This window comes from Benincasa hispida, chromosome 11 (assembly GCF_009727055.1).
Source record: "Benincasa hispida cultivar B227 chromosome 11, ASM972705v1, whole genome shotgun sequence".
In the NCBI taxonomy this organism is placed as follows: domain Eukaryota; kingdom Viridiplantae; phylum Streptophyta; class Magnoliopsida; order Cucurbitales; family Cucurbitaceae; genus Benincasa; species Benincasa hispida.
The window spans coordinates 43,673,913-43,739,376 of NC_052359.1; the positions used below are offsets into that span (position 1 = coordinate 43,673,913).

General features: G+C 34.2%; 3 protein-coding genes across 5 annotated transcripts; 2 read left to right on the forward strand and 1 right to left on the reverse strand.

The window, feature by feature from the left end:
• The first annotated feature begins 18,551 nt into the window (after positions 1 to 18,551).
• Positions 18,552 to 48,082, forward strand: LOC120090441 (general negative regulator of transcription subunit 3). 3 transcript variants are annotated; one of them, XR_005485543.1, is made up of 18 exons: positions 18,552 to 18,878; positions 18,977 to 19,108; positions 20,578 to 20,715; positions 26,267 to 26,317; positions 27,221 to 27,310; positions 27,405 to 27,551; positions 30,822 to 30,932; positions 31,273 to 31,323; positions 33,232 to 33,972; positions 34,787 to 34,948; positions 37,668 to 37,830; positions 43,473 to 43,624; positions 46,561 to 46,830; positions 46,906 to 47,040; positions 47,112 to 47,293; positions 47,478 to 47,546; positions 47,630 to 47,729; positions 47,895 to 48,082. XR_005485543.1 is itself a non-coding variant. In XM_039048107.1 (17 exons), exons 1-16 carry the CDS (start codon positions 18,786 to 18,788, stop codon positions 47,542 to 47,544), a joined length of 2,691 nt encoding a protein of 896 aa, XP_038904035.1. In that variant the 5' UTR covers positions 18,553 to 18,785; the 3' UTR covers positions 47,545 to 47,575; positions 47,895 to 48,082. The 3 variants fall into 3 exon arrangements, 1 of the variants encoding a protein (XP_038904035.1); XR_005485542.1 differs by having other exon boundaries at positions 18,553 to 18,878; positions 31,273 to 31,329; XM_039048107.1 differs by lacking the exon at positions 47,630 to 47,729 and having other exon boundaries at positions 18,553 to 18,878; positions 31,273 to 31,329; positions 47,478 to 47,575.
• Positions 48,083 to 53,157: 5,075 nt separating this feature from the next.
• On the forward strand, positions 53,158 to 56,783 carry LOC120090362 (glucan endo-1,3-beta-glucosidase 8-like). Its single transcript, XM_039047973.1, has 2 exons — positions 53,158 to 54,504; positions 55,531 to 56,783. Exons 1-2 carry the CDS (start codon positions 54,176 to 54,178, stop codon positions 56,639 to 56,641), a joined length of 1,440 nt encoding a protein of 479 aa, XP_038903901.1. The 5' UTR covers positions 53,158 to 54,175; the 3' UTR covers positions 56,642 to 56,783.
• Positions 56,784 to 56,932: 149 nt separating this feature from the next.
• On the reverse strand, positions 56,933 to 58,275 carry LOC120090363 (GATA transcription factor 12-like). The gene is made up of 2 exons (XM_039047975.1): positions 57,938 to 58,275; positions 56,933 to 57,856 (listed from the first exon to the last, which is right to left on the reverse strand). Exons 1-2 carry the CDS (start codon positions 58,061 to 58,063, stop codon positions 57,113 to 57,115), a joined length of 870 nt encoding a protein of 289 aa, XP_038903903.1. The 5' UTR covers positions 58,064 to 58,275; the 3' UTR covers positions 56,933 to 57,112.
• Positions 58,276 to 65,464: the final 7,189 nt, after the last annotated feature.

Genomic DNA, 65,464 nt, shown 5'->3' on the forward strand with positions numbered 1-65,464 from the left:
GGTATCTATGGTTCCTCAACCCTTTCCTCGAGTTTAGGAGGCGAGATCGGGGCGGCGTATGACATCAGCCTAGGGTCGAAATGTTGCGATCCTCAACAGATAAAAGCTTCAATTTCCAGAATTCTTCAGCATAGAGAGATATCAATTTTAATGAACTTGAGAGCTTTACTTTGTAATTCTTGAGAGATTCTGTAAATTTTTATTCAATATTTGTACATTTCAATGTAAGACTAAATGGATTTCTTGAAGAATTTCCCTCTTCATGAGTAGATAATTTCTTTCTTGGGGATTATGTAGATTAGTAAATTCTTGAGACTTCTCTTCAATTTCTTTTATGCAATTTGTTGTTCTTGAATGTTCTTGCTGAGATTCTTAATGAATCAATTAAAAATGAACTGACAAATCAGATTTAATTGATTTTTGTATGCAAAATTACATGGCTCTATAGTAAAATTATAATTAGGTTGCAAGAATTAGTGATCTTGATTGAAAGTTTGGACTTATTTTCCTATTTTCATGAAAGAATCCACTAATTTAGGACATTCATATAATCATGCTTGAATTTTTAGTCTTTTGAGTTTCAAGACTGTCATAGTTAAAAAAAACCCTAGAGATTAATGCGGAAGCAATTAAGAACTAAATTAGGGTTAATTGTCTAATTGGCTAACTAGGGCATCAAGGGTAATCCTTAATGAACTATGGAACAATTAATTGCATGAAATTTATTAAGTCTATAATAGGATTGGTTTAATCTACATAAATTCCCCAAGATTCTTTTTCCATTAGTTTAATTACATAATCTCTCTCTTTTCTCTAAATATGATTCTAATTTTACTTAGTTCCCCCCCACCCACTGCATTTGTTATAATTTAGAATTCAAAAACTCAATTTTTCCAATTATTAAAGATTCTCTTTGGATCAACCTCTTATTTCCGCTATAACTTCTTATTAGTTTTAGTTATAGTTTGGGCTTTATAAATTTCATTTGTCTTGGGTTAGATTGAACTAACGACATCGATTTTAGCCCGAACAATTGTCCCAACGTCTATTGATTCCACAAGATTCTCATCAGAATCTTTAGGCTTACAAGCTGAGTTGTCATCTATGTAGAGGATTTGAGTGTAATTCTCTTGACCTTATTTTCTATTTTGTCATCTAAGGTGATTTTAAATATTCGTAGAGACCCGAACGACTCATCAATTTTCATTATACTGATATCTTACGCTTTTTTTATAGTAGTATCCTTCATATAAAACCTTTTGGGGAGAGAACAAAGAACTTTACGAACCAGTTTCTCTTCAAACATTTTTTCACCAAGAGCAAAGGATTCATTCGCAATACCAACAAGACGAAGATTAAACTTACACACTCTCATCATTACATCTTAGATATTCAAATTTCATTATCAAAGGCTGTAATTTTAACATCTTTACTTTCGACGTTCCCTCATGAGCCACAACAAGAATCTCCCATGTTTCTTTGGCAGTAACACATGTGTTGATTAACCTGAAAATATTCTAATCAACACTGTTGAAAATAGAATACAGTGCACGTGAGTTTCCTAGCAAGACTAGATCTTCTTCTTTAGTCCAATCCTTCTCAGATTTTAGAGTAACAACACCATCCTTGTCTATCACAGTTGGGTGTGTCCACCCATTGAGAACGGCCTTCCATGATTTGCTTTCTATGGATTTAAGAAAAGCAATCATACGAGCCTTCCAATAGGAGTAGTTTATCCCATCAAGGACTGACAGTCGAGATGTAGATCCACCTTCTTTGGTCGATGATAATGGGCAGAAATGCACATTATTACAACGTAAAGATATAAAACAGTGTGGGAATGCAACGGTAAAAACATGCAAAATCGTGTCCAAAAGCATCAAGTTGAGAATATTGCGATCGCTTGCACCCATCGCATTAAAGCAGCTAAATTACTTATTTTATGTAGGAAAATGCGTTAGTGCAAAGCAAATTACGATGCAAGGAATTCGGCGCCCGAACGCATTAGAAAATTGCGACCACAAAACTATACGATCGTATGTGCTCGTGAAGATCTGCTCAAGAAGGTGGCCGCATAAAGACAGTGCATCAAGGTGAAAGCATAATAAATCATGATGGAATGGAAAGCTGACGACGATTGAATCCGAATTTAGTTGACAAGCCATTAACGACACACTGTAGCAAGTACATTCAACTTTTTGGTGACCATTAATCGGCGCATCAGACAGAAGAATTAATGACCGCCCATCATTGCAATCATTTAAGAGAAAATTTCTTCACCTTGAAGCTCTATAAATACCGAAGGCCACCTTCGTCAAAGGGTTCCAGTTCCAGTTGAGAGTTTTAGGAGCTCGTTATATACACAGTTCGCCATATACATAGAAGATAGATTATAGATAGTCGTTAGTCTATATATACTAGAAGATGGTGGCGAGCAAAGAGAGAAGATGCCGAAAGATCCTTCCTAGTTAGCATGAGAGACTGTTGGGAAGCGCTGCAAACGGAGAGAAGGTCGACCCTTGCGAAAGCAAGAACATTCTTTTGGGTAGAGTAGAGTAAAACACAGTGTAAAAGCCTCGGGGAGAAAGACATTTCTACCGGGCTTCCTATCTCTACTTTTCATTGTCGTTTTGTATTCTGATTTTATTTATAAAATGGAATTTTCATCTCTACATCTATTCAATCTCGTCACATTGCGCATGAGCAACTAAATTTCTAAATGAGTTGAGAAGAACTTAGCTAGCATGACCTAAAATCTTCATTTTATGCGATCATCTTGTCTTATGTATGCATCCTTCACCCTTTAGAGATACTTGAGAAAGTAGTCTAAAGAAAGAACCTAGACTTGAGAGAGTCAGGTTAGAATTTAGGCTTGAGAAAGCCAGATTAGAACTACATAAGCAAGAGATAGAAACTTAGAGATAAGTTCTGTTTACTATCATGCATCGCATGCACCATAGAAATAGGATATGATAGTATGCGGTCACCTTGTGTATGTGTGTATCATTCATCATCGCATAGACAAAAATAGAGGCTTAGACATAAGCCCTATAGACATTATCTTATAGATCGCATGCATCCTAAAATTAGGAACTATGGCATTTGCATTGAGAGATGACATGTTGTTGTGTGTATGTAGCATGATCGCAAAACTTGAACGCAACCTTAGGAAGTGTTAGCTAAATCCCTTCTCAACCCGTTCCCTGCATACTCATTGTAACTTTCGCTGTCATTAACTTTTTACTCAATTCCACCGCATAGGATTTATACTTTAAACAACATACCAACCAACTATTTGTTTTTGTCACCGCAAGGGAATCAAAATTTACCAACGCATAGTATCTCAGTAGTCCCTTATTCGACCCTAGACTTACCAGGAAACCTAGTAGGATTTATACTTGGATTTTACTAAGAAAACTTGCATGTGCAACGCATACTCCACCATCACAATATATATCATTATTTCATCACATTCACAAGCCATCAGTTGACTCCATTGAGAACTCAATAAAGGTAGTCAACCCGCTCTGATACCAATTCAAATAAAGAAGAGTGAATCATAATGATGTCTTGAGTCAGGAAAGATGTCATAAATAGAAATAACGACAACTGGGAGAGATGAGAGAAAGATAGAAAACACATAAATTTGTCAATCCAGTTTGATGTAGTCACATCTACATCTGGGAGGCTCTGTGCCTAGGTGAAAAGAAATTTACTAGTATGTAATTAGTTCTATAGCATACACATCAACTAAAATTACATAAAGTTAGCTTACACATAACTGAATTACTAGTGAGCAAGTTAGACTCCCCTTAACGTCAATACGCTCTTCAATGAGTCTGTAGAATTAGGCTCCCCCTAAAACTATTGTCCCAGCAATGATCTCACCTTCTCTTCACCGATGAATAACCACTCACCTGATGTCTTTAACAACTCTACCAACGAATGCTTTTTCAAAACCTGCTTTTGAGACCGTCTGATTAATTTCACCAAGATAATTCAAATACAACTCCACAGTTTCTTCACCAAACTTTTCAAACAAGAATGCTCTAATCAAAAGGATTTAAATGGGTGAACTAAAAACCCAAAAAGCGAGATAAATATAACCCATTCAAAAGGATGACCGACTATAGCCCACCATAACAAAGAAGGGAAAAAAAATCTTCCAGCAGATCACCATCCATAAGGAAAAAGTATTACTAAAGATAGAGACAAAGACTCCAACATAAAAGAAAATATTATCTGCCAACCACAGCAATAACATCTTCCATGGAAGGCGGCCACACCTTCATATTCACATTTATTGCTTCATCAAGTCTATCATTATAGACCACGTAAAAAATTAGCTGTGAAGACTTCACATCTAGTCCATACTATGACCAACTTCATCATGTCTGTCAAATAAACACCACTTAAAAACTGAGCTACGAAGATTTTACAATTATCCATCATGTCCATATCAAGACTTCCCAAAGAAAGGCCTATGGAACTTCTAAGGGTTTAGTACTATCCATCAAATCCGTACTAGGACCACCCAAAGAAAGAGCTATGGAGTTTTATGAGTTTGAATCCCATGCACATCAAGGATTCTTGAATTATTCTCCTTTTCAATAATTGTTACATAGCTCCATGTCATAGGCATTTTTCCATTATAGACACTATTTTTGGAAATTTCTATGGCCGTCTATAAATCACAATACAAAAAGACTGGTATTGATGCCCCTCATAATAGACATCTCCCAGTAGGCTTCTAAGCCACTCAGCCTCTTGTCCTACTAATTTTAGAGCAATAAATTCAGACTCCATGGTGGACCTTGCTATATAAGTCTGTTTTGCATACTTCCATGAAATAGCTCCTTTACCTAATAAGAACACAAATCTGCTAGTAAAGCTTACTTCGTCATTCTATACTACCCAGTTTGCATACACTACCCTTCTAATTAATACGGCAGAAAATTGTTAAAATGTAAACAATAATCTATTATACTCTTAAGATATCTTAATATACGACAAAGAGCAATTAAATGATCTTTATTAGGATTATGTGTATATCTACTTAATCTTCTCATAACATATGCAATAACAGGTCTAGTATAGTTTATAAAAAAAACATAACACTTCATATAATCTTTGCATATTTGGATCGGGAAATACTATCTTCCTTATTTTTCTTAAGACTCATATTAGCATCATAAGGTGTTCTTATAGGAGCGTCATCAAACAATCAAGTATCACATCAGCTTGCTCTAAATCTTTCATTTCAAAATGTGATGATAATAACTACTTGGTATTATTAATTACATTTATGTTTGTACCAAAGATAAGCATACAACCAAATAATCACACAATTGTCTCAAATAAATTTTGAGTAAACACATGTATAGGATATTTACTAATGTACTATTAAAGTTCACACACTATTATTTGGGAGTTTGCTTAATAAAGCCTTTTAGTTATGTCAATTGAAATTATATATATGTACACCTATGTACCCACGATCATCTCTTTATCTAACTGATGCGATGATCATCTTCTTATCTAATCAATATGAAACTTTGGTTGCATTCCCAACAATCCTCTCCTCGAACAAAGGACTAATTGAGTCTCCCCTCAAGTAGCCATTCATCCATCTAACTCTTATTTAGGCTAACTCATTTTCATCAAAGTACATCACCTATCAGATAGAATTCAACCCCAGATCATACCATGATTTACTTTCGAGGTTCCACTACATCTTTGTTCGACACCGAAGAATATCAACATGTCTAACTAGGGACACAACTCTGATACCACTTATTGGAGACAACAACTCTTCAAAGATCTTCACAATTGTATGATATTGTATCTACTCTAGGCATAAACCCTCATAGCTTTACTTGTGAATTTGACCTCAAAAGGCCTCATACTAATGAAGATAATTTTTCTCACTTATATACCCAAAAAATGTCCTTATAAAATATCACATATTTTATAGCTTAGACAATATTTTTAAATTACCATCAAATTTTACAAGCTTCCTAGATGATAAATTTTGCACATTTTTATACTACTAGCAGGCTCAATAATTTAAAAAAATGTTATACCACCGAACTTAATTAAAGGTAATAATAATACTTCTCAATTTCATGGAAATTAATGGCCAACCATTTTTAAACGTGATAATTTATGACATTCATCATACATAAGCTTTGTCAAATATAATACATGAAACATTATTTCCATTCGTGTCAACAAGATAATTAGACTTGCTAAAATTAATCACAATATTATCCTATTTGAGCTATTCAAAATATTACAATAACAATAATATTATTATCTTCTTATTGCACATGTTATTTTGTTACTCATAAAATATTAAAATATATATTGAATACCATAAATATATATTAAATACCATATTTAAATGTAGTAATGAAATAAAATAGTTACATTCTCATACCACATGAAAAATTAAATTTGTGGAACAAATTGACAAACCACATGAGCTAACCACGTCAACACATGCCACATCGACCACCATTTCATCTTCAAGAACAATCTCAGTCCAGCAGTTCAACAAAGAGATTGTAGTCCAATAAATCAACAATCAACACCCCAATCAATGGAATGATACATGATTTCTTGCCAAATTTCCAATGGCTATGATATCTAGTATTGCAAATATTATTTTCCTTGTTTGGAAATTACACATAGTAGAGTCTCTCAACTTGCCTTACACAAATACTCTCACCATAAAGCATATTTCTCTACTTTATATTTCCTTCTTTTTAAGAAAATAGTTTCATATTACATATTTCAATTAATGTACTGTTGGCCCTTTCCTAAAACCAATGGTGAATTAATTATTAGAAAGATTATTATTATTCTTTCTTTATATACAGGAAGTTAAGTCTCTATCAAGTTTGATCCAATTTTTAACCAATGAGATTTGAATCAAATTAAGAAAATCTTGTCATCATCATCCAAAATGATAGAAGTTTGAAGTATAAAAGTTTAAGGCATTTGTGGAACATATAATCAAAATATCTTCACTCAAAAGTAATTATATTTGATGATCCACTCTACAAACTATCTATCACATGCACATATGAAAAATCAACATAAATCAATCTACCAACAAAAGGTTGTAGCTCAACATGTTGAGTTGTCTCCCCAAATTTCTCAAATTATGCCAACAAATCATTTTAAAATAACCGCATGATTATTTGGATCATTATTTTCTTAATTGATTCTTTCATGTATCTGTTGGATTTGGTGTCCTAAATCTCATATATCTTGTAGTTTATAAAAATAATTATATCTTTAATAAAAATAAGAGGTATTTTATTAACATTTAAACTGCATTAATTCAATCTAATAAACTAAGATCTAAGGTTGTATGATGTAACTTAAACATGTTGTGGAGACATACATAGATGGACGAGGTTGGCTACCTTATCCTTGTGACACTATGAATACGACCCACTTTATAGTTGTTACAACTGTTGTAAAGTGTTGCTGATCTAATCTTGATCATTCATGTTGAGACATATAAGCATGGGTGGATTTAGTATGGGCTCGAACCCCCCTCAACTTTATGCTTTTTATATAATAAATCTGCCTTCTAGCATCCTCTAGACTCAGGTTCAAATCTTAATCATTACATTTGTTTTTACAAAATTATATAAAGCCTCTCGTCAATAAAATTTATGGATTCGCCGTTGCATGTGAGTGGAGGTATCCTATACAAAAAGTTTATATAAGACCGAACCACGAAATGAATAGTCTCTCTTTGTAACACCGACTTAAATTTCATCAAAATGACCATAAGTTTGATTTGTATGGGTGAGAGTGGTCAGTTTTACCGACTCAATATGCCTACCATTTTGGGGATTTGTCTGATTGGGGAGCTGGGAACGCAGCTACACAAGAAGCAATTCACTCCTTCCTGATTTTAGGAAAAGTAGATAAATTGCTTCCTTAACAACTGATTCTCATTCTTGGACAATGAGGCATCAACCTCTTACTGGCTCGAGAGATGTTAGTTTATAGTTATTATAAATTGTTTATTCGTTAAAGAAATCAATGATACTTAATGAGTTAGATATAACTACATGGGTAAAAGGTAATTTAACCCAGCTATAGTTATAACAATTTGTGAAGAGGCAACTCACTATTAATTGGTTATATCCATGGACACAGATTTGCAGTGCAAAGAGTGCAACTATCGGTCTTTATTGGAGTGACCACAAGGTCCCCCTGTTAACTCACGAAAGATAGTAATGAGAAATGATTTGAGTCGTTCAAATCACTTAAAAGAATTTTATATCAATATAATTAATATATACATTATAGAATATGGTTAATTAATTAATTGACAATTAATGGAAAGTGGAAATCTTGGAGAGGAGTTATACTCTCCCTATAAATATATCATTATAGCCCATCTAGAGTTAAAGGGATTTTTGTGAAAAATTGCCCTAGCCTCCACTCTCATATTCTCTACTCTCTACTCTCTACTCTCTCAAGAACATCCTCAACCTCCATTCTCTCTTCTAAGGTGTTAGAGCCCACATATCTAGCTCCTTGGAATTCTAGAGCATAACGGGAAGGCCTTGCGGTGATGTCTTTGTTCGTTGGGAGGTTCAATCTTGATCATGACCAAAGGAGAGAAAAACATAAAGAAATGGGAATCTTCAATGATGAGTTTTCTTCTTCCATTTCTTCTATTCTTCTTCATTAGGAGTATACTTAGGCTTATTTGAATGTTTACCTTATTATTTATGAATTTGTTCACTGATTTTTGTATTTTATAAAATTAATTTTCAAATTGCACGGTCATCTTATGCTTTCGCAGGAATTTGATTTCTTTCAATTGGAATTAGAGTCAATTCTTGCATTTTTTTTTCATTTTTGGTATTTTAAAACAAAAATTAGAGAATATTTTGGGTGAATTTGTGTATTGTTTTTGTGTGATGATCACTGTAAAATTCATTTGGGTATTTTTGACTTAATAGATGTTTTTAGTATTTGATATATAGACTCGTTTTACTTAATTTGATCATGTAAGGGCCCATTGTTTTTGGGCAATTTAATTTAGTAATCGAGTTTGTAAGTCCGGGTCACTAGTTTTGCAAGTGTTGCTAATGATCGAGATGGAAAACTGAGGTGTTCAACATAAATTTGAAGCAGAATGTTGTAGACTTGGTGTTTCTGGCCTACAACGTCATGATGTTGCGACGCAAGGTGGAAGACAATCTTTTTCGTAGCATGCGCTCTACTCTAGCGTTGTGATGCTACGACCGTTCAACATTAAGGCGCACGCGAGCTAGAGCTTGCCGGTTCGAGGCCTACTACTGCCCTTTTTCCTATATTTTAATTGTAATTTTATTTGTTTATAATTAAATTAGTATGATTCGATTATATTAATTTAATTATTTTTATTAGGGTTCCAAATATCGGTCTATTAATGCATTTTATGTAATTTAATGTGCATGAGATTTATGTTTAAATTATATGATTTATATATTGCATATTGTGTGCTATATAGATTAAAAATCTCACCTTAAGATAAACATGTTTCATCCATCCTTTTATTAGAAGTATGCTTGCATGATTATTAAGCATGTTCATGCATCATACTAGAATATAATTGTTATATAGTATGATAGCATGTGAATTATTTTCATTAGTAGTAATGTATTGTTTTATTGTTTAATGAAAAGGAATATGTATATGTATTTTCATGGGTGATAATTATAAGTGTTATTTTTATTAGATGAAAATAAACTTTGCATTGAGCATAACATTACTTAGATAAATATAATGATTATATTTGATTGATGTCATTAGATGAAAATTATAGGTTTTAATTCATTATATTATAATGGTTATAAGTTTAATGAAATAGATTAAAATATATAATCAAGAGTTGCATGCAAACATAGGTCCAAATTAATTTTAGATAGTTTAAAATTAATTAACTTAAACTTACGTTAAAAGCATTTCTAATGTGATTAGAAATAGGTTAATCTTTTAATTTGTTTTAATAGGATTAAAATAAATTCCGTAAAAGATTAAATTTATAAAATAACTACCTATAAATGAACTTTTGTCCGAGGAACGTTTTGTCTAGGCTGGGGTATTTAAGTTGACGAAAATGAAACACCGCTACCTTAAAACCGACCTGGAAGGTTAATTAGACAAGTATTTTATAAGCATGCAATAAATGGTTTTGTTTATTAAAGAGTTTAATAAATAAAATCACATGTTGTTAAAATATTCAATATAAACCATATATTGAGCAAATTAACAAGGACTTAGATAAATTAATTAGCTGGATTTACTAAAGTAAGAAACCATAATTTTTAAAATACTCAATGGGAGGAAATAGATGTATATGATACATCAATTTTTTCACTCACGTTTCTCCCTTAATGTTCACACTGTGAGTCCCCTTCGATGGTGTTTACATTGGTCAATATCAAGGTGAACGGAGAGAGTAAGTGGGAGAGAGATGTGTGTCAACATGTTCTATGATCTCCTTCATTGGTTTGCATCATGAGACTTTGCACAACCTCGAGGTGCCTTGGGAGCATCCCCATTTGGATAGTGTGTGCATTAGGTCAATATCAAGGCGAACTTCAAAAATGGAGAAGATCACTTTAGTTTTTGCCCCAATTGATTTTTTCTTTCGATTGGCTCATTGGGACGGAACTTTAGGATCTAAATTGGAGGGTCACACTTACAAGAAATTGTTAAGTAAGTCAATGATTTCTTGACCAAATTAGGTGACTAATTGTTATAGGAATAAGAGTTATTCTGGTGTAATGATTAGTTGAGAATGTTTCAGTTCAGTGAAGGGGTGACTGACCACCCTTCAGTGGCTTTTGTCCTAAATCACTGAAGCATCATTGGGGTTCATTATTTCTTTTGCTAAACTGATTGGATTAAAACAAATTTTTGCATAAGTTTTTAATATAAATAATTTGTTCTGTATCAACAAAAATGACTAGTGTTACACTGAACCTTCTTAAAACTGAAAAATTGACTGAAAATAATTACATAACATGGAAAGAGTCGATTAAAACTATTTTTGTGGTTAACGACCTTAAATTCGTCTTGACTAAGGAATGTCCTCCAGCCTCAACCCTGATGCAACACAAAGTGTTCGTGATGCATACAAAAGATGGACGAAGGCCAATATAAGGCTGAGTTCACATTTTGGCGAGTATAACTGATGCCTTAGCCAAAATATTTGACAACATGGTCACCGCACTTCAAATCATGCAATCAAGGCAAGAATTTTTTAAGTGAGTGTTCTCACAATTCAAGCAGGACGGGGTTGATATCGATGAAGCCAGCAATGTCAACTCCCTAATCAAATTCTGATCCATATTGAATGTTAAGGGACTAATAGATGTGGTAAATGTTGCTAACTCTGGTGAAGTTTATCAAAGACATTCATCCTCTGAGAAAAAACTTGAAGTGTACAATAAGGGTTTTCAAGCTGATCCAACTACTCTTCAGAAAAGGAAGAAATCCAGTTATAATAAATCTGATTTACTTGTCTTGGAGTCGTGCCTAGTAGAGAATGGTGATTTTGCTTGGATAGTTCCTTCAGGGGCTACTAATCATGTATGTTTTTCCCATCAGAGATTTAATTCCTGGAGACAATTGGAAGTTGGAGAGATGAATCTTCGAGTTGGCACTGGTGAGGTTGTTGCAGTTGTTGTCATAGGCAGACTTAAGTTATTTTTTGACAAGAAAGATATATGTTATTAGATGATGTATATGTAGTTTCTAATATCAAAAGGAACTTAATCTCTGTTTCTCGTCTAATTGAACAGAAGTGTTCTCTCTCATTCTTTGAAAATGAAGTGTTTATTTTTAAAAATGGAATAGAAATAGGCTTTGCTACAATAAAAAATAACTTATATTTTCATAATGGAAACAATTACTAAGAGACCAAGTGTTTCTCCTAAAGAAAACGCCCAATTTTGGCATCTAAGATTAGGTCACATTAATCTCAATAGAATTGAAAGATTGGTTAAAAGTGGACTTTTTAAATGGTTTAGAAGAAAACTTTTTACCTATATGTGAGTCATGCCTTGAAGGTAAGATAACAAAACGACCTTTTACTCTACAAGGTTACAGAGCCAAAGAGCCCTCTGAGCTTACACATTCACATTTATATAGTCTAATAAATGTAAAAGCAAGAGGATGATATGAATATTTCATCTCTTTCATAGATGATTATTCAAGATACGGGTATCTTTATCTAATGCAATACAAGTCTGAAGGACTTGAAAAGTTCTAGGAGTATAAGACTAAGGTTGAAAACTTGTTAAGTAAAAAGATAAGAATGTTGTATTGGAAAGGAGAAATAGAACCCTGTTAGACATGGTTCAATCTATGATGAGCTATGCTCAACTTCCTGACTCATTCTAGGGATATGCAGTGGAGACTGATATTTATATCTTGAACAACGTTCCCTTACATAGTGTTTCTAAAACATCTTTTGAGTTATGGAGAGATTGTAAAGGTAGTTTATGCCACTTCAGGATTTGGGGATGTCCAGCTCATGTACTCATGAAAAGTCCCAAAAAGTAGGAACCTCGTTCGATAGTATACCTATTGATAACTCTCCAAAAGAGCTACTTTTATGCCTTTAATCTATCTTGGTTGTCATGTTTAATGTGCTTAAATGATTATAAGTGTAGCTTCATCATCAAATCATGCATTTTGAAGCGTTACGGGCCACTCAAGTTTAACTTGGATCTATTATAAGTGATCGGGCTCTTCCGAGGCTTCAAATGGAAGAGAAAATGTCAAAACAACCCTCATGTGAGAGCACAGCGGCGCCATACTCGGCGCCATGCTCAGGGCTCTATGCAGAAGCCGAAAATAAGGCACAATGCCGCAATGCTGACCTGTAGCGCCGCTGTGTTATTGTGCTATTATAAAAACTGCTCTTCGGTATTGTGGTCGTAACTTTCAATCGAGGTGGCCGATTTGGGTGAGTGACCACTCATTTTCTTCGTTTTTTCGTTCTCTACTCCATCTACAGTGTTAATGTTTAGGTTTTCTTTCGTTTTTTTTTTATTGCTGTAACATGGATTAAGTGCTCCATCTCTTCTTCATCTCTACAAATTGTTGAGGTAAGTGAGATTTTCTAGTTCTTGGGGCAAGTTTATGTATATTTCTTGAGATTTTATTTTGATTGAACTGAATGTATTTGGATTTACGCTTCTTTGAATCTATTTTAACTTCTAAATGTATGCTTATGCTTGGATAGACGCTCCTCTCATGGGTATATGTTTTTGCCAATCGATTTATGGCTTGCATGTCATATTCTTTTTCATCTAGCTATAATCACCATTAGTAGAAATTAATTGAGTATGTATGCTAGGATTTATAGGCTGGACTTGAATCTTAGGATGCATACTTTAACTAGGTTCAAAGAGTAATTGGTTAATTAATTGGGCTCCTTAGTTAGTTAATCACACAATGGAATCCTTAATTGTAATGGACATGATTTTATCTCTTTTTGGATGTTATCAACCCAATAGAATTTAGAAGCATGTATAGAGCTTTAATTGATGATTAGGGCGCTTAATCGATTCGGTTTTAATTAGTTATCCACCTTTGAATAAGCTAGTTAATTTGTATCGATTAGGTCATTGTGCACGCATAATCAAATATATGTTCAATCGATATATTTCAATGATAGAGGTTACATAGGAATCCACTTGCTCCCAAGACTAGATTATCCCATCCTAGGTTACATTGGAACCCACTTGCTCCCAGGACTAGATTATCCCATCCTAGGTTACATTTTCCCATGCACTTTATTTTTCACGCTTTATTCTCATCCACACCAGCCCCCTCTCCCCCATTTACTGCTCTAGTTAGGAAATTGGCTTATGAAACGAATCGCGCTTCCTTGCGGATTGACCCGAACTTTCAGAGTTGTGATGATCACTTCTGCCACACAGAACTGTAGCAAACGTGTTAGGTAACTTTGTCACGTTCGTTGTTGCAATTGTCGGTGGTCCCCTCATATGCGTTTGGCTATCTTGTTCATCGCATAGGTTGCCTTGCCACATAACTTGCTTTACGTTGTTGTTCTGCATTATGTGTCCTATACATAGCTCCTCCTCTTTATGATTTCATCTGTATTCATGCATATTTAACTCATCAGTGATGTAATCACTTGAACTCTCCTTTTGAATTATTGAACGCATGGAAAGGAAATTTTGCCCTATTCTTTTATGATTTCAATGCTTTTTTAATCAAATAGTTCTAAATATTGTAACTTTAAAAGATATTAACTTGTACAAATACAAGTTATCAACCATATTTGAAGAGTTTGAATCCCCTGCATAAGCGATTGATCGCATATACTTTTAATTAAAGTTTTGAATTTACAAAATAACAGAGAAGAATAAACATATAATTTTAACTAAGCATGCAAAAATAGGGAAGAGTTAATACATACCCTTGAAGACTGTCTTCAAAAATCTCCTCTCTACATGAAATTTCCACGAACGAATCTTTTGGAAGACAACACCGCTTAGTTACCTTACTATTCTTCAGCAATGATTTGGACTGTGGGATCCAATAACATTTTGGAACAAGGGAAAAAAGAAATATACAAGGAGGTTTTTTCCTTCTATGTTCTTAAGAGGGTTAAAGATAGAAAGAGAAAAAACTTTTATTTACAGTATGTAAAAAAAACTAAGGAGGTGTTTGGCTTACCAACATGAGTTGAGTTGAATTGGTATAATATACCAACTCAATGTTTGGACCGCCAACTTTAAAATGTTGGTGGAGTTGAGTTGATATACCAACTCACTCCAACTCTCCCTTCTTCTAGTATTTTCAATTGCTCCACCCATCACCATTTCGACCAACTCCGACAATCATCTCTGACTACAAACTTCAGCAAAAATCATCTTCGATGACCACCTTCGTGTGACCAACTCCAGGCTCCAAAAACCACCTCCGATGACCAATTCCAATACCACCTTCATGTAACCTACTTTAGGTTCCGATAACCACCTTTGACTACAAACTCCAACGAAAATCATTTTCAGTAATCAACTTCGACAACCACTTCTGACTATTATAAGACTGATGACTTTTAAAGTATATTGTAGGGTTGTTGATATAAATATAATAACATTTTGCCAACATCAAAAGCAATGTTTATACTTAAAAACTCGTAAAATTTATTTTCGTTTAATTGAATTCACATACCAAATGAGTGTTAAGAATATTTAGACAAAAAGTATGTATGTGGTTGAAAAGTATATAATATATAGCAAAAAAAACCTATAAAATGAAGATTTTTTCCTGTAACATTTTGTAACAATAATTAGTGAAAAATGGAGATTCGCTCTTTGATGATCCTCCAAACTTGGAGGAATTGAATGTGAAATTGTTGAAGAAATGTCATGACATTCAATTGGCTATTTAGATGATGAGGCAGATTCAATTAAAAGAATCACGACAGAGTAAAAATATGGAGCAATAATAGGAAGAAGAAGAAAAAGAAGATGGTAGTGAAATTCAGAGAAAATTAGGAATCAAAAGTTTTGATTTCTCTTTGTTTTTTTCATTTTATTTAACCATATTTCTGCAATAAATGTAATGAGTTAATTGTTGTGCAATACTAGAAAGAAAGAAGAAAAATTAAAAAATTAAAAGAAAAAAAGAAAGAAATTGCAGTCCATATTTTATTCAAACAGAGATGGGTAGAATTATTGAATAAAAAGTATAAAAAAATAGTAATCATAAAAACAGATTATTTAGAGTTCAAAAAGCTGCACTAGATACCCCAGAGATATGAACTCATACCAAATAACTTTGAACCTCAAGCACATATATATGAACTTCACAAATATATGAATTTTACAGACATATGAACTCCAAACATTTTATCTTAACTCAGCATCTAAACAGTCCATTAAACTTCTTTCATGAATCTACATTAAAGAGAGAAGATGAATTAACTTTATTATTTAATTATTATAAATTACATCATATTTAACATAAATAAATAAATATTAATTAATTAATACATTTGAATTATATTAAGATGCATTTGAATCATATTAAAATGCATATCTCTCTCATAAACTATAGTTTAAATATGAATCTCATTCATATTAATTTTAAACTTATAGTTTTTATATGAATCTCATTCATATAGTTAGATTCATGTAAATAATATTTGAATTTTATTCAAATATCTCTCTCTTGTATTATATAGTTTAATTTTGAATCTCATTCAAATTTATCTTTATATTATAATGTATCCACATACATTATATTAATTGTATTTAATATAATTAATTTACATTCTCTTATTTAATTCGAACAGTTCAAATTATCCCAAAACCAATAAATCATCATTTTCTTCTTAATGAGCTAGCAAGTGGATCTAATGGACCTACATATTAGAAGTTCTAATGATAATTAAACTCTTTAATTAAATTAATCAATGCTCATTGACTGTGGGTCACTCCACTAAAGATCAATGACAGCACTCTTCGCACTGCAAAATATTCATGTGTCCATTGATATAACCATTACCAATAAGCCAATCCTTCACAAACTACTCGTAATTACAGTTGGGTCAAATTACCGTTTGCCCCTATAATTACCTCATACTCCTTAAGTCTCATTGATTCTCTAGTGAACTATCTATTTATGGTCATATCATAAATAAGTCCCTCTTGTGCCAATGAGAGAGAGGGACCCCATTGTTCAAGACCCAAGTCAGCACTTAAGGGAACAATTAATCTACTTACTCTAAAAATGGAAAAGAGTGAATTCTATCTTATGTAGCTATGTTCCCAGCTCCCTAATCGGACAAATCTCCAAAATGGTAGTTTTATTGAGTCGCCGACTCGGGCCACTCTCACGCATTCCAATCAAAGGATTGCCTGTATAGACATGAGTTCATAACTGACTCAAGATTGAGGTCGAGTTACCTATGACCATCCTATGAAATGTTAATCTATTTAGTCAACTGTGTTATAGAGAGAGAATAATCATTTCATAGTTCGATCTTATACAAACTCTTTATATAAGATACCTTCACTCACATGTCTCCATATGACTGATTTTGATCAAAACGTTTGTAACACTTACAACTCTTATAACATATACAAAGTGGGTTGTATCCGTAGTGTCACCAAGATAAGACACCCAACTTATCCATATACTACAGACCATATAGGTTATTACTTGAGTATGATCCACCTATATGTCTACAATGAACTATTCAAATTACGTAAAATAAACTTGAATCTTAGTTTCTTGGATCGAGTCACACGAGTCTAATTATTTTATTAACGAATTTTGTTTATATATTACAAACTACAAGATTTATGACATAATCCTCAACAATATTATCGTTTTTTTTTTAAATCTTATACCTAGTACAAAGAGAAAAAACTGTTATAGTAATTAAATTATCAAATTAATATGTTAATATTCCAATGTTGTAATATATATAATGCAATTTTTATTCTAATGTTATTATATATCTACTGTGAAGTCATTTGAAAGAATGCATTGTTTCACCGTATTGATTATTACTTTCATTCAATTAAATACTCTATCTTTTGTATTTTTCTTTAAACTTTGGATCTCGTAGAATTATTGTTTTAAGAATGTAAATGTAAGTATTTATTTATTTTTCTCTTATACGTGCATCTCACATATGCATTGGAAGAATCAATGCACAAATGTGATGTGTGTAACCACATCCGCCATGAACAAATGAATCCAATTGGCATCTATTTCATTTATCTCAAAGAGTCGCGTCCAATTAACATCAATTGCACTTATGTGACTCAAGACTTTATTTTTTAAATATATAAATTTATTTTGTAAACTAAAAATTCGAAAAAAACACCACCATGGACTTTCAAACGAACATCTACTCTTGAAAAGTCACAACCACTTGATGAAGGGTGAGTTTATGAAAAATGTAAGAGTAAAAATGGCATGCAAAAATTCTCCCTACATGACCCCTTTTAATATAGTAGAGATAGAGATATTATTCAAATTCTCTTATTCAACGAATATATGTTTGACACATGGTTTTTAAGACAATTTTTGGATTATGTGATATTATATAAATAGTATAAATTATGAAAAATAACACATTTATATTTTCATCATATATCGATTTGAATGTGAAATTTTAAATTAAAAATTTTTAAAACTTTTTATTTTGATCTTTTAATTAAAAAATATATATTTTGTTAAATTAAATCGCTAAATTAAAATCGAATACCTATAATTTAGAAAAAAGTTAGAATTTAGTTCTTACGTTTAAAATTTAGAATTTTAATTCTTAAAATTTGATAATACTTCCTAAATAATTCTCAAGGTTTGGTAAAATTCTCATAAATAACGGGTTTATTTTTGAAATTTTACTAAACTATAAAAATTATATTATAATTATAAACATGAATAAATTCTAACTTTCGCCCCACCATAGACCAAACGTGCAGTTCAACTTAATTAGATTCAGAAATATTTTTTAAAAAGAAAGATTAGTATGGTGTGGAGTGACTAGGCCATCGCGCCTTTATTTGCACAGACTGTCTTTCGTGTCTTCCCAATCGATCATCTTCCTTGCAACCGATGCCCGTACATACATACGAAACTAGAGAGACCTGGCAGGGATTGAACCAATCCGATTGTTTGTCCGTCCTTCCATTCCATTGCTCTAGCTTCTTGTTTTTGTGCAATTCAGTCCCGAAATCTACATCTCTAGTTCTGCCATGGGTGCGAGTCGAAAGCTCCAAGGGGAAATTGACCGAGTTCTCAAGAAGGTCCAAGAAGGGGTTGACGTCTTTGACAGCATTTGGAACAAGGTTCATTTTCACCATCCACCCACTCGCTTCCGAGAATGCAAGCTTTGCCTGTAAATTTGGAGTTGGGCCTTACTTTTTCTTGTTTGTCTCGTTTCTAGGTTTATGACACCGACAATTCCAATCAGAAGGAGAAATTTGAGGCGGACTTGAAGAAGGAGATAAAGAAGCTTCAGAGATACAGGGACCAAATCAAGACCTGGATTCAGTCCAGTGAGATTAAGGATAAGAAGGTTTCTCTCCTCTTTTGTATCTTTATATTCTCAAAGTTACTGTGGTTTCTGTGAACTTCCAGTGGCACATTGACTCCTCCGACGGCGATTTCTTTATTTATTATTATTATTTTTTTATTGTTTTTGGTCATACAGTCGGTTCTTAGTAGTTAGTACATATCAGATCAATTACTCGCGCAAGCATTTTATAATTGGGAATTTAAGTCCGTTTACCTTTTAGAGATCCAAAAGTTGTAGCTCGTAACTTCTAAACATAGCTTATCTGAGATGGACCAAATGTGAAGATCCTACCTTGGACTCTATACCCCATGTTGAAACCATCCTGCTGAAGTGTTCTAATGGAAACCTCAATTTCTCTTGGCTATTCATGCTTGGTCTTCCATATGGCTTTGGGCAAGCTGTCATTAACAACAGTAGACTGTAGGGCTGGAGTTGGTTGGTTGGTTGATGAAAGAGAGCCTAGAGTATTCACCTTAGCTGTCCAGCATCCATTGCATCTTATCCTGACCCAATACTTGGCCACACTGTATCTTTATTGCAATACCTGAGGAATTAATCTTATACTTCTTGTCCATTCCATGGAAATTTTGGAAAAACATAATGGCCTTTCCCACAACCCTCAGTGGATTCGCCACATATTAGCATCTTAAAGGTCGACCGTCCAATTTCCCACCCCGCAATGGCGTCCTCCAATAACCAAAGTTTTCTGGTTCTCTATTCGAATCTTCAAATTTAGAATTGTTCTTCTATTGTTCACAACATAGTGGCAGCGACTTGAATTCTCATTCTCTTGAACTTAGAAACTTTACATCTCTGCAAAAAGTCCATGCTCGGCTCTTCTGTAAAGCTCTCCCTTCCGCTATGAGGTGTATTTCTTTGATTCCATTAGCCAAGTTTGTTCTTGAAGAAATATAAGGTTGCCAAGCCTTTTCTTGTTCCAGATAATAATATGCTCCTTTGCTGCTTTAGGATAATGCTCCAACGCAAAGTCTGGCCACCCCTCAACTAATTTCGTTCCACCATTTTTCCAGAGAAAGGCATAAAGGACTATTGCTGCAGTTAACAATTTCAAATTTGAGAGGGCTTTTGGACCCCTGCAAGAGAGCCAATCTTCAAGAGAGTCTGCTTATGATCTGAATTAGTCCTTACTTTCCTTGAGAGCCTCAAGTTCTGAAATGTAAAGAACCAACCTTCCTAATTCTAAGATTCGTGGAAAGTTATATCTAATTTATATGTTGTATTCTAATACCTTTTCTTGCTAAGTATTCTAGTTACTACTTATAATATCTGTTTTATGTTCCTTATCTAGAAAAATTAGAATATTCATGTTCCATCAATTTATTTGATTGTTTTTTTTTTTTTTTGTTAACCAAGAGAGATATGCAATATATTTGATGAAACTTTTGTTTTTATCATAAATCTTGATGGCAGAGGCTAATTATTTTCTATTTTGATTTTTGTTGGTAAAGGTCAGTGCCTCTTATGAGCAGGCTTTGTTGGATGCTCGTAAACTTATTGAGCGTGAAATGGAAAGATTCAAGATTTGTGAAAAGGAGACAAAAACTAAAGCCTTCTCGAAAGAAGGTTTGGGTCAACAGCCTAAAACTGTATGCTCTTCAACTCTATTCTCTCTCCTCTTTGAACCTAAATCAATTGATAACTTGCCAAACATGCTTGTACAAAATTGCTTCCATGCTTAGATGTGATTAGGTACTTGTGCCATTAATTTGTAGCAATTATCTTTTGGAGATTTGGTTTTAAAGAAATAAAAAAAAAAAGTAGGAGAAAACTGTATGCTCTTCTCTCTATTTCTCTCTCCCTCTTGCGTTTGCAACCACCACTTAGAATAGTTCATATCGGCATAGCAATGGTGGTTCTAAATTTGGAAAAGGACAGAGGAAGTAAGTTATGCACCCACGACAAGGACATCTAAGTTGGCTTGTAAGTGTTGTGTGGAGAAGCATGTTTTTTCTATAGATTTTATCCGAGATAAAAAACTAGGATGTTATTGCTAACAAATAATAATTTCTCGCCATATGGCAGGAAAGAAACAATAGAGTGTTTCGAGGAAGGGATAGGGACTCTTGTGAGGTTTGGTCCTTAATGAGGTTTCATGTGTCCCTTTGGGCTTCGGTTTTGAAACTCTTTTGTAACTATTCTCTTGGTAACATTTTTCTTGGTTGGAACCCCTTCCTTTAGTAGGGGTGTGGTCTTGTCTTATGTTCTTGCATTCTTTCATTTTTTTTCTCAATGAAAGTTGTTGTTTATATATATAAAAAAAAAAATTCTCGCTATTGTTTGAGGCAGCTCTAAAACCAAAGCTTGTAGTGTGGATAAATGATGTTCTAGAAGCAATGTTTTAAAAGGCTTAAGGCGGTCTCGAGGCGTTTTCTCTTTGAGAGGCGAAGCGTTGAGGCTTAAGCCTCGAGGCGGTATGAGGCTTAAGCCTCATTTTAAATTAAGAAAACATGATTAAATCATAAAACATAGATCTTATATATTTTAACATTATAATATTGCTAAAAAGTACATAACATACTCAAAATTAATCACGACAAAGAAAAAAATCTCAATAATTAATCACAACAAAGGAAAACAAATCGCAATATTCTATCTAAATCTGTATTTAAGAAAATAAAGAATACATAAAAAATGTGTAAAATAAAAACTTTGTGGTAAAAAAAAGTAAGTATTAAAAATATTTAAAAGTTGGAAAAGAAACTTCCACAAATCAACTAGATAGTAACTATGAAGGAAAAAAAGTTAAAAACTCTTGAAAAGAAAAGAGAATAGAAAACAGCAACTATTAAGGGAAAAAACTCTTTTAAAAAGATATAAAATAGAAAATCTTCTATTAGGAAGATAAAAGAAGTGGAAAAAAAATCTAACCTTGGTGTTGATTAAATTGTGTTTTAGTATATTTTTTTGTAGAAGAAAATTGAAGAAAACTCTCCCACTTGGTTTGGCCACTGACTCCATCGATTATGTTTAACCCAAATCTTTGTCTTTTAGTGGTTTTAAATTAATATGTGGTTGGATTACACTTTAAAACTCCCAAAAGAAAAAAAAAAACTTAATTAATAATAATTTTGTTGTTGTTAAGTGATAAGTCTGCCGGTTCCACATTCCCAATTTGCAAGTTTGAAGACACATGCAAAGAACAATATTTATTGTTCTTGGTGGGTGGGCCCAACCCATTTAATTCTCGTTCAAATACCTTGAGGCTTTAGCCTCCAACGCCTCAATGCCATACCAAAAGGCATAAGCCTTCATTGAAAGAGGCGTAAGCCTCTTTTTTTCTTGATGTAATTGCATGCCTTGAGGCATGAGGAAGTCGCCTTGCCTCAAGGCGTGTGCCTCGACCGATTTTTGAAACATTGGTTTGAAGATCAACTTTTAACACCTATCAATGTTAAGTTCTTTTGAAAGATCCACTATGAAATTGGTTTTATTTGGGTATTAAAAGTGTTTTATTTTTTATTTTTATGTGGAGAAGGGAAACAAATTTTATTGGTGAATGAAGTAAAAAGAGCAAAGCTTTGAAACACTGTAATCTCCAAGTGGAAATCAAATATGAAAAAGGCCCGTATTGTTTGTACCAGTGTAGAGCCTTAAAAAAAAGTAACTCCCAAAATCAGATAGACGAGGTAATAGAATCATTGAAAAGTCTTTCATTCCTTTCGCCCCAAAAAAGCCAAAGGCACACTCTATTAAGAGCAGGGCATATAGTCTTCCTGTCATCATGAAAAGGGTGACCATATAAAATGCAGCCAAGAAAATCGTAATGGACAATTCTGAAAAGCCAAACTCCAACCTAAAGCTTCAATAATGATTTCCCAATAATGAGAAGCATAAGAACAATGTAGAAAAATGTGGCCTAGAGATTCATAATGGGCGGTACACATGGAGCAAATGGAAGGGGAAAGACACATAAAAGGTATTTTCCTTTAAAGACAGTTAACCATATTAATAGCCCCCAAGACTAAGCTCCTGAAGGAAAACTTTTATCTTCTTGGGATAAGAATCTGACTAGATCACCTTATAAAGACCACAGGAGTTAGGGTCAGGGGAATCATCAGTATCAACCTTGAGGGATTTGGCTGTAAAAGTTTTGGAAGGATCATCAACCTTGAGGTGTGATGATTGCTCGACACAGAAACGTCAGTAATATGATTGAGGAGTTCTTCCTCAATTTTCCTTTTGGGAGGAAAGATTATCTTTTATGGTGTGCGGGGGTGGGTGCAATTTTGTGGATTTTGTGGGGCAAATAGAATAGGAGAGTGTTTAGGGGTGTCTATAGGGATCTTTCAGATGTTTGGTCCCTCGTTTGTTTTCATATTTCTCGTTTGGTTTTGATTTAGAAGGACTTTTGTAATTATCCTATAGACATTTTGTTACATAGTTGGAGTCCCTTCATGTAGAGGGAGCTCCTTTTTTTGTTGGTTTGGTTTTTTTGTATGCCCGTGTATTCTTTCATTTTTTCTCAATGAACTGTTGTTATTTTCAATAGAGGAGATGAGGTAAGAAAGATTAGCCCATTCAATTGTTTCCAAATCAATAAAGTTTTGACGAAAATGTAAGTTTCAAGCACTTTGATTTACCAACCAAGCATTGCTGAAAATAAGATGAGGTCTACAGTTAAATGAAACAACCGGGGGAAACAAAGGAGAGAATCGCACAATTAAAGCCATAAATCATGCCAAAACGAAGTAAAGGAGCCATTGCCCAAATAACATGTAGTATGACTTCGAACAATTTTCGACTCTGAAGTAGAGCTGATAAATCATGAAGGAGATTTAGGAACCGTGCTAAATATGTCATGGCCAAACAAATAAATCAGATATGTAGTATTTAGCTGCAATATAATTACACCATAAAGCTGAATCCTCATGAAGAAACCGCTAAATCCATTTAGCCAATAAAGTTGTATTCCTCCTCTTGAATTTTCCAATTCCAATACCCCCTAACAGTTTTAGGAAGCATCCTTTCCTAAACATTATGGGTGCCACCATCGCCTCTAGAAACCTCCCATAATTTTCTTTTGAAATATATGCATATATTCAGTTGTGAAGCTTTTGCTGCAACTCTCAAAAACTGGTTGCCAAAAATGCACAGAATTCGAATGACCTCCCATAAGAAGCCCTAGATACTTAGTAGGCCAATGCCCTTGTTTGCAACCAAAAGCAGAAAGAAAATGATCCATTTTCGACTTTGAATTGGTGCCCAATAACTCACTTTTGGTAAAGTTGATATTTAGTCTAGAAGCCTGTTAAAAAGTCCTGATAATTTTGAACAAGTTGTCCAATGTCTCAAGATATTTGGTGATTGAAAAAATGAACAAGAGGGGTTGATTTGTAGTTCTAAAGTGTTCTCCTTAGGGAAAAAAAGTGAACTTGGTCATCCATGCATGGGAAAACTTGAACAGCTGGAAGGAGTTTTAGAAGAGCCTAGAGGAGTAACAAATTCTGTGTAAATATGAAGATGTTTGAATAGAACAAGACAACATACCCGTTAACTCCTCAAGAATGCAAGAATGTTATCATGGGAAAAAACTTTAGTAGTGTCAAGGAGGTGCTTCCATGATGAACGGATAAAAATCTGAGACTCAATGTGACACCGTCCAAAAAATGTTAATCATAGATTCTTTTCATCTGGACATGGCCCTTCCAAAATGCCTGGATACTAACTTTGCCAAAATAGCGGCTTTGAACAAAGAATGGACGGTGGTAGGTAACTACACTCACAAATTCGAGTTTTGTAAAGAAGAGTTGCACAAAAGAATCAATTTCAATATGGAGGTCATATCATGTGAAGTTGTGATTTTGCTGGGGCGATCTGGCATACTTTTTTTTTGAGGTGTTGAGTTTAAGCTTGGGTAGCTATCAGAGTTGCAAAGAGGTGAATGGGCATATTTCTGGTAAGTTGGTTTTTTTTTTTTTTTGTATGGCATGCATTCTTTGATGTTTTCTCAATGAAAGTCAAGTTTCTTCATAAGGAAACATATATACATATGTAGGTTGGTTATATTATTCAATATTCTCCTACATTTATGGAGTTTGGAGACATTTAAAGCTTTAGGCGATGTGTGTGGGAATATATTGAATACAATGAAAAGTGCTTCTCTCGTGGGTCAATCACCTTCCTAAACTTTTAGTAGAAGGATCTGGAGTATTTTGGCATTTTATTTGGTTTGAATTGGTGCATGCCTCGGTCTATAGAGGAGTAGATGGTGGATTCCCTAAATGGAGGAGGATTATAAGATAACACTTTTATGTTGTTCTCATAATTCTCTTATGTTTTGTTGTTTTAATTTATTTTATATTATGGTTTTGTATCATTTTCTGGGTTTCTTGTACTTTTGAACATTAGTTTCTTCTCATCGTATTGTTTCCTTCAAAGAAAAAAAGAAGTTACCTACAACTCAAAAACCGAAATTGATTTTATTTGCCTTCTCTGAACTATTTTGGTTTTTGTTTAGGATCAGACTAGTAAGCTCTTCTTTGGTCAGTTCTGACTCCCATCTGCCCACCCCACCCCCACCTCCACCTCCCTTTTCTGGGAAAAGTAATTTATGAAGAGCCAAAATTTCAAGGGGAATGGATGGGAAGTGCTGAAGTACAACTGGAAACAAAAAGATCCTTAATAAAATCTAGGATATGCCTATGATCTCTCCAAAAGTATAACAGAGACCCGGTTCAATCATCAAGAACAAGGCTATATGATAACAAAAATTTCCTTTTAATTACTATTCAAATTGTTACATTTTTGGCTAAATTTTAAGTTTGGTCTGTTTGCTTCTTGGTTTTGGTTTTATGTGTTTCTCTTTTTTCAGCTCCTATTAATTTGCTAAGTATCATTTTCAGAAATATTGGCAGTTTTCTATGTTATGGGTGATATATTTGTAGATTGATCTAAAACCATATTTGTTTTTACTTCCTTTTCCTGTCAATAATGGAAATTTGTCCTCCTGTCTGTCATTTTAGTCATTTTCAATTTCAATTCATTTTCTTTTAAGTGCCTCTGAAGGAAAATTCTAGTTGTTTTGTTTGTTCATGTACAAATAACTTGTAAATAGTAGCTTTGCGTACACTTGTGAAAAATTCTTTACTATTTTTATTGTTGGCTCTAATGAAGCTTCTCTGTGGTTTTTATACATAGGATCCAAAGGAGAAAGCTAAATCAGAGACACGGGATTGGTTGAACAATGTGGTATGAAAATCTACTTGTACGGAATCTCCATAGACTCTGTCTGCATTGAAGAACAATGCATTTGGTTAAAGAATCAGCATGTTGTTCTTAGTTGCAATGGTCGCGCTTCCAGATTTCAGGAAAAAATATTATTATTATTATTTTTTATAAGAAACCCAAACGTATGTAATTATAGCTTCTTCTTGGTGCTCCATTTTCAAAGATTATTGTAATCATGATTTGGTGCAAATTTTAGGCAATTGGGAAGTGCTTTTGTAATCCCTCCGTGAGGTGGGCATATCTTGTCTCCTCTCTTTTCTGTGCTTCCCTTGCTAATGAAATATTAGTTTTGTATTCAAAAAAGGGGGGGAAAATAGTTTGTTCCATAAGATGGTAAGTGCAATCGACACATCTAATCAGAGCCTTTTGAGGACTACTTTCTCTTCCTTCACATTTTTGACATTCCAACATATCTGTTTCAAGTCACTTGACCTTCTCCCAACCCTCATACTAAGGAGTCCTATTTCAGCTTCTTGGGCTTTTCTGGTACCTATTTTTTTTCTCATTTGATTTGGTTTTCTTTTTGTGATCGAGAAGTTGTCAACAAGTTTTCTCAGTTTGATTTTGGGTGGGACTGATTGGCAGATAAGTCTTCCAATCAATTCACATATACTAGAAGAGGTATATTGGAAAGTAATTGTGTATGGTATTTTTTATGAGGGAGAGAACATCTTGTATGAAAGAGTGGGAATGGTGGGTCCCCTACTAGTTATTTGAGTAATTGACGTTTTTGTGGATGGACCAGCCCCTTTGAAACTCTTGAACCTTGTATAAACCTTTTCTTTTGTTGTTTATGCTTGGTAGGAAAAAGAAAAATTCTGTCCAAATTGCTTAACAGGCACTCAATGTTTTTATCCTTGTCAGGTTAGTGAGTTGGAATCTCAGATTGATAATTTTGAAGCTGAGATTGAGGGTTTGTCTGTGAAGAAGGGGAAAGCAAGGCCTCCTAGATTGGTTAGTAGTATTATACTCTGAATTTTCTAAAATGATGTGTTGTTCTTTCCTAGAACTTCAGTTTTACAATTATCTGTCCATTTTGCTTTTACAGGTTCATCTTGAAACATCTATTACCCGGCACAAGGCTCATATAATGAAGCTGGAACTAATCTTGAGACTGCTTGATAACGATGAATTGAGTCCTGAGCAAGTCAATGATGTCAAGGACTTCTTAGAAGATTATGTGGAAAGGAATCAGGTTGTTATTCGTTCCATATCTTTTTTGTTTTCATATTGTATTGTACAGGTGCTAGTACTCTTTCTCTCCTTTTATAAGAAAGTAACATTCATTATGATTATGCATAAAGAAATGACCCAAACAATGAAGCAAAAAAAAAAAAAAAAAATGGAAGCCAGTTACAAGGGATCGTTCTCATTGTTTGATAAGAGAGTGACAGGTTGCTCTCATTAATAAGAATTAGAAATAAAGAAACATTACAAACTCCTAAAGATGAGGGGTGCTAAAATGAACTTTGACTTTTCGTTCCTTGTCAGAGGGATACTAATGGTATGATTGAGGAGTTCCTCCTCAATCCGCCTCGTGGGGAGAGAGGTCGTTTTCTTGGCTCGTTAGGGTTTGTGAAATCTTATGGACCTTGTGGGGGGTGACTGGAATAATAGGACTTTTAGAGGGGTGGATAGGGACCCTAGTGAGGTTTGATCTCTGGTTCACTAAATGTTTCTTTGAGGCCTTTGATTTTGAAAACCTTTTATAACTATTCTATAGGAGTTATTTTGCATTGCTGGAGTCCCTTCTATAGAGGGATGTTCCTCTTTGTGGGCTTGGTTTTTTGTACGTTAATGTATCTTTCTTTTTTGAAAGTTGTTTCAATTAATAAAAATCCTAAAGATGAGGAAGCTGAAAGGATGCTTGGAAATTCCTTCAAGACCTCTCTTAGCTGTTTACCACCTCATGGTCATCCGAGTTAAGCCCTACCAATCTGTTTTCTTCCTATTGATATGAACTTCAAAGTTTTTTTTAGGCAATTCCAAATATAGAAGAAATTATCCAGCTCACAATAACACTCTGCTGTTTGCAACAGAGAATGATGATACGAACTTGGTTTTGGTCTACTTTAACACCCTTCAGAAAATCTGCCTCTATGTCTCCAAAACTCATTTGGATAAGGATGTCTGCGTCAAATACAAAAAGAAAGGGGGGGCAATAAACCTCTTCTCTAACCTGTTTAGAAGTATAGATCCTCTCCTTACTCTCCCATTAGCAAATACAAAAAACTTAGCATTAGTAAGACTTGTTTATTTACATGGCCCACTTGACCTATATTTTGGCTTTTATGGACGGAAAGAAATTTTAGAGTTTTTTTTAGATACAATTTTCTCTCTCTTCTTTTTGTAATTTTGGCTTCATCAATTTAGAGTGGCAGCTCTTTTGTAATCTTCCTTTGGTTTGAGGTATGCCTTATCCCTTCTTTCCTAAGGTTTTTTTTTGGCTCTTGCAAAAGCCGCAAAACATGTTTATAAATTAATTAGTAGTAATGGAGATTTAACCTAATATTTAGTTGATAACTACAACTATTTTTATAGTTTATAAATATATTATCAAATATATTTTGAATAATCGTTTAAATTGGGATCCAGTTTCTAAATTTGCTACTGAAACATAAAATACAATTTTTTTTATTTTTATTGAATCTCTTATCTTCGAATTTTTGCTTTCGATTTCTAATTTTATGTCGTTATATATTCCATTTCTTAGTTTGATTTTATATATATAGACGTGCATATGTATGCATATACAGACAGGACATATGTATGCATATATACACACACATATGTATGCATATACACACACACATATGTATGTGTATGCATATACACACACGTTTATTTATTATTTTTAGTTCTTCTAATTTGGCTTGGAAACCTTGGTTTTCTAAGTTTATGTAAGACTTCTAGTTATTAAAATAGTAAGATTAGTAATAGAATATTAGTGTGGTCATTAAAAGGGGGCAAGTGAGTAATTAGATATGAAGTTTGTTAGAGATTTTACTTATAAATAGAAGGAGAGGGGTTGGAGGGGAGTGTGGAGAATTTAGTGGGATTTCCTAATTGGGAATTTGGGAGAGGATTTCTCAGCCCTCTAGAATGTGCTATGTATGATCTTGTTACTATTTCTTTTAATATTTCAATATATTTTCATGCTTGATTGATTGTTCTTTAAGTCCATTCCTTGTTATTGAGTTTGTTCTTGTTAGGAAGGATTCTAACAGTTTATTAAGTTAATAACATAAGAATCATTGTAATCTTATGGTGGCTACCTATGTAGGATGTTAATTTTCTTTCTTTCTTTCTTTCTTTTTTTTTGAAAAAGGTAAAACACTTTTCAATAAGAGAATGAATGAAAAGAGACTATCACTCCAAGATACAAACACCAAAAGGAGCAAATATTAAATAGTACAAAAAGAAACAATAAGATTCGTCCAGCTTTGAACTTTTTGGGGAGAGAACACCATGGAGGTGCCTTTAAATTGACAAATTCAAAACTTTGACAATGCAAGTGAGAAGAGCCCTGAAAAATACGCAGATTTCTTTCCATCCATAACTCAAAAAAGGGTTTTGACTACATTAATCCCAAGAAAATATGCATTCAAGCTCAACAAAGAACCACATAGAAGCTGCACGACATTATCCTTCAATTTGTTCGAAAATTCCCACCGAAGGTTGAACAAAGGTAATAATTTGAACCAACTACTGTGAATAAGGGCACTTGAAAAAAAAATGGTTGAGAGATTTTCCAACTACCAAATAGAGAGAATAAACTGAAGGCATAAAAATATGATCGGAAAGCTTTTATGCAAAATATTCGATGATAGTGACGGGGAGGGATAAGAAACAGTCTGAGGCTTCTAATAGTTGAAGGCTTGAATCAGGATAGAAACATAAGATCTGGAGATGAAAGTCAGAGATGAACCGATGTTCAAAGAAGAAGTACAAAAAAACCCAAGGTTAGAGACAGAGAGGAGAGAAGAAATGGTTGAAATGCTGTCGGAAGGCGGCGGTTGGAGGATAGGGGAAAGAAGAGAGAAGAGAGCATTGTGCGGGGACAACCGAATGTTTACATAAGATGTTAAATTCAAATTTCTTATAATCAAATGTTGTAAAGTTTGGTGGATGTCTCATTTGATTAATTGAGGTTTGTGTTAGTTGGTCTTGACATTCACGGATATTAAAGAGAAAAAAAGGAATCATGGTTATAGAGGAGAGTAAAAATGGTACCCCATGTAGCAGTATCATGTACTAGTTTAGGACTATTCATAAATAGTTGATTGATATATCTGCAAACACATTTTTATGTCTTTATCTGGACTTATGTTCATTTGACTACCACTACTGAAACTATATACTTTTATTTCTACATCCCATTTGATTGTGTTCATGTGACTATATTTCAGTTCATGGAAATATCACTCACTCTAGCCATTGACCTCTCAAAAACTTGTCTGTATAGGAGGATTTTGATGAATTCAGTGATGTGGATGAGCTTTACAGCTCATTGCCACTCGATAAGGTGGAATCTCTTGAAGATCTGGTTGCAATTTGTCCTCCCAGCCTTGTGAAGGTATGGATTTTCCTCCCTCTATTCCATCTTTTTTATTATTATTATTTTTTGATAGGAAACAAACTTGTCTATTCCTTTATTCTTTGAGTGGAGGTGCATGTTAGATGATATATTATTAATTTTACCTTCTCTCATAAGTTTATGCTTTTGGGTCAATCGGTGATTTACTAGTGCAAGCCTCCTCTCTTAAGCAATGCAAGCTTCTTGTATAACACAAAGAAGGCATAAGAAAAGAATTTGAGCTTAAGACACAAGTCTCAAGAACCTTTTGAATAATAGTATTTTTGATAAAAGAAAGTTAGAAATTTAGTATCTAAATTGATATGTTATCTTTTGTCAGGGTACACCAGCTCTCAACTTGAAGACTACACTGGCAACGTCGGCAACTCAGGTTCCTGTATGTCTTTCTCCATCAATAGTCATATAGCAGAGACATTTACTTTTTTTTTATGTACTTGATATTGTAAAGGATTTAGATGAATTTGAAAGGTATGGAATGTCTATTAGCCATTAGAGATTTAAATTTAACAAATATTTACTTTTAAATTTCTTCATGATTTACGTTCTGCTTTATTTGATGCATGATCCTTAAAATGTTTTTTGGGCGTCTGAAGAAGTACCATATTGTGGAAATCAATGATTGCCCATGTAATTTGCGTTCTTGATGTGTAATTTGCGTTCTTGATGTGGTCTAGACCAAGTGAAGGTTCTTTATTAAAAATGTTTTGAACTCCAAATAATATATATCTATTCCATATATATATTGTGGTTATAGAGATATGTTCAGAAGGGGTTGTGGGCTTTGGTGATGCATGGATCCTCTGCAGTAGAGTTGGTACCTTTTTGTACCTCGAACTAGGTGTTGTCGGTGAATGAGACATTTGTTTAGTTTTTTATAGAGTGGATGGCATTTTGAGGCTCTCAGTCGTTTATCTTTGATGATGTTATGGTGGATACATTCTGTAGGGTTCGTCCCAGGGAACGCTTGGAACTTTTCTTTCAATGTTTCTAACTGGAAATTCTTAATCAACTCTCCGCTCTTTAGTCTCCACAAAAAAAAAAAAAACCCTCCAAAAGGACAAAGCAGCCCATATTTATACAGAATGGGGCTGGAAATAATTAGGTCACCGCAAATAAACTAAACAGCAAATTACCCAGACTGTAACAACTAAAGGTAAATAAACACAGTAAAATAAAATAACTATTAGGGGAAGTTTCAATTTACACCTCTAAACTTTGGGGGTTGTATTAATTTAAACCCTAAACTAACAATTGTATCACTTTAAACCTTGAACTTTCATAAATGTATCAATTTATACTTTTCTTTAGACTTGGTTCGAAAAATATTGTCCAAACATATAATAGTTTCAATTAAACCTCAAAATTGTTAGAAGTTTAGACCCTTTATTTAGATTACATTTGAAAATTATTCATTCATTCAATTCTTACACGTGTATAAATTTCTTCAAATGTTAGATTAATAAAATGGACGATTAGACTTGATGCGTGGACAATTTTCAAGAGAAATCTTGATTGAGAATCTAAATTGGTTTGCTTATGAAAGTTTAGGGGTTTAATTGATAAATTTATAAGTGTCACATGATGTTTATTCAAACAGAACATAATGAAGGGTGTAAATTGATATGCTTACGAGAAAGTTCAGGGTTTAAATTGATACAATTATTAGTTCATGGTTTGAACTGATACAATCTCCAAAGTTTAGGAATGTTAATTGATATTTTCCCGAACTATTAGTTACATCATGGTGGCAGCCGTCTGTAAAATGCTCTTTTCCCTGTATGAGAGGATAAGATGTGCAGAATCAACTGTAGAATTCTGCAAGGCATGATGGGGTTTGCTTGTATGGAATTAGTTTCTGTAAAACCCATAGTATTCCTTTTTGTCAGTTGTCATGTAAATGAGGTCTAACCTTTTGATATTGAATTGGCTCCTCACTTCAAATTCTTGCTGATATATTGCTAGGCAAACAAACGTTCATGGCCATTTTGCTTTAGTTTTAGGAGACATGTCATTTACAAAATTCTATTTTTGTTAATGATTTGGAGAATTTTCATAAATATTTATCCAGATTTAGGTGTTTGATTGTCTTGTACAGAGAACCTTTTAGGATTTGCATGTAAATTAGCGTGATGCAGACTTCGCGCTAACTGCTTTTTTACTGTAGCTTAGGATTAAACAAAATAATTGCACATGTTAGACCCTTGTTTTGTCCTAAATATCACACTTTATAGTTGCTACCTTGCTGGAGTACATTGGTAACGGATGTTGAATTTTCCAGGTTACTGCTGCTCCAAATCATCAACAAAATACTGTCATTCCAGATCAGGTTGATGATTCAACTTTGCCAGATGGTAACAATGACATTCTTTTGAAGACCCCACCTCCTAAGAGTAGTGTCCTTGGTTCTTCTGCGGCTACAACACCCACTGGGAACCATGCAACCTCAACTTCCTTGAATGGTGCAGTGCATGGGTCTGGTTTATCCTCTACATCGGCCATTCTTCCTGGTTCAAGTGCTGTTCGTGCTGTATTGGAGACTACGGGTGCTCCTAATTCATCTCCTGTAAATATGCCCACTTCTGCAAAGGATGAAGAAATTGCTAGCTTTCCAGGCCGTAAACTGTCTCCATCATTTTCGGATTCTGGACTTGTTAGGGGTGGCATGGGAAGAGGTGTGATTGCTAATCAGCCACCCTCCACTTCCTCCCACACTTCTGGTATTGTGGTTCCTAGCAATATAACTCTTGGTAACGTTTCTTCTGCCTCTGAAGTGACCAAGAGAAACATTATGGGAGCTGAAGAACGGGCTAGTAACAGTGGCATGGTTCAGTCCATGGTTTCCCCTCTAAGTAATAGAATCGTTTTGCCTACAGCTGCTAAAGTTAGTGATGGAACAACCACAGTTGATCCTACCAATGTTAGTGATGCAGCAGCTATAGGTGGTCGAGTTTTCTCTCCATCTGTAGTTCCTAGCATGCAGTGGAGGCCAGGAAGTTCTTTTCAAAATCCGAATGAAGGAGTATGTTGCTCACCAGTCCATGCAAAACTTGAGCTCATATTTTGAATTGGAATGCTTATTTATTATTATTATTATTTTGCTTATTAATGTGGATTATTTAACTACTGATGACTAATGGGAGATTTAAATCATTTGCGGGGTTGATAATGCATTAATCTTTTAAGGATGAAGTATTACTTAGTTATATACATTTTAGTATAAAGATAAGAAAGATATTTTTAGACCAGTTTTGGTCTTTTTGGTTGAGTTTGTTTTAAGTTGATTTTTCCTTTTCTGTCTCATTCTAATCGGTCTCTTTTCATTACATCGATGAAAACCGCTATTTCCTTTCCCAAGAAAAAAAAAGATTAATAATAATAATAAATCAAGATAATTTTAGATGTCAATACGAGCCTAGCTCAACAGTTAAGGTATCTCTTTCTTTTGAAGTCAAAGGTTTCAAATCCCCACTCCCACATTTGTTATACTAAAAAAGAAAAAGAAATGGAAGGGGAGGAAAAGATAAGTTAAGCTAAGGTGACTGTTTCTGTTTCCTTCTCAAGAAAGCCAGGGCGCAATCAAGTTTGTCCTGAACCATGTTTGTTTCCTTTATATAATATTCACATATATCTTTAGGGGTAAATGGTTTAATTTCAGATGACTTTGATGTAATGATATTTTATATCCCACATTCTTTGATGTAAAGTACTTGTAATAAATTAATCTGCTGAAGCTCCTTCTTTTTTAATCTAACTTATTACTGGCTTATACCCAAAATATTCTATATAACAACTTCTCTTTCTTATGTGCTTAACCATCTCATCTTCCGGGGCAGTTTCGTGGAAGAGCTGAAATCGCACCAGATCAGAGGGAGAAGTTCTTGCAGCGTCTCCAGCAAGTTCAACAACAGGGCCATAGTACACTTCTTGGCATGACTCTTGGTGGGGGAAATCATAAGCAGTTTTCTTCACAACAGCAAAGTTCACTTCTACAGCAGGTTCTCTTATTCAAAATTCTAAGCTCTCATTCTTCATTCCGCTTAACGGCAATTATTTTTTTAAACCAGTGGCCTTTCTACTGCTGCTTCTTCATGACTTTTTTTTTAAAGTTTTTTTTAAGGTTACTCATTGAGGAAATGAAAAGAGACCGATGCTCTAAAATACAAAGATAAAAATTGCAAACCATGATAGAGAAATGATAGAAGAGAACAAAGGACGACCATAAAAGAACAAGTGAAAAGTAACAGTAACAAAGCTGAATAAAACACTGAGAACACCAACTAGAAGTTTTAAGACGAGCTGAACCAAATCTCTCATGATAAGAAAGATAAGAACTTTGGAATAATCTCTGATTTCTTTTGAACCATAATTTAGAAAGAAGAGCTTTAGCTGCGTTGATCCAAAAGAGATTTGTCATAGGAGCCAATGTAGGAGCGGTCAGAATTTGAGAAACAACAATTTTGAGAAATATTATCTCTCACATTATTTGATATACCCATTGAATGCTGAATAAACTGAGAATCTTTCCCCAACAAGAATAAGCATAAGAACACTAAAAAAAGAGACATGATTGAGAGATTCTTCTTCCGCCTTATAGCATAGAAGACAAATCGAAGGAAGAAGACATTGATGAGGAATCTTCCATTGCAGAATTTCAGCTGAATTAAGATTTCCATTGAGCATAATCCATATGAGAATGTTGGTCTTCTTTGGACATTTAAACTGAATATAAACGATCATCCAAAGGAGGAGACGACTCCAAAAATCTAGACAAAGACTTCACTTCACTGAGAACTTGCCCGATGGTTCAAGAGACCATTTTTTATAATCATCATTCAGAATAATCAAGTAGAGGTGAGCATTAAAAGATTCTAGAAATCATCAATTTCTTCATCCTTTAACAAACGTCTGAAGGAGAATTCCATGATAATGTTCAAGAGTCCCAAAAGGCAGAGACTGAACCTCCTTGATTCAACGATAATGCAAATAAACGAGGAAAGCAAACCTTAAGAGGATAACTGTGGATCCAAGTAATAATCTAGAAATGAGTCGGATCTGATATGACTTTCTCTGGGCCTAGCTTAGTTGCGCAAGCTTGTGACCCAAGTGGGGGCATTGAAGTGATGGAACGGAGGTCTTATTCTATTGATTTGATATGGCTTTCTCTGGGCCGCCCATTTAGTCCAGAAATGAGTCCTTTGTCCATTCCCTAAAGTGAAGAGCGCCAACTTCTCAAATTTCCTTCAGGTTGTAGAGATACTCACCTATGGACTTCTAAGCCTAAAGTTATTGCTGCCACACTTGTGCCAACCAAAAACTTGAGAACCATGAATGCTCACAATTAATTTTCTCCAGACGGATTGGGGTTCTTAAATGAACCTCCAACCCCATTTAGAGATAAGGGCCAAATTTCAATGCTTCAAGACTCCAATTTCAAGTCCCCCATTAGCTTGAGCTTGAGATGTGAAATTCCACCTAACCAGATGGTTTATTTTACTGCCTTCGTTGGACCTTTCCATAAAAAAGCCCTCAATAAACGGTCCATTTCCAAACTAACCACAGAAGGCCTAAGAAATAGGGACATATAATATAAAGGAATACATGATAGCACTGAATTACACAAGGTCATGCGGCCTCCTTACTCTTTCTGAATTCATTTTTCATTTTTTTTTGGGGGGGGGGGGGGGGGGGGGGGTTGGGGTTGAGAAAGGTACCGGAAGTAAAACCCCCCTTTGGTGAAAAAGAAATGAGTAATGGGAATGTTTTTCCCCCTTAATTCAGTGGCTTTTGGGAGAATGCCCTATCCTCCCATTTTCCATATTCTTTATCCTTCTCTCTCTACTTTCTCACCTTCCATCCTCCCTCTACTTCATCTTTCCCTCTTTAAATTTCTGCACTCTCTCTATACTCTCTCCCCCAGCATGTGATGAATATTTCACTTAGTGAGGTTGATACTGCAGTGTTGAGGACAAAATTTGACGTTCTCTGGTGTTTCGTGCTTTTTTCCAGTTGCATTCTGATATAGTTGTGTAAGTTTTGCTTGCAAAATTCTTCGTTTTATAAATGCCTGAAAGATAAGGCCTTCATGTGAGGCAATAGCCTGATGAATCATCGAAGGTGGTACATTTCTGTGGCATGAAGAAAGTATGTGGAGCATAAGTGCTCGCTTAAAAAACTGGTATATGAAAACAGAAGTTAAAAGAAAACAAATTAACATTTAGGAGCTTGTTGTTAATAAATTAAATAAGCTGACTTGCCTAATTTCTTTTTTCTTAAAAAAAATTAAGAACTAAAAACACTTTGAAACCAAAGCCCAAAGAGGAACATGAAAAACTAGAGACCAAATAAGCTGACTTGTCAACTTGAGCATATCTCAAGTGTTTTAAGTCATTATATGAACCAAGAGGTGGAGATTAAATATCAATCCCCATCTCTACTTGCAGAACGACAACAGAACGATAGCTATCACTAGCAAGCTAGTCCTTGTGCTATTCAACATGCCGAGAAGTTCCTACCAAGTGTCACATGATCGACCCGCTTGAACTAAACTGAATAAGCTTAGCATTGCGTTAGAACCTTTTCTTGATTGTTTTGTGGAATCTTTCTTCATTGTACATGTTTATCGTGGATATTTATGCTTGTTGATCACCATGTTCAGTCTGTCCATAATTTGGCGTCCTTAAATAGTGTCAGTGATTTGTTTTGTTGTATTTGCAGTTCAACTCCCAAAATTCATCTGTTAGTTCTCAAGCTGGTCTGGGAATTGGAGTTCAAGCACCTGGAGTAAATGCTGTTACATCTGGTTCATTACAGCAGCAACCAAATTCCTTCCAGCAGTCTAATCAGCAGGCATTAATGACAAGTGGGGCAAAAGATTCTGGTATGATCTGTCTTCTTTTCTTCATATTCCAATGAGTTAAGGCTCCTCCATCCCTATGGTTTACCCTTCACATTCAATTTTTGCATGGGTGAAAAGGGGCACAATTGTAGTTATGCCCCTTTGTAATTACCTTGGGTAGAACATCACATATAGGAAGTGATTGGGGCATCCACTTGACTTGAGTTGAGCTGGATTTTGAATCCAACTCATTGTTTGGCCCACCAACGTCAAAAGTTGGTGCTAAATAACTCAACTCCACCGGCTTCAACTGTGTTCACTATTAAAGTTTGCACATTTATTGAAGAATTCGACATTTTCCTCTCTCTCTCTCTCTCTCTCCCATCAACCACCGCCATCGACAAACTTGACGACAGTCATTGCTGATGAAATGCTTTGATGACCACCTTTGATGGCTACTTTGGTGACCACCTTCGGCGACCACCTCTGACACCCAACTTCGACAACAATCATTGTTGCGTGATTAGTGCCACCTCACTTCAACGATATGTTCCGGCAGCTAAACTCCAACAACTACCTTTGGCAATCATCGCAAGCACCTTTGATGTCCAACTCTTGGTAACTACCACCTCTGACAGCCAACATCGACGGTCGCCTCCGTTGACCAACTCTGACCACCAACTCCATCGATCGTCTCCAATGACTAACTCTAATGACCAACTCAGACGATCGTATACTAAAGAAAAAAAAAATGGCCAGTGAAAGTGTTTAGAAATACATAATTGAAATTGTTAGTTCATAGTGTTTAATATTCTGTTTTATATAGTAATTTAACATTGATAGAAACACCTTGAGCATGTAAAAAATTATAAAATATATGTGAAGTTTTAAGTTGATATCTCAATTGACTTTTAAAAATTTGCACCAGATACCACTGATGGAATAACGAAGCTCTGCACTCTAAACCCAAACTTCCTAACTCCAGACCAAATAACTTTACAATCGAAACACAGACTTCTTAATTCCACAGACATATTAATTCCAGATTTCAAAACTCAACTTAGTGCCCCAAACAACCCCATAAATGTATAGTTTATTTAATCATCTGCCTAGATTAGTGACTAGTTGGGCAAAAAAATTTGGTATGATCTTGCTTCTTGTCTTCATATTCCTTTCGCCTCATTCCCTATGGGTGCCTTTCATATGCAATGGTAAACCAAGGGGTAAGATCAAGGCGACAAGGGGTCTTTGTCAAGGTGACCCCCTTTCTCCCTTCCTATTTGTTTTGGTGGTTGATTGTTTGAGTAGAATTTGGATCAGGATGGTAAAAAAAATAAAATAAAATTATAGAGGGCTTTGATGTTGAGAATGGAGTCCTATCCATTAATCATCTTCAATCTGCAGGCAATATGATTCTTTTCTCATCTCTTGGAGAGCAAAAGCTTTCTTCCTTGTTTGAGTCTATTATTTCCTTTTAGGAAACTTTGGGGCTTCACATCAATCACACAAAATCTGAAATTATTGGCACTAACATGGAATACTGCATGGTCGCATCCTTGGCTGTTGATTTTGGACTTAAAGTTAGAGAATGGCCATCCATCTATCTGGGTTTTACCCCTAAATGGGAAGCCTCATACGGTTACTTTTTGGGAGCCTATCTTAGAAAAGACAGAGAGATGATTAAAGGGATGGAGGGGCACTCACAAGTACTCATCCATTCTCGATTATGGAAATAGAGAGAATGCTTCTTGGGACCTTGGTTTGAGACGACATCTCATGAATGCCGAAATCATTGAATGGTCACTTCTCTCCACACTAATACATTTGCCACTAAACCCTTTGGTGGAGGATCATTGGAAATGGAATCTTGACATCAAAGGGGTATATACAGCAAATTCTTTATCAAAGACCTATCTTCCAATGGATCTCATCACTTAAGGATCTCTATTCGAACATATGGCATGGTCCAATTCCTAAAAAGTTCAAATTTTTTCTATGGGAAATTAGTCATGGTTGTATTAACACAGCTGATATTATGATAAAATAACAAAACTCCATGGGTTGTTTTTACACCAAACTGGTGTGTTCTTTGTGAAAGAATGAAAAATCCATTATGCACCTTTTTGTCTATTTTGAATTTGTTCAGATGTTTTGGATGTTCTGGACTAATATGTTGGCTGCTTGTAATTGTCCTTTGGGAAGAGTAAATGATCCTCTCACTCTCCTCCAGATGCTCCTGAACGGACCACCCATTCAAGAAGGATAAGGAAGTGTTATGGACTTACTTAAGCAAAGTTTTTTTTTTGGAATATATGGCTTGAATGTAACAAATGCATCTTCAAGGATAAAGCTACAAGTTTCGCTTCCCTTGTCGAACACGTTACTCACATTTTGTTATGTTGGTGTAAATTCACCACATTCTTTTATGATTATAGTCTTACATCTCTTATTTCACTGTGGAATTGCATTTTGTAATCATCATGGCATGAGCATCCTTTGTCCTTTTTTAATTTCATACTGTCAATGAAATTCAGTTACAATTTCTCATCAAAAAAATAAAAAATAAAAAATAGAAGGGGGCACAACTGAAATTGCGATGTCCTAATGTAATTACAGATTGGACATCACATATAAATGCATGTTTTTATTTGGCCTTCCTACCCAGATTCAAATCTTGAATTTAGGCTCCCTGCCTATGACTCCACCTCTTTTGTTATGAGTTATTACTTATTAGAACACCTTGTATTCTGTTTTTGGAATTATCTAAAAGCGTGAGGCACAAATGCTTGCTAGACATTAAAAGTAAGCAATGGAAAGAAAAGTAAGGTTTCTTTTTGGATAAGGTGTATAATAGAAAAACTTTGAAGTTATTTTATATATTAAGAAATTCAATATAATGAATTATAAAATAATAAAAATCTAAGAGTTGAGCATTACTCTTTTCATTTTTTCAATGAAAAGTTTTGCTTCCTTTTTAAAAATAATAGTAATAATTATAATAGTAAAGATTTAAGAGAGAGAGAGCTTTTTATAAGAAATTGGGGAGAAAAATTGAGTTCTGAAAGCATTTTGTAGATATTTAATTAAAAAATAAGATGTGTGCTTCCTGACACTAAAATGTACACACTTGCATTGAGAGGCTTAGCAAGGATGTGAGGTGCTTAACTTCTCTTGAGGATTTGAGGTGTGTAAAGTTGCTATTTTATCACACACATGGATTGGGAGTATCCCTTTCCATAATCATATATTAGTTTTCTTCAATGGTAAGGTGAGATTGCTTTGAGAAGTTTGAGACAGGCGATCCACTCCCATCCTTCCTCTTCCTTTTAGTCGGGTGTTTTTAGTAGAATTGTTTTGAGAGGTGTGGAAGGTAACATTCTCAATGGGTTTCTAGTGAGGAGGGATATTTTGACTCTATCTCATCTATTGTTTGCAGATGGCATGATATTGTTTTGCTCGAGGAAGGAATTGTCTTTTGTTTATCAAGCTGGAGGGGGTCCCAAGTGAATGTGAAATGTAGGTTTCAGAAAAAGTATTGCTTTTTGAGTCTATGTCAAGTCAAAGATTAACAGAGATAAAAGTCGTGTTAGCTGGCATTAATTGAGACCCTTTTAAATTGGGTAGGTGAGCGTCTACGGTGGGCTATACCTATCCTTTTCCCTCGTTGTTCTTGGGTATCCCTTTTGGTAACAACCCTGGAAGATGTCTGTTTTTAACCCAGTGATAGAGAAGTTGCAAAAAGCAATTCTCCTTTTGGAAATTATGTTTTTTCCTCCAAGGGGTAGACTCACCCTTATTAAGCAGAATCCCAATGTACTTCCTCTCTTTTTTATGAGAAGGGGTTGAGTTGGTGAAACTTGAAAGGCTCTCATCCATAAAGCGGGAGGTAATGGCTAAAACCATTGTACTTGAGTGTCTAAGCATTCATAATTTAAGAGTGCGTAATGGGGTCATATTGACCAAATGATTGTGGTGCTTTCCTAGAGAGTTTGAGAACTTCTGGCATAAGGTTATTTTGAGTATGGTTCCCATCCATTTGAATGGTCCTTATGTTGGAGTTCAAGAAGAACTTATATTAATCCTTGGAGAGCGATAGGTAAGTGGTTTCTGTTTTTTCTCTCAGTTTGTTTGGTGTTTTGTAGGTGATGGGCCTAAAACACATTTTTGGTGCCATAAGTGGCTGGGAGATGGACGATGTTGTTCCTTGTTTCTTCATTTGAGTTGTCACTTAGTGGCTTTTGTCTGTCTTTTGGTTAAGTGAAGTCGTCTTACATCTCATTGGAAGTTCCACTCCCTCAATCTTGGGTGTTGTTGTCCTTTGCCAATGGGGAAACAACAGATATTGTGATGCATTTGTTTCTATTAGGGTATTCTACTATACTCTGGAGAGAAGGGGCATTTGTTTTGGGGCCCCTATCCTTTGAAGTCGAGGTGTTGATAGATGAGAGGTGGGGCATCAATGATTTTGTGGAAAAGGTGGTGCTATCGTCAAGCTTCCATATTCGGTTATCAGATCGATGAGAGAGCTGAATGTAAGGGATGAGTTGCATATAGGAGGCCCATTCAACAATTGCATCATCTTTGAAATTCCTTCTAAAATTCAGAGTCTAGGATATGTTCCCACGGTTCCACACATGATTAATGAATGCAAATGTAGATTCAACAATAGCAAAGAACTTGGAGAATTACATATCCATAGTTCAAACCAAAAAGCCATGGAGGTATGGTCCCCAATATTGTACCGAAGATTGCTGTAAATGAGGTTCTCCTGTTTCAAAATGAGATCACGTTATGGTTTTTCTTTCAAGTGTTAACAATCTGGTCTGTTGAGGTCTAGGCATGGTGAAGGACGGTTGTCGGGGTTAAAAAGTCAATGTCTTGGTTGCAGATTCCAGTGAGAAGGATGGTGGGAGGGAAGGAGAGAGGGAGAGAGAAAACATGACTACCATAATTTGAGGGATTATCGAGAGATTTAGGGCATGTTTGATAGGCAACTCAAATTTTGCTTTATGTTTTCAGATTTACTGAGTCCAAGGAATATGTGTTTGGTAGGCAGTCTGAATTTTGTTTTCAAAAACTGTTTTCGGATTCCGTGATCCAAACAATGCAAATTTTGAAAATAACATTTTTATGTTTTCAGTGTATTCAAATTTAAGATAAAAACATTAACAAATATAGGATTTCATGTTATAAACTCAGTTATTTTTATTAAGTTTAAATATTTAATATATTATATATTATATTACATAATAATAATTATACAAACTTTTTAACGTAAAAAGTTCATAAAATAGTTAGTAATAATTTATATTCAACTTAATATTTAGTGAGTGACTATAATTAATTTTATGGTTTATAAATATATTATCAAACAATTTTTGAAAAAATGTTTAAATTTTAATTTAAATTTTGAATTTTCTACGAAATACATATCTGAAAACATGAAATACAATTATTTTTCATTGAATTCCTTGTTTTCAAATTTCTGTTTTCAAATTGTCTACCAAACAAGTCCTTAGGGAAGCGGTGGATCCAGTTAAATTTTAACCTCTCGATGATGTGCATTGCCACATATTTTCCAAGTTATCCTTCCTTACCATGAAATGAGATATTGATAACTGAAATGTTTATGTTTTCTCATAGAATTAAATAAGCAAGACTGAAGAAATTCTTGTGTAATGCAGATGTTGCCCATTCAAAAGTTGAAGAGGAGCAGCAGCAGCAACAGCAGCAAAGTTTACCTGAGGATACTACTGATTCTGCTGCTGGTTCTGTCCTTAGAAAGAATCTGATGAGCGATGATGATTTAAAAGGATCATATCCAGTAGATACTCCAGTACGTTTTATTTCTTCAGCAATACTTCAGTGCATGAATCGTTCATTGTCAAACAGGCTGTTAAATGTTATTACATTACATATACAATATGAACCTGTATATTAAAGAGACTACGTCTAAAATTCCTAATGTTTGCTTAGAGCTTCTACGTAAATGAAAATAATCAAACAAATTTGTTGGATATTCAGTTTACTTGCAGATACCTCCTACCTATGATTAGGAGCTGAAATATATTGAAATATAAAAGATAAAGAACTACAAATAAACCAAGTTTAAGGCACTTGGAGCCTCCCCTCTTGAGTATGCTAACCCAAGCCCTAAATCACTCAACAATTGCTTGCCTTCCCTCAGTCCCCTCCCTCTAATCATAACCAAATAGACTAACTCCCTAACTCATTACCTTTATGCCTTGCTAATACCATACTAATATTCCTAGCTAAGACCCTTCAGTATCCTCAATGCTCCTTCTCTCCTCCCTCCCTCCCTCCCAGTCTCCTCCCATCCACCGGAAGTTCACCCCAACCATGCTGTCGATCCCTGTACCTCTAGACCATCACCATTCACTATGGCTCTCCCCCAACCATCCCAATCAGTCACCCTTGATAGGAAATCTTTCTCCATTGAAGTTTACCCTTACCTAGAGGTGCCAGAATGCGTATATCAGAAGCCACAAGAGACAAAACTTTCTCCATCTGGATACTGGAGTACTCTTTGATGGATTAGAGACATCCTAAACCTTTCGTTATTTTGCACCCCTGAACCAAAAATATTTCAAGGAGATTTGAGTTGATGGTCAAGTTCTCTGGCTCAAGCAGATATCTAGCAGAAAGGGATACACCATGGACCTGGTAAAGCTGGACTACAATGGTGGAAAAACAGGCTTCTGATATCGGTAGGAGAGCAAAGAAAAGGTTGGAGTACATTTCACGTAATTACACAATTCTAAGCTCTTAATGTCTAGTCTAGGTAAGTAACCCTTAATTCAAGAGTTATCACCCACCCCAAAAAGTTGCAAAAAAGAGAGAAGACATTGTCTAGAAGTGTGATTGCTATCCATCCAGGAAGCTTCTGATAATGTTAAGTGAAAAAAATTTCAATCTTCTCCTTTGAAGAGATGATTAAGGAGAAGAAAGATGTGGCTACACCTTCTGATCAAGAGACATGACTATCTGAAAGTAGAATAAAGCAATTTTTAAAATATGGTAACTTGATCTCAATGAACAAAAGTATTATCTTCAGATCAGTTAACTCTTTTATAGATGATGCACCCATCAGGATTCAAGTTGGTAAGCATGTAGCCTCACACTTTTCGAATAAATATTCTTTGTCTTCATCTTATAGAAAGCAAATACTTTTTTTTGGAAAAAGAAACATTTCATTGATAAATGAAGGAAGGGAAAGCCCCCAAATACCAATAGATGATTACAAAAGAAGTGCGCCAATTAGTGACTAAGAAAGATAAACTATAATGAATGAAAGGGTGCTTAATTTTGCACCAAGAAAATGTAGAAGACAAAACAAACTCTATAAAAGTATTACAGGAGGAAAAAAAATGTCATGGAAAACCCTTCGATTTCTTTCACCCCCATCTTCTTACGACCACCACAAGGATGACCTACCAATAAAGAAGCCAAAATATCATATATGTTATTGGGGCAAGTAAAGGACCTTCCAAAAGCCTGCAAATAATATCCCAAAAGCTAGCAGCAAAAGAACATTGTATGTACAAATGAGCAGGATATTCAACATGAAAATGACACTTGTGGCACCAAGAGGAAGAAAGATGCATACAAGGCATACAGCGCTGCAGACAATCATTAGTATTTATGGCACTCAAGCTAAGCTCCCAAAGAAAGATATTTATCTTTTTAGGATAACGGTCTTTCCAGATCACAAAGTAGGATCTACTGTGCCAACCAAATAAGCCATGAGGGATTTAACAGCAAAAACCGAGAAGGGATCTAGAGGCCAAAACCAAGAATCAGAATAGGAATGCAATTTGACAGAAGTCAGGTGCTGAGATAAGGATGCCCATTCTGAGATCTCCAAATCAGTGAGATCGTGTTGTAAATGTAAATCCCATGCCTGTGAAGATGGAAGCCACACATTAGCCACAGTAGTCTTCGGATGAAGAGTAAGACGAAAAAGTCGAGGATAAATGGCGGAAAGAACACCAGAAGTTCAAGAACAAGAAAATAACTGTAATATGTAAAGTAATTGGAGGAAGTTGGATGGATACCTTCCATCCCAGAAAACTATAAAATTGTTTACGGTCTTCACCTCACACATTCTGTCTTTATCTACTACACCGCACTAACCCACTCTCCATTATGACTAATATACCGACATTGACAATGCCCAAGCCTTATCGCAATCCTATTATTTTCTTGAGTATATCTTTGATATCAATGTGTCACGTCTAAGTAACCAACTTCTTTTCAAAATACGGAGTTGGAGGTCTAATGCAATATCACCTAGGATATTATTTTTTGAAAATAAACAACTTTTGGTTGTTTTCATTCAAGAGCAGCTGTTGCACTAATTCCATAGAAGTGTTCTGGACCTCTGGTCATTCATCCAAAAATTTAGTATCATTTGTCTATTTTTATTTATTTTGTTCTCTCTTCTTAAGAGTATTTGTATCTTTGAGCATTGATTTCTTTTCACTATATCAACGAAAAGTTTTGTCGTCTTTTTTAAAGAAAAAACTAGGATAATTTTTTTGTTGCCTTTTCTTGGAGTGTAAAATACTTTGTGATTATTCCATTTTCTTTTCTAAATCCAATTGGAAAATGTTTATATATATATATATATTAAAATAACTTCTGTGAGAGGTTTTTCCTCTAATACTTCTTATTAAATTATTTGTTTTATAGAAACTGTATCACTTGATAATCAAAACAGCGATCTAAATTTCCACTATCTGTATGTTGTAGGTTGGATCATTGACTGAGACAGCTTCAGTGTCGAGAGAAGATGACCTTTCTCCTGGTCAACCTTTGCAGTCTGGCCAACCTTCTGGGAGTCTTGGTGTCATTGGCCGAAGAAGTGTTTCTGACTTGGGTGCCATTGGTGATAACCTTGGTGGGTCCTCGATGACTACTGGAGGAATGCATGATCAGTTCTATAATTTGCAAATGCTTGAAGCTGCATTCTACAAGCTACCTCAGCCGAAAGACTCAGAGCGTCCAAGGAGCTATACTCCAGTACAGATACATATTTCTTTGTTTTATTTACTTTATTCCATAGAGTGTCTTACTCTAAGCTTATATCATCTGCAGAGGCACCCTGCAATTACTCCTCCGAGCTATCCTCAAGTACAGGCCCCTATTATAAACAATCCTGCTTTATGGGACCGATTGGGTCTAGAGACCTATGGCACTGACACCTTGTTCTTTGCATTTTACTATCAACCGGTATTACTCTCTCTCTCTTTTCATGTAACGCTATTCTTTGAAAATGAGTTTAATGATGTGCTGGACCACAGAACACCTATCAACAATATTTGGCTGCTAGAGAATTAAAGAAGCAATCTTGGAGATACCACAGAAAATATCAGACATGGTTTCAACGACATGAAGAGCCAAAAGTTGCTACGGATGAATATGAGCAAGGAACTTATGTGTACTTCGATTTCCATGTTAACAATGATGACCTACAACATGGATGGTATGTTTACATATTAATCTCACCAAATTTTCTGTTTGGTACCTCATTTCTTGTTGACTTGTGTAAATGTAAGGTGTGATCTTGTGTTTCATGACAAGGCCATTTCTACTTTTATGGATATGTAACAAAAATATTGCTTGTGTATTGTGTCAGTAACTATATATGAATTATTTCTGTAATGTAGGTGCCAAAGGATTAAAACTGAGTTCACTTTTGAGTATAACTACCTCGAAGATGAACTCAATATATAGAGGTTGTAATGGCTTTGATCAAGTGACCGAGGTTTGAACTTTTTCCCCATCCTTTTGAAGTGCTAACCCTTTTCTCGTTTTACAGAAACTAGAAAGAGAGATATATCCGTAGCTTGACAACTACTTGTATTAATTATAGTGGGTAATGGGCGAAAAGAATGGAAGTCAGCACATTTTAGTCTTTGGTGAAGTCTCGTTTCTTCTTTAGATGTTTGAATTATTTCCACTTTGTAATGAAATTTTCAAATAGCAGTTACATATTTTGTGTGTAGTTTAGATTTTGTAATTTTTAACTTTGAATTAGTATGAAGGTCAATTCGATCATCTTTATTTTCATTTTACACTTGCAGGTTCATTATCAGGGAAGATTGCAGTCAGTTAAAGGTTGACTTAGCCTTTTTGTTTTCCTTTTTCTTTTTAATTGTAAAGGACACATGGTTATCGGTTATAAAGATATTATATTGCCTTCCCTTATAATATATCTTTTTATGGTGTTCATTGGATCAGATCAGACCCTTTATTAAGCCTCTTTATAATAGACTTTGGAGTGAGAACTTAGAATTTCCTAGGCTACAAGAAGCCCAGGAGAAAATGAATTAAATCTCAACCTTAGCTTTAGTCTTGACAACTTATCTGAGTCGTATCGAATGATTTTGATTACTAAGATCCATACTTGTTTTCCTGTAATAAATGTTCTCAAGAAGCATTTAACAGTACCACTGAGTTTTAAGAAGTATGGGCCTAACATGTGAATACATGGGCCTTTTACGGTGTAAAGATAACCCTTTTTCACTGATACCTTCAACTTTTTGGTGCATGGATGAATTGATGGGAAAGTATGGAGGAATCGTTATTTGCTTTCTGATGCGATTTTATTATTAGTGCCTTGAAAATATTAGTTGACCAGTACAAATAAATCATGTATGTTCATAGAAATTATTGTTATTTGTTAGATCAACAATTGCAGGGGTGTTGAGTAGAACCGCCAACTTTATCTATCGAGTTACGCTTGGATTGACGTTAATGAGTTATTAGTCCGTCGGATTTTCCTTTTTAATGTTGAAATGGAAGTAGGGCCTGCCTAGTATGTAATTGAACATAAAAACTTGATGTTTTATGTGCTTAGTTTTGGAATGGTGTGGCTGTGGGTGGCCCATCTCCAAATTGACTTTCCTTGATATTGTTTTTCTTTTCCCCCTTTTTCCACCTTAGGACATAATCTTCACTTTTTTTTTTCTGTCTAAATTTAACTTATTCCAAAAGGAACAGCTGAAATCTGTTTTGTTCATTTCTTAAGTTATAATTTTTCAAATTAGAAATTCAAATTTTCGTGACACTTTCATTATTGCATATTAAGACAAAGCTTACCTAAACATAAAATTATGAGATATACCTAAGTTTTGTCCATTCGAGTGTCTATATTACATATGCACTTAGAAAATATAGGATAATAAAATTACATATTTCAACGTGAAGTTTAATGGTTCAAATGTTCTAATATTTAAAATACCTTTATTTGGTTAGTATAAAAAACTTTTAAAAGTCCTGATCTTGGAAAAAAGCACTCTTTTAATTAATTCTTAATGCTAAATAATGAATTTGTCTCAATCTGACTGGAGATTGAGAACTGATCACCACGGAGGCATCCTCCGGTGCAAAGGAATCATGTCCTTTTTTATTTTAATCTCTATGAGATTCTCAAAAAGTGTCGACATACTTCAATTTATCACTAACAGCATATAAAGTAAATAATCATCCATTCTAAATTAGAATGGAAATTATAGTGTTCGACAATAACTCAAATTTGTTTTTGAAAGATTTTTAAAGTGTTTTTAAACTTGTTTTTATCCAAAGAATTTAAATAAAAAAACATTTTTTGAAAAATATTTTTTTTTTGCTTAGTCAATTCAAACAAGCTCTTCTTTTTATCGATCATACAATTTATATGATTACTTTATAAAGTTCATCGACGGATTCTTAGAACTTTTAGATGTGCTACGATCGTATTAGACTATGTAGACTAAATTTTGAAAGTTTGAAAAATATATATATTTTTTATTTTCTTTTTTTTAGTTAAACATATGGAAGGATGAAAATACAAACTTTTTCAAAATTTAGTAAAAAGGTATAATGGCTTTTGCTAGTTGTGTTATGTTTATGTTAGCAGGTTCTATTTGAATTAGCTAGGATAAATAGTGTTTTCTAATAAAAGTATTTTTATTTAAATTCTTTTATAAAAATTATTCAAAATAAACTTTGAAAGTGTTTTAAAAATTATTTTGAGTGGTTATCAGATACCTCAATTTTTTTTTTCTCAAAATGACTTGTTATCAAAATCGAACACTTGAAAAGTTAAATACACACTGTTTTTCAAAAAAAAATAAAAAATAAAAAATAAAAACCAAGTCTTAAAGAAGAGAAATCATATTGGCATTTTAAACTTTTTTTTTTTAAAGCCAAATTGGGGCACATGCCCTACCCCTTTCTATTAGTTGAAATATAAATGCTATTCTTTTGTTGTGTTTACAAGGAGTTGTTTTGGAATTTGGATGAGAAGTCCATTAATGTTGTTTGTTAGAGTTGACAAGGAATCAAAATAAAAATTACATACTATTTTTATATTTTTAACTGAATGTTAAGTTAAATCAAATATAGCTCAATTTGTATGGTTAATGATTCGAATCTTTCTTTTCTCAATTATAGTATAAAAAAGACATTGTTAAAAATATGTCAATATAGTTTGTAATTAAAATAATAATAATAATAAATTTAAGTAAATATCACCAACGAGATCCGATTTGAATTCTCACCTCTCAATGTACTTAAAAAAAAAGTTAATGAAAATTAAGGTTGATGGGAAGAGTGGAGTAAGCCTTGCTATGTTTATTTTTATTATTCTTCTTTTAAAAAAAAAATAATGAAAAGAATGTTGAATCTCCGTTAAAAATAAGAGATAAATAAATCTGATTCCTCGTGTTCCACCTTGTCCATCACGTGTGAGCTTAGATTAAAATGTAATCCAAATATACAAACTTTATGTTATATTTATATACATACATATAAAATTAAATTCTGTGATTGCGTCGGCGACCGACCACCATAACACATAGGCACATATGAAATGACAATTATGTCCCTTGGGGCCACGTCAGCCATTTTTCTTCAAAATCTTATCATTCATTTGCCTTTTAAGTAAAAGACAAGGAAAGTGGGCTACCTTTTTTCTCCTTTCCTTTTCTTCATCCCCAATCACATTACCATTTTATTTTATTCCTTTCCTTCCTTCTTTTTTTATTTTATTTTCTTTTATTTTCTCTTTTTTCGTATTATACTTTGTATTATAATTTAAATAATATTAATGTCTCTCCAGTTTTCATACACGGTTTGGGGTTTACCATTCTACGTTTATTTTTTCTTTTTAATTTTATAAAATGCCTTTTTGTTATATAAAAAAATGCTAATTATGACTATTTCCATTTTCTTCAAAAAAAAAAAAAAAAACCCTCCTAAATTTAACGTTTGAATGTAATAATTTTTTGCTATTAAATACTTTTTATTTAAGAGTTCAACCATATATGGAAATGACAAGATTAAATTTTTTTTATCGGGTACTTGAAAGGAAGCTTGTGTCTTAATTAATTGAGTTATATTAAAATTAGTCATACTACCACTTAAATGGAAATGTGATAGATTGATTTAGTTTGGAAAATGAAAATAACAATTTAATAGGACATTATACGAAAAAAAAGTACATCAACTATCGACTCGAGCCTAGTTTAACTTGCTAAGTCGATTGTCAAAAGTGGAAAAGAAAAACTTGCTAAGACAAATAACTTCTAGAAAGAGGTTAGTGGTATAAAACCCCACTTCACTTTGAGCTTGCTTAAAAAAAGTAAAAGATATATCTAAGATTTAAAAGATCATGCCAACAAAATTATCAAAATTCTAATTTTATGCAAATGTCGATAGAAATATAAAAAAAAAATGTCAATATCGATGATTTTTTGAAAAGATATAAAAAATAATTTAAATTAGTAATTACATTAGAGACATTTTGTTGCTTATTTTGTATATTTCATAGATTTTTTTAATGGAAATATTGATTCACCCTTACGTTGATGTCCAACACTTAGAACTATGAAAATATTGATGGAAAATCACTCATTACCGTGTCAACTTTTTTTTAATAAACAACTGCAGGGATAGAGGATCGAACCTTCACCTCTAGAGAAGAAGGTCATGTCAATTATCGTTGAGTTAATCTTACTTCGACAGCCACAATAAATACAACTCAATTGATATAATATTTGTACTATCCATTTCTAAATTAAAAGTCGATTAAACCCACCCACTTATTGTCTAAAAAAATGGAGCCCACTTTGGCATTATTTTGTCAACTTAACGCTCATTGAATTAGATAGATTTTTTTGGGGGAAACAAAATCAAATTTGAGAATTGTTTAGCCACGCAAGATGTTATGTAAAAATGAACTAGATAACGCAATGAAAAAAATTAGAGGATAAATTTAGGCTAACATACAAAATATACTTTTCAACTTTATTTATTTTTTCTTAAAATACCTCTATTATTTTACTAGTTGTTGTATCCTAAATGTTTCAAAATTAACATTGTTGTAGAAATAAGTTAAGATGTTAGATGAAAATTGAGATACGAAAAGTTTTACTCTAAAAAATTGAGATATGTAATAGTGACTTCAAATGGTGTGGCGATGGAAGTTTTGAAATATGTGTTGCAACTTCTTTAAATAAATAGAGTTAGTAATATTTGGGATGCATTTATTTTTATGCAGCTCATTTCAATCCTAAAGTAGAAAAAAAATAAAGAAATAATAGTTTGTGACTTGTCAACAATTTGGATAATTGGATAGTTGCAAAGAGATCTATGAAAATTTTTTCTAGTAGTATCATACTACATTTATTCATATTACAAATTTGTTCATAGATACTGGCGAATTCACATTAATTTTAGTAAGTCTCACTCTAATATTAAAAGTTACACAATAAATGGAGGAAGTACTAGAAATTTTCTCTATATCTAGCAAGGATGCACCATTTTCTTTTTTAAAAATATAAGGTTTCTTTTTGTTGTGAATGGTGGAATTGAGTCTCCAATTTCTAGTTTGTACGTTTTTATGCCAATTGAATTATGTCTATCTTAACAAAGTAAGATTGTTTTATCCAAAGGAAAGATATATTTTTGATAATTAAGTCATAAATTTATAACACAAAGTATAAGAAAAAAAAATATTTTCCTTTTTATTTGGGTTAAGAAAATATAAATATTTTCCTTTTTGATTGGGGTTAAGAAAATATAAATTTTTTTCCTTTTTGATTCAAGGTTAAAAATTATATATATATAATTTGAAGAATTTCAAAAATAGAAAAAATAAGATAAACTATTTACAAAATTTTATTTTATTTTATTTTTATACAGGTTGGTCGAAGCTATCACTATCTATCTATATATATATTTTATTATTTCTATAAATATTTTGATATTTTTTCTATATGAAAAAATTTCTATATATTTCTTTCGTTTTTGATTGGGGGTTAAGGTTAGTAAATAAAGGCAACATAACTGGTACAGATACTGCTGAGTTGCAGAGACAAAGAGAGAGACAGAAAGAAACCTGATTCCTCTGTTTCGCTTTCCAACGCCATTTTCCACACAAATCCAAACGAGAGAGAGAGCAAAAGGCTTTCTCTTCTCATTTTGAATTTTCAATCCTTTGTTCCAATAACATATCACCCATTTCTTCTTTTTCTTGTTCTTCAAATCACAACGCTCCTTCTCTTCTTCTTCGTCTTCTTCTTCTTCTGCTTGTTCACATTATACTATTCTTTAATCCTCCATTCAATTATAACCGTTGGGGGGCCCCATTTATCTATTATTTATATCTCTCTCATATACCCATCTCTGAATTTTTCCTTTCCCACTCTCCACTTTCTCTGCTGGCGGTTGTGGTGTTCATCTTTTTCAGCTTCACGTTTTTTCAATACCACATTGGATTCATACCTTCCCCTTTCATTCTGTTTTCTTAATTCAATAACAATCCCACAACCCCACAATATACTTTTCTCTCTTTGTTTGATTTGTTCATTGTTCGTCCTTTTTTGGGGCTGTTCTTGTTCTTGTTCTTCCTTTTGCCCTGTTTCACTCTAACCCTTCTCTTTTGTCAGTTTTTCCTTATTTGGGTTTGTTTCTGTTCACTCCAATCGTTCTGTTTCCATTGAAGATCCGGAAAGGATTGAAATTCTCATCACTTTTCTTCTATCGCGTACTTAACTTTATTCGTAGTGTTAATTCTTAGCTTTTGCTCTTTTCTGTTCTTCATCGCTTTATTGGATTCTTTTCTCTCTCTCTATCACGATCTCTATAGTCGTGGGGGGGAAATATCGCTGGATCTTCGGTTTTTTCAGGCCGCCATCAGTACCAAATTAGGGGAAGAGGGGAAACGCTGAGTCTTTCTTCTTTTTTTCTCTTTCCTTTTCTATAATCAATCTATTGAGACCACTTTCATTTGCTCTTCTTTTGAAGTTCATCTGGGTATAATTGCTTTTGTTATTGGATTCCTTTTTTCCCTTTTGTTGGTTGTGAAAGAGGTGGGAGAATGGGAAGATTAGGGTTCCTGAAGTGGGTTTTATTGGTTGGGGTTTTGGGTTGCTATGTTGAAGGTCTTGGAGTTAATTGGGGAACCATGGCCAATCATAGATTACCCCCTAAGACTATTGTGCAGATGTTTAAGGATAATGGGATTAAGAAAGTGAAGCTGTTTGATGCAGATCAGTCTTCCATGGGTGCTCTGGCTGGGACTGGTATTGAGGTCATGGTTGCCATTCCTAATGATCAACTTTCCGCCATGGGAGACTACAATCGAGCTAAGCAATGGGTGCAGAGGAATGTCTCCCGTTACACCTTTGATGGAGGAGTTACCATCAAGTAATTTATTCCACTTTCTATAACTGTTTCAAACCACAGAAAATTGATTGTGTTTCCTTTGTTTTGATATTTTCTGCTTTCTTTTCTTATGCTAAGCCTGTTCTGTTATTCTATGGATCTTGCAAATCCTCATCCCATGTAGATAGTTATGTTATTTCCAAATCTGAGGAAGTCACTGGGTTTGCACCGTCAACTTTGCAATCATTTGGATGGTTGTTTGAATTTATTTATTTCTTGTTGAGAATTAAGATAAGTCTCTTCTATTTATTACCAATCTGAGAAACATGGTTTGAAATTTTTTTCCTGAGATGGGTTTTGGAAATTGAATTTCAAGTTCTTTTTTCTTTTTTGTAAGCATTGACTTTTCTGATTATACTAATCATAAAATAATATATGAATCGTTGGCTTCTCCAGCTTCAGCAAAGGGTGGAAAGTTCTTTAACTATTTAAAAACAGGTCGTGGATGTGGTTTACTTTGACCGTGAATCCTTGAATGGGTTGATCTTTTCTGCTCATGAATTCAGCTTAGTTGATTTTCTATGAAATTGGATCTTATGTTTCTTCAAATAGATCAATAATATGTATAATTATAGTGCATGTCAAATCTTTTTCTTTAAATAGACGCCTGTCGTTTTCTTATTTAAATACCAAAGTTTAAAGTACAGTTAGCAATTTCTTTGTGCAAATCTCCTTGCAAGAGGCTAATTTTATCTCCTTGGATGGAAGGTATAAGAGCCTTTTTGGTGGAGATTCTCATATTTCGCTGCATCAACTTCATCCAATTTCTTTCGAGGAATACATATGAGTATAATATAAATAAATCATGTAAAACAAACAAAAAAAGAAACTGTGTTCGAGTACTTAGCTTTGATCAAACTCTTGGGAAGTTTCATTTATCTTTCAATTGAGTTGTTCACTTGCTGTTGATGTTTAAATTAGAATATTGGATGGGTTTGCTTTGTTGATTTTGTCTTGGGGTTATGAGCATAAAACTAACCTTTTCCTTACTTTGCTGATCTTGTTCAGATATGTTGCTGTTGGCAATGAACCATTTCTGTCATCCTATAATGGATCATTCTTGAATGTTACCTTTCCAGCCCTTCAAAACATTCAAAACGCACTCAATGAAGCAGGTCATGGAGACTCCATTAAGGCAACGGTGCCCTTAAATGCTGATGTTTACAACTCTCCGGTTAATAGCCCGTATCCATCTGCTGGTAGGTTCCGTAGTGATATTAATGGACTCATGACTGACATTGTCCAGTTTCTAAGCAAGAACAATGCACCTTTTACTGTAAACATTTACCCTTTCCTTAGTCTTTATGGCAATGACAACTTCCCTTTCGACTATGCTTTCTTCGATGGTGCAAGTAATCCTGTTGTTGACGTTGGCACTGGGATCCAGTACACCAATGTTTTCGATGCCAACTTCGATACCTTAGTTTCGTCTCTGAAAGCTGTTGAACTCGGGGACATGCCCATTCTAGTTGGCGAGGTTGGATGGCCAACTGATGGTGACAAGAATGCCAATGCCGGAAATGCATACAGATTTTACAATGGCCTTCTACCAAGGCTTGCAGCCAACAAGGGCACCCCACTGAGGCCTGGATTCATTGAAGTATACTTATTCAGTTTTCTTGATGAAAATGGCAAGAGCATTGCTCCAGGAAATTTCGAGCGGCATTGGGGTATTTTTGGGTATGATGGTCAGCCAAAGTTTGCCATGGATCTTTCTGGTCAGGGCCAAAACAAACTACTTGTGGGAGCACAAAATGTTCAGTATCTTCCCAAAAAGTGGTGTATGTTCAATCCAAATGCAAAGGATCTAAGCAAACTTGCAGATAACATAGATTATGCATGCACCTTTTCTGATTGCACTTCCCTTGGATACGGATCTTCTTGCAATAATTTGGATGCTAATGGGAATGCGTCTTATGCATTCAATATGTATTTCCAGGTGCAGAATCAAGATGAATTGGCCTGTAATTTTCAAGGTTTAGCCACAATGACCTCACAGAATCTTTCGCAAGGTACTTGCAATTTCATCATCCAGCTAGCTTCCTCGCCCTCGTCCCAGGCTGCTTCATTTGTTAGTTTAGCATCTATGGCCTTGTTATTCACAGCACTGCTGCTATAATTTGCTTCTGTAGATACCTTATGATGATGACCCATTTTGTTACTTTTTTACTTCAATTTTTTTTCTAATGTATTCGTAGGTATACATTAAAGTTATCGATTAATTGATTGATTCTATTCAATCACTATTGTGGTTCTGATCATGGTCATGTGCCATATTGGACTTGGAATTTTAGTTGAATCTTTTATCGGTTCTGCATATGAAAAGAGGTATTAACGGGGGGATATAACTATTTCCTACCAACTGTACGGATCTCTGTCATGAGCGAATAAATAATGTAAATAAATTTAATTACTCGGTACTACAAGTAGTAATCAGTCTATTATACTAGAAATTGGACACAAGGACGGTTTATGTGTGCTTGAGAGTTAAATGAGGAGCTGCAGTACTCTAATTTGAATAGAAAGGGTAGTATACATTGAAGAACCAAATTGTGTTGCAGCTTCGGGTTCGGTGTGTCGGTAGTAGGTTTTACGAAGAGGAGGGAAAGGTAGTAGGAGTAGAAGAAGAGGCATTCATCATTCTCATCTCCATAACTCTCTTATGTGAATTGGAATGCAATAAACTCACAAAAGTAGGGCTGTTGGCTGGTCTATACTCTGGTAACAATCTTCCTGACTTCTTGTATCTAACTCCACATGCATTGCATAATGTCTTGGGTCCCAATGGTCCACTTCTCCACTGTGGAGTCCTCTGTGCTTGACAATGGCTGCATCTCCTCCCACTCCCTGCACCCTGTTGCTGCTGCTTCTTCATACTCTTCTTGACTGTTGTTTCTATCTGATCCATATCTATCGTCTTCTCTGTTTCTCCTCCTCCTCCTCGAGCCTTAGGCGGAAGTAAGAGCTCACTATCAGCCAACCAATAGGTTTGTTGCAACAAAAGAGGGTCTGCAGAGGAGGTCAACTGTAAAAAATGTTTGTTCTGCAGCAGGTTCAGTTGATGGAGATGTTGACCAACGAGAGGGCGAATGATTGCTTTGGAGGGCGCTCGCCGCCTTCTCTTGCTTCTGGCCTTGCCAGGGACTGCAGGAAAGTGGGTGAACGACGAGTTGGAAGAAGGGGGTGCAGGGTGAGAAAGTGAACTTGGTTTTGTAGAGGGGCTGTTTAGCTGTGTGGATAGTTGTAGGGGTGGGAGGGGGAGGGTGCTTCCTTTGGTTGATGATAAGCATTCTTCCACAAATGCTGACAGCCACTCCAAGCTTACATCAACATCCTGTTTCATCAAATGAAACTCAACATTGCTGAGATGAGAATAAGGCAAGCAAAGCAAGCAATGGATTTTAAAATGACATACCATTGTCATCCCCTGTGAGGAGTAGAGAGCGTCGTCGAGAGTGGAAGAAAACTCAGCCCCAAGTTTAGAACAGTCGTCTTGCTCGTATTGGCAGTTAACCGACACCATTTTCGATTGGTAATCCATGGGGAATGGAAGCAACAGCAAAGGGAAGAGAGAGGGAGAGAGAAGAAATACAATAATAATTGGAGGAGTGTGAAATATGAATGTGTGTAGCAGTAATAGTGTGTGTGGTGGTGATGTTTATGAGTTGGTTTTGGACTCTTTTTTCTGTCGGCAGATTACGATGGTTTTCTTTTGGCAACTAACATAATTACTCAAATCAACGTCCCCATCTCTCCTTCTCTCTCTCTCTCTCTGGTAAAACATAATTATATGGAGAGTTACATTGTTTGTGTTTGGTGTACAAAGTTGAGTTGAATTAGTAATTATTATCTGTGTTTGGATGCTGAATTGAGTTAAGTTGAGTTGGGTATCTTGTACTATTTTTGTAAATGAAATTGATTTTATTTATTTTTTTTATTGTCAATTTTAATTTTCAACTATACACATATATATATTTTTAACTTTTCTATAAAGGCCAAAAAAAAAAAAAAAAATTAATGAAAATAAAGTTTCCAATTCTTTTCCATTCTCAAAACATAACAAATTCCCTACAAAGTATTCATATACAAACCACAAAATTTTGAATTTATTTTTTCAAGCACTCAAATATAATTGATTATTCCATTAGAAAACCCAACTTGATCATTAATTACCGTAAAAATTGAAAAAAAAAACTTAAAGGATTAGTGTCATCAAATGAAACATACATTGTTTTAAATAGAAGAAGAATAGTTAGATCTAAAAGAACAGTCATAGAAAGAAAATAAAAAAAAGAGAAAGAGGGAGTTGAGAAAGAAAAGGAAAAATAAAACTCATACGAGCCAGACAAAGAAAGAAGAGAAAAAATGAGAAAGACGAATGAGACGATGAAAGAAGAGGGAAGATGAGAGAAGGGGAGTAAATATGAAGAGAACATGAGAGAAACAACAAAGTAATGAGGGAGTTGGGAGAGTAATGAAAACGCATGGGAAAACGGGTGAGAGTGATAAAATGGTGGGTAATTAAACCCACTGTTTTATTTTTATCAGTGGTCGTCGAAGTTGAGTATGCGAAGGTGGTAGGCAAAGTATGTCTCCGAAATTGCTTGTGGGAAGGTAGTTGTTAGAGTTAGTCGCTAGAGTTGTCACCAAGTGGTTGGCGAAGCCCGGAGTTCTTCGTCGAAGTTGGTCGTGCGAATGTGGAAGTCAAGTATTTTTTTTTTTTTTTTAATCAAGGTGGTTGTTGGAATTGGTTGCCGGAGTTTCATTGGAGGTGGTTGCCAGAGTTCAGAGTTGACCATCGAAGGTGGTCCTCGAAGTATGTCGCCGGAGTGTGGTAGCGGTAATCGTCAACAGAGACCTATGGGTGAAACCATTAAAAACATTAGAGGGGGAGAGAATTGGGGAGATGTGGGTGAGTTGGTTATAAAATAACCAACTTAACCCTACCAACATTTAAATTTGGTTGTCAAACATTGAGTTGGTAAAAAATACCAACTCAACCCAACTCTCCTTGGTTATCAAACACCCCTTAATGTTTGAGCTCCCATTATAATAGTTGAAGCTTCTAATTACTATAACTCACACTTATTATAATAAAACTATTTGGAAATTACTATTTCCTATCATGTTTACTATTTTAATATAGTTTGTACCCCAAACATAGGTTATTATAATCTAGATTAAAATAGTTTACACCCTAAATACAAACTATTATAATTTATCGACTATACTAACTATTATATATAATAATCAACTTAATGCCTCAAACAACCTCAAAGTATTAAAAAGAATTGTGGTATATTTAAAAGACAAAAACTCGACTTAAATTTGTTTTACATTTACAAAGATAAGAACTCGATTTAGAGTGCCACATCTACTATGATGCCACTTTGATGCTTTGATTTTACCATGTAACTTTTTGGGGACTTCCTTTGTATTCATGGTTTTAAATCCTCTTGCATCATGGGCCTACCCACTAGTGTTTTTGGGGCTCCAATTAAATTGAGAAATTGTACCAAAAGTAAATAACAAATTTTAAAGTTTCGTTTGAGAAAATGATAAAAAAAAATTTAAATAATAAAAATAATAAAACGAATTTACAATAAAAAATACTAATTAGTAAGTGACAAAACTACCCTAACAAATACCATAAATACATCCTACCTAAATATTTTAGAACCACAAAAACACAGTATCTAAACATTCCAAAAATTAAAAATCACCCAATATGGTTCTTAATGGAGGGAAGATGACGACCAGGTGGTGGGAATCATTAGAAACTTATAGATGTTTACAAAATGGATTTCCTCCAAAGTGAGAAAGAGTAAAGTTGATTGTACTAGTGAAGTTAAGTTGATTGTACTAGTGAAGTTGTTGTTGGCCAGTAAGTATTTGAAAGAATTGCAACTTCAGGACGGCGTGACTGTTGTAGGGAGTTTCATCGTCTTCCTTCCATGTGACCATTTTGCTTATAGGATTTTAAAAGCCAGCTTTAAACAATATCATTCCTAGAATGTCATTGTTGAAAATGATGTTCAAAGTAGAAACAAAAGTAAGAAATATGTGTGCAAGCGAAAAAGGTCGGCTGGAATTCAAGAAAAGGTTGTTGAACTAATGATCGCAACATGAGATTGAGAAGGAGAAAAAGAGATTTTGGGGGCGGCTAAGTGAAGAAGATGAAAAAGATGAGATTTAGGGATATGAAAATTTGAAAACATTGAAATGAAGAAAAAAAATCAAATTAATTTGATAACAACATGCATAAAATAATGAAACAAATATTTAGATATAATTGAATTTATAACAAACATTTAAAGAAAGTTGGATAAAATCAAATTTGATAATAAAAAGTAAATTCAAATATAAATTGGAGAGAAAAATCAGGAAGTTTTTGTTTATTATGATTAATTCGATAAGTAGTTAGATAAAATCTAATTTGATAATAAAATATAAATTCAAATATAATTCGGGGAGAAAAATCAGGAAGGGAGTTCGTTTATTTACGATTACACTATATTTATAATTTCATTTTCATTTAAGCTTCAACAATTACTCTGTATTTATAACTCCATCAATTACAGAATCTACGAAAGAAACCCAACTCGTTTAGAGACATAGCAAAAACAATAAGATTGCAAAAGTGAGTACTTATTTGTTTGTCAAAAAAGACAAATTAATAGTATGATAATATAGTAAGAAGATAATCAATAAAAGGTGATTAAAAAAAATACAAAAAATGATAAAATTTAGATGAAATATACAATTTGTTAAATAATAAAATGTATAAAATATTAAGTAAAATCTTAATAAGAACAAAAAATTTTGATCCAAATTTAAAATAATAAAAATGAATAAAATAATGTAAAATCTAAATGTATACTATAAATTAAAATCAAAATGATTATAAATATATTAAAGATTGATTAATTCTGATTTTTTTTTCAGAAAATGGTTAAATCAAATAAAAATATATAGCTAATTTAAATCAATTAGGGGAGAAAAAATAAGGAAGATAATGATTTATTTTAAATCAATTTTATCAAAATCTAATTTAATATTAAAAATAAATTTAAATTCCAAAAGATGATAAAAATTACGGAATAACACTTATTTTTCAGTTTTGAAATTAGATATGTTTGATTATAATATGATTAATTTGATTATTAATCAAACTCTCCAATTATATTGTATTCATATCTCGGTTATTAATCAAACTATTTATATCTTGGAAAGGCAAGGTAGGTATTATCAAACTTTCAGCTAAAATAGTGATTAAATATGAAATATGTACAATTAAATCTAATAATATATACAAAACAATTTAAACCTTTAAAAATTTGGAAAATATCATGTTAATTTATTAAGAATATGTATAAAATAATAAAAAACAAGTTAAACATTTGAATAAATTTAAAATTTGATAGTATATGAATATTTAAAATATAAATTTGGTAGAAAAAATTATATAGTAAAATTAATTCAAAAAGTGGTTAAATCCAATATAAAATAATAATACAATCTACGTTGAAACGTTAACTACATGAGAAAAATTAGAAAAGACAGTTATTTTGAGGATTTTTAGTTTTTAAATTAGAAAAGACAGTTATTTTGAGGATTTTTAGTTTTTCAAATAAATCGGTATTAATAATTACCTTGTATAAAAAAATCCGTAGTTATTTTTCAAAACAACCTCGAATTGCCCACAAAAAGGTTAGTCTCACGGACATGTAGGCGCTTCACACGACTTTTTCTTTACTTTTTACCCATCCAATCCATTTATGTCGGGAGAGAGACCATGAAACTGTAACTCACATTCATTATCGGCCCCAACTCTGATCTCAATGAGCCTAGGACTAGGAGGCCTATAACCAGTTGACTCAACTTTCCATAGTCAAGTTGATAGTCCAGTCCTTTAGAATCGGTTTATGGGACTAAAGTGTGTTGAGATTGGGTAAAATTTGGGTGGATTCATTGGAACAGAGTATTAAATTAATTATTTACTTATTTAAAAAAGTATATGTATTTATATTTTCTTAATTAAATGTTATTATTTTTTTCAAATATAGAAAAATGAACTAAAATATTTTCAAATAATAACAAAACATCATAGTTTATCTATGATAGATCGCGATAGACTATGATATTTTGCTATTAGTTATAAATATTTTCAATAGTTTTGTCATGTAAAATCATTTTTCTTTAAAAATCTATTTTAAATTAATTTTTATTTTTATTACTTTTTTTCCTAATAAAATCATTGACATTATAACGATTCATTTCGTTTTTATTTTTCAAATCTTATCCCAAACAATAGAATCTGATGGAAACTAACCACGATCCGACGACAGATGGGGCTGTCCGCGTCAGTTCTGTGAACGAGCATTTGGGCTAGGCCGACGATGCAGTGAAATCCCAGGGACGAGGGGAGCGACACGATGAGAGGCAGCGGTTGGCAAACTCAGGAAGGAAACAGGCGGCGTGGGGCAGACGACCAACTAGAGCGCGATGAGGAATCGGCAGATGACTTCACCTCTAGCATGGGCTTGATGGCACAACATAGACGAGGAAGGAGGGAGGCGGTCGCGCACTGCTCTACTCCACTTTTTTTTTTTTTTTTTTTTTTCAATGCATGTAGATCGAGGCCCCTCTTAACCTATACAAATAATTCCTTAAAACCCAAAACCCTAAATTGTTTTATATATATATATATATATATATATATTATTTATTTATTTATTTATTTATCCCCCATTTTCCTCTTAAAAAAATACTCAAACTACCAAATCTCATTTTAACAAATCTTCTTCAAACAACAACCAAATTAAAATAGAACCAAACAAATCATTCTATTGCCTAAGCTTTGGCCTTGAAATAAAAAGAAAATCCAATAATTTCATAAACTAATTTAGATTTACCTAGATCCCTAGATGTTACAATCTTCCCTCCTTAAGAAACTTTCGTCTTTGAAAGTTCTAGTTCTAGAAGAGCTCTGATTATAGTGCTCTCATCTCGTCCTCTGGCTCCCAAGTTGCTTCCTCAAACTGATGATTCTGCTACAGAACCTTCACTACTGGCACCTCCCTATTGCGTAAAACCTTCACTTCCCTTGCAATAATCTATGCAGGCTTATCTTCATAACTTAAGTTTTCATTCAACTGCAAGGGTTCAAAGTCCACCACATGAGATGGGTCCATTATGTACTTCCTCAGCATGGAAACATGGAAGACATTATGGGCCGCAGAGAGACGGTGGCAAGGCCAAATTATAAGCCATAGGGCCAATTCGTTCTAAGATCTCGAATGGCCCTACAAAACGCGGACTTAACTTTCCCTTCCTTCCAAACCTCAGAACACCTTTCGTAGGTGCTACTTTCAGGAAAAATTTATCACCTGCCTCAAACTCAAGATCTTTACACCTAACATCGGCGTAATTTTTCTGTCTACTCTGCATTGCTAATATTCGAGATCTAATCTTCTGCATGACTTAATTTGTCATTGCCACTAGCTCAGTTCCCACCAATTATCTCTTTCTAACTTCACCCCAGCAAGCAGGAGACTTGCAACCCTTACCGTACAGAGCTTCAAATGGCAACATGCCAATGGTAGCCTGATAACTGTTATTATACGCAAACTCTGCCAAATGAAAGTGGGAGTCCCAACTCCCTGAAAATTCCAATGCACAAGCATGCAACATATCCTCCAACGTCTGATTCAAGCATTTTGTTTGTTCATCAGTCTGGGGGTGGAAGGTTGTACTGAAATTTAACCGAGTTCCTAATGCTGCATGAAGGCTCTTCCAACAACTGGAGATAAAACGAGGGTCCCTGTCAGACAGGATTGACACTGAATGTTGGGGATGATGCCCTAAAATCTCGTATCATGTAGTTTGTAAACACAGTTTGTAAGAGCGCTTGTGATATATAATATATGATATTTTCTTCACTACTTGACTTTGCACATTAGATGTTTTATTTGCTTTACCACAAACTAATAAACTAAAATCCCTGGTTGTCATTATGTAACTTAAGCATGTATATGGTGACATACAAGTGGATTATGTCTTAAGTGATAACCAAAATGGTCTGTAGTATATGGTTATAGGAGGGAAACCTTATTCTGGTAACACTACGGGTGCGGCCCGCTTTGCGGAATAGCTACAAGTGTTGTGACTTACTACAGATGGTCTGATCCTGAACATTCGTGTGGGGACATACGAGCGGGGGCGTCCTATACAAAGAGTTTGTATAAGTCCTGACCACGAAGTGTTAACTTCTCATTATATAACGTCGTTCATGACAGAGACTTCACTTCACTAGGATAACCATAGGTAACATGATCTCAATCCTGAGTGAGTTGGGAACTCCTGCCATTGAGGGTGATCATTTGATTTGCATGGATGTGGGTGGCCAGATCACCGACTCAAACCTACTACTTTGGGGATTCGTCTGATTTGGGAGCTGGGAACTCAGCTACACATGATGGAATTTACTTCTTCCTCGAAGCATAAGTAAGTAAATAGATTGCTCCCTTAAGGACTGATCCTGGGGCTTGAACGATGTGGCGCCACACACCTTCTCATGGCCCGAGAGGTGTCCACACATAGTAGAACTATGTTGTATTGTTCATTAGAGAGATCAGTGGTACTTAAGGAGTTAGATGTAACTACAGGGGCAAAACGGTAAATTGGCCTAGCTGTACTTATGAGCATCTGTGAAGGGTTATCGTACTGTTGGTTGGTTAAATCCGATGGACACAGAAATATATCTGTGGTAAGGAGAGTTCAGCTGTCGGTCTTTAGTGGAATGCCTGGCAGTTAACGGATGGTGGATCTCGTGGCTAAAGAGTTTAGTCAGCTATTCACATACCGTTAGAGCTTCGAGTCATAGGTTCATAAGGTCCCCTTGGTAACTCAATAGATTCAAGTTGAGAATCAGTTTTTGGGT

Excerpts from the sequence above, each read along its gene's own strand:
- LOC120090362 (XM_039047973.1), top strand. The coding sequence starts at position 54,176 with ATGGGAAGATTAGGGTTCCTGAAGTGGGTTTTATTGGTTGGGGTTTTG. Across the intron at positions 54,505-55,530 it reads GATGGAGGAGTTACCATCAA|ATATGTTGCTGTTGGCAATG; the intron begins GTAATTTATTCC and ends GATCTTGTTCAG.
- LOC120090363 (XM_039047975.1), bottom strand. The coding sequence starts at position 58,063 with ATGGATTACCAATCGAAAATGGTGTCGGTTAACTGCCAATACGAGCAA. Across the intron at positions 57,857-57,937 it reads CCTCACAGGGGATGACAATG|GATGTTGATGTAAGCTTGGA; the intron begins GTATGTCATTTT and ends TTGATGAAACAG.
- LOC120090441 (XM_039048107.1), top strand. The coding sequence starts at position 18,786 with ATGGGTGCGAGTCGAAAGCTCCAAGGGGAAATTGACCGAGTTCTCAAG. Across the intron at positions 34,949-37,667 it reads AAAGTTCACTTCTACAGCAG|TTCAACTCCCAAAATTCATC; the intron begins GTTCTCTTATTC and ends TTGTATTTGCAG. Across the intron at positions 46,831-46,905 it reads GTCCAAGGAGCTATACTCCA|AGGCACCCTGCAATTACTCC; the intron begins GTACAGATACAT and ends TATCATCTGCAG.